Source organism: Pinus tabuliformis, chromosome J, assembly GCF_031772625.1.
Source record: "Pinus tabuliformis cultivar Carrire ecotype Pingquan chromosome J, CPIR1, whole genome shotgun sequence".
Lineage (NCBI taxonomy): Eukaryota > Viridiplantae > Streptophyta > Pinopsida > Pinales > Pinaceae > Pinus > Pinus tabuliformis.
The window spans coordinates 1,010,006,194-1,010,078,282 of record NC_142295.1 but is presented as its reverse complement, the minus strand read 5'-3'; the positions used below and the strand labels follow the sequence as shown (position 1 = coordinate 1,010,078,282).

Genomic DNA, 72,089 nt, shown 5'->3' with positions numbered 1-72,089 from the left:
TCTATCTATATATATATATATATAATCACTATAACTATTTATATTGTAGTTATATATATCTATAACATACTAGATATAATATTTAACATAGCATAACTCTATATATATATATATATATATTGGATTTTTAACAATGCTTCATTTGATAAGTACATTAAATTCTTGCTTAAAAGTGTATTTAAAGTGAATACAAATATTTTTTTCTCTTTTCTAATTTGTACTATATTGTTTCATTATGTAGTTTGTTGTAGTAGAAACATTGTCTTCATGTGTTGGGGCCTACTACACACCATGTGTTAAAGTCAAATATTATAAGAATTTAAAGAATATTGGAATATTTGGTTGGCATGAAATTTTATTAGTTTTGCAAATATGTTTATTTCAATTTTTTACATATATATTTACATATTTATACCCTATGAATAAAATGCATTTTTTAGAAATGGGAAAAAGTGTGAAGGAAAATTTTATTACTTCTTTCAATTAAGTTTCCATGGAACTCAATAATTTGGTTGATAAATTATCAAAAAATGGACTCTAAAGTTCAGGACTTCAAGCTGGATTTTTCTACAGATCCTCTATCAAAATTTTCTTGTCAACATTTTTTCTAAGTCAACATTTTTTTCTTGGATTAGTTTATATGTATCATATTTAATATTTTTGTATTATATAAAATAGTTTAGTAAACATTTTCTTTTGGATTATTTTATACATGTATTAGATACGTATTATATGTAATATGCAAAACCATATTCTATATGCCCCCCAACAATGAGCGATTAGAGTGTGGGGCGATTTGCTATACCTGGTCAAGCTCATGGTAGATCACATAGCCCAACCATAGTGTGTGTTCCACTTGTAGATCTTGGATCCGACACAAGTGGAACACACACCTACAATACTGGAAATTGGAATGGATATATACAATGAATTGATAAAAACCAATTGATTTGGATAAAATAGTGCTTTAGAAACCTTCCATTTATAGGCCCTATAGCAATAAATTCTCCTCTTAAATCCTAAAGCAAATATGAATTACTCCTAGGGAAGGCTACAATTTTGAATGGTCCTTTTCAAATATTTTCAAATTTTCCATGTTCACATTTGTCTTCATTCCGAGCATCCCACTTTAGAACAAGGTCACCAACCTAAAAATAGTTAGTCTTTGTTCTTCAATTAAAAATCTTCCTAATTTTATCCTGGATTACTTGGGTATTAATATATACTTCCTCTCTTGTCTTTTGCATCTGAATCATTTGATTTATTCTTCTTTGCAAGTCATTGTTGGAATTATGATACAGGTGTTGTCCTTGATGGAAACTCACATAGATGATAGTTCACATTGCAACAGTTTAACAACAAATGATTATAGATCGGACTCCAGATATTGAAGAAAGAGATCGGTTTAAGAAGTATACATCGTTTCACTTTGTCCAAGTAGTGTATACATGCGGGTTAATAGAACAAAAGTATTACATATGTATGCATGAACTTTCACAGAAGGAAAAGCACGTATGGGATGGAAAATCAAGGTTTGGGTTCAAGGTATTGGTCTGAGGTATTGGTCCTAAGTGGTTTTGTTCTGAGGTATTTGGTTCGAGGTATTGGTCCTAAGTGGTTTTGGTCTGAGGTATTGAGAAAGGCCTAAAACTATATAAGGAGGAGAGGATAAAAGGGATATAAGTGCAAGCAATGAATATACTATGAAGAGTGAGATCAAAATAAAATATGCATGTTATGGGTTTCAGGTGCTTTGCTTGATATGAACTACGGATGAAACTTAGTGGTTGATGAGGGATGAGATCTAATGATGGATTAGGATCATAAGACTTGAAATAAGTTATCATTATGCGGTTTGATCATGGATATTCTAGATATGAATACTAACACATGATTTACACTATAAATGTTCTAATCTTGGTATTTCTGAAGTCTGGAATAGTTGTAATGTTTTAAGCTAGTATTCGCAGATCTGTACAGTGGTTCTCTTCGATAAAAACACGTATACACGTTGGTTTCACACATCAAAGTAGTGTATACATTATGAAATACGATGTTTGAAGTTGCAGTTGGTTCTAGTTTTTGATGTAGAGTTCTGGGTTCTGCTTTGTGTTCTAGTGACTGTGTTCTAATGGCAGTGTTCTTAATTTTCAAATTGATTGATTGTGATTTTCTTCAGCGATGACGGGTTTTCAGTGATTAGTTGTACTGCAATGAGGATTAATTTTGAGCTTCAATGTTGTTGATGGGTCCAGTATGAAAATTTGATGAAACGAGGCCTTCAGATTGTGGTGTTGTGTTCCAGGAGTATCCAGTATCAAAATTTATGAAACGTGGTCCCTGGAGGATGTTAAGGGTTGGAGCCTTCAGTGAGGAAGTTGAAACTTCCTACCAGCACTAGCCAGTGAATTGATCAGGGGGTTGGAGCTCCCTTCTAGGAGTGGCTGGAGAACGAGTGCAGGTTGGAGACTTCTGTAGGTTGATGCCTACATACTAGTAAATGGATCGACTAGTACAAGAGCTAGGGGATTGTAACTCCCTTCTAGTAGAATCTGGAGAACGAGAGAAGGTTGTAGCCTTTTGAAGGTGGGTTCCTATGTACTAGTATAAGTATGCGCCAGTATAAGACTGTAAACAATTTTTTCTTATATTAAAAGAAGACAACAACAGGTGGTTTTTGTATCGCATTAGGTTTCCACCTTAAATCTTGGTGTTCATGTGTGTTACTTGTGTATGATGGTTTATTTTGTTATTAATGCACATGGTTAATATTTATATGGTTAATGAAGTACTGATGCATTTATTAAAGATCAACATATGATGAATTAACCGAATCATAAGTTTTTCGAATATACGTTGGTTGCTTTAAAGATAGTTGTGTGTACATGCGAGTGACCTTCATTGGAGTAGCATATATAAATTTGAGTATGAAAATAAAAAGTCATTGATTTGACAAATATTGATTCAACCCCCGCCCCCGCCCCCCAACCTCAGTATTATTTCCCACAATCATTTGGCTCTACATCTACTTCTTGCAACAATTGCATTGCTACACTTCCCAAGGAAGAAGGAAAAAAACATTTGATCCATATACAAACTGAAAGGGTGACATACCAATTGACGTTTTAGTGTTCACTCTATCAGCCCGTAGTGCATAGTCAAATTTTTATGACATGTTTTCTTGTTTTCTTGCAACAACTTCTTTATAATGTTCACCAAAGACTTGTTTGAAGACTCAGCTAAACCATCACCCTATGGGTAATATGCAGTAGAGTGACTGAGTACAATATGATATTTATGACATAATTCAATCATTTTCTTGGGCTTGAAATCAAAAACATTATCAATGATTATTCTACGGGGACAAGCACGTATTGAGAGGATATTACCTTCTAGAAAATGAATGATGATTGAGCATGTTACTTGTATGGTTGGTATTTCTTCTATCCATTTTGTAAAGTGGTATGTGGAAGTAAAATTCCATCTATGTTGGGTTGAATATGATGGATGGATTTTCCCACTGAAATCCGAACCCCACTATTGGAATGGTGCTTCATTTGTAATTGGTTTCAAGGGTAGAGGCAAAATATTCCTTTTTCCTTCCAAAATTTAACATTCATGGCATCTTGAAAGTTTTTATAAAAATTAACAAACAAGGTTGGCCAGTAAAAATCAGTCCTTCAAATTTGGTTGGTTGTAGCTTTCTAAAAATGGTGGCTTCCACAATCCCCTTTGTGAAATTATTCCATAGAATTTTGTGCTTCATCCTCCAGTAAGAAATTTAACAATACACCTCCCTAGTAATTCCAATACAAGAATTGATTCAAAATGAAAAATTTCAAAGCCTTTAGTTTCGGAAATTTTGCCTTTGTTTCGGTCATTTCTAGAGGAGCATGTAAGTGTTGTAAGACATAAACTATATCAACATATTATGTAGAGGGAAAAAAAAATATGAAACATATTGAGAAGGTTCTCAATCATTTTCATCTGACAAACAAACCATAAAATTTATGTCCAATATATTTGAATTTGAATCAGGCATCAGTTTGTCCAATCCTTGACCCTTTACCAGCTTGGTAGGCTTGATTTCCACATCATACTCAAGAATAGTTGCTATCTATCTACCTCTTCTACCTTCAAGATTGGATTGGTTAGAATATTTTATTGTTTTCTATTTTAACCAATGCATAAGCATGCTTCTCCGTAATATTGTACTTAAGGTAATAATATCTCAAACCCCTGCTAAACAGAGCTATTGGTTGTTCATTACCTTTGTTATTTTTCCACATTAAGACTGCTACAATGGTGTGCTCTAATGTAAAATAGAAAAGGATAAAATATTTAGTATAATCTGAACTAGCTAAAATACGAGCACTAGCCAAGGCCATTTTTACCTCAGAAAAAAGACTTCTTTGTTTCAACTATCCACCTGATTTCACTTTCCTTTCTCAACATGTCGGTCAAAAACCTTATAATTTCTGCTAAGTTAGCAATGAACCTTCTAAAAAAATTAACTCTTCCCAAAATTGAATGAACCTCCTTCTTATTCCTTGTAATGTCATTCTTATGAATTGCAGCTACCCTGTTTGGATCAATTTTAATGCCATCCTTTGAGATTATATGAACTTGTAATTTTCCTTCCTCCATTGAAAAATTTGACTTCTTTAGATTTAAACATATGCCAAACTTCACGCACTTGTCAAAAACCTATCTTAGATGTTGTAAATGATCAAAATTAGATTTTGAAAATATAGTGTTATCATCAAGGTAGACTACGATGAACTTACGATTTTCATGAGAAAATGAAATATTCATGGCCCTTTGAAAAGTAGCCCCTTGACTCATCATCCCAAACAGAATTTTGGCATACATAAAGGTTCCCCATGGTCTGATAAAAGTTGTTTTCTCGTGGACATCAGGATGTACCAAAATATGATTGTAACCCGAGAAACCATCAAGAATATACATCCTGTGAGATCCAACCACCTTTTGAATTATATGGCTCATCTTAGGTAAGGGATAATTATCCTTAAGAGATACTTTGTTGAGGTTTCTACAAACAACACAAAGCCTTATTTCACGAGTCTTCTTTCTTTCCGTGACCAAATTGGCAAGCCATTTTGAAAACCTTAAAGGAACAATAATTTTGGCATTAAACAATTCTCTCACTTCTTTTTCAATAAGAGGAAGCAACAAGGGATTGATACTTCTCAGTCTTTGATTAAAAGGCTTCTAATCCTACTTAATTGGTATTGTATGTTGGATAATGCTCTTATCATACACTTTGACGTCTTCATATCTCCAAGAAAAAATATGTGAGTATTCCTTCATAAGATCAAGATATTTTCGATGATATTCGTAGGTCAAATATCTGGAAAGCATGACCATTTTAGGTTGTTGTTTTTTCCCTATATTGTATTACTCTACTTCAGTCTCTGTTAGAACCACTTTGGGGTTCTTATCTACATCATTCTCATCAAACAACGTTTCAAGAGAGATCGTCAAACCTTTTGGAAATACATTATACTTCGATTGTATGACCTGGAGATCTGCAAATTTATTTTCAAAACCATCTAAAACTGAACCCAAAACTTTCCATTCACCCTCATCAAAACTATTTTCATCATCTATGCACAAACTGGAAAAATCCTTGGATATTTGGAAAAATCCTTGGATATGAAGTTTCTTGTCATCTTTAAACACTTGCCAATATATTATTTTGTTTGGTACTGTTGGTCTATGTTTGAATTTTATTTCATATTTCTTATTGGGATAAATAGGAATATTAAACACACTGGCGATGTGGCTAATGCATTAGTTAACATATTCCGCCCTCTAGGAATCAAAGAGATATTATATTCTGAAAAATGTGGCATCATTTCTAGGACAACATTCATATAGGCTCTCATCCTTGGGTGTTTAGTCAAATACTCAGCTTTTATTTGATTGATAATTAGCTCTAAATCCCCATGAAATGAAATCCTTTTTGCCCCCAAATCCTTCAAAACCTGTAATCCCAAAAGCTTCATACTCAGCCACATTGCTTGTAGAGTCAAAGGCTAGCTTGAAAGAACATAGTTTTGACTTGTCCATATTTGGGCTAACTATCATAACACCAACTCCAACCCATTATTTTCTAACTGATCCATCAAATTCCATGTTCCAAAGGCTATCATATTCAGCTTTGTGCTCTGGTTTATTTTCCTGCAATTCACCTCTTTTCTCCTCTGATAGGCTGACCATGTTTTGATTGTGTTCCTCCAAACACAAGTCATTATACAATATAAAAGAATGCATATCGTAATGCACTTAGTAAATAAGATGACTATTAGGCCTTTCCTTGCCACTTACAATGTATTTCATCAAGTTCTCTTTGTAGAATCTCCTTGGCTATCCAAAAATAGTAATTGTGGCATATGACATATCCATCTGTAAATTACCTTTCAATTTTGAAACCCATGACCTCGATCAAATCATACCGAACTTTGGAGAAATATCAACAACAGCTATATCCATCACTATACTTTTTTTTAGAATTTGAGTTAGAGAGACAACCAAATACTTTATTAAACCCACACATTTCACCTTACTCGAATCAAACGAAAAGAAGTCTTTATATGGCCTTGTTATATCCAAGTATGTCCATAATAAAATTTGGCATTAGGTTATTTGATGCACCTGAGTCTAACATTGCATTATGTAGGATCAAATCATGTATATTCAATCTAACATAGAAAATTGAGACATCTCCACCTTGAGAAAACTAGTAGAAAATAGGGAAATTAGTTACCAAGTGACTAAAAAAGTTAGTCACTACAACTTTTCCAAGTGAAATACTACCAAAAATGAGCAATCTTAAATGCGGAAACTAAAAACAACTAACATAAATGACTAATTTAGTCTCCAGTTAAAATATATGACTAGCTAATAAGTAATACAACTAAAAATGACTAACATGAATGACTAATTTAGTCTAGGCTAAAAAATATGACTACCCAACAAGTATTACAATAATATGAATCAGTTGTTTATGTTACTCATTTTAATTGTGTCACTTTAACAATATAAACTTACAAGTGATAGAGGATTCAAATATTGTTATAGATTGGCTGAAAGATTATACTTCCTTAAACACTTCTTTATTGGATCAGTGGATGATTAGAGTTATGGAGCTGATTAGAATCTTCAAGGTTATATCCTTTGATCATGTTCACAAGGAATTAAATTCAAAGGCTAACCTATTATCCAAAATGGAGATTGGCTTAAAACCTCCTTTTACAACATGACATAACCACCTATATATATTGTAACAACCTTTCGAACTGCCTTAGTGGGTTGCACATTTTTTTCACATTTCTTCTTCGTCTTACAAACTGGTTGTTGGAAATAATACTACAGGGGGGGGGGGTGAATCAATATTATCAAGTCAAATATTCCTTTGTCAAATCCAGATGATATACGCTACTTCAGTTAATTAAAACCGCGTATATACGCAACTATGTACAAGGAAACCCACGTATACAATGCAAACTTATAATTTACTTTATCTTTCAGATGATGATTATTACTCTATCTATCAAAATCAAATAACCAGTAACTAGAAACAGTAAAACAGAGTAGAGGACAATCACACACAAGAACACAAGATATAAGGTGGAAACCCAATGTGGGTGAAAACCACCTGCTGCAATTCGTCTCTATCTTCTTTTAATTAGGAACTTCCTTTTACAATGTACTGGTGCAGTCCTTTACTAGTACGCAGGCTGCAACCTGCAGAGAGCTACAACCCTCTCTCTCGTTCTCCAGCTTCTCCTAGAAGGGAGCTACAACCCCCTTAGCTCTTGTACTAGCCAAGATACTAGTACATAGGTGCTGGCCTACTGAAGGCTACAACCTTCTCTTTCTTCTAGGGACCTCGTTTCATAAATTTTTAGACTGGATCCATGAACATCAAAAAAATTCTGCTTCAACCAATCTCCTTTTTCACCGAACAAAAACTAAATCACAATAAACAATTCTCTGATAGCTGTACCCAGAACATAGTGACAGTAACCATATACCAAATTCTGAACCCAGAACATTGCAGCAACAGACAGAGGCAGCTAGATCACAATAAAATACATATACAACACTTAAACAACCTGAAACTTGTGTGCATACGCTTCTATGAGTGGAGCAACCTGCGTATACATAGTTTGACTTTACTGAACCTGCGTGTATACGCGCCTTCGCTTCACTGAACCTACGTACAGATCTATAAAGGATAATTCACTCTTTCAAACAATGAGATACTAATTAACCCAGATTGTCAGATTTATACATCAAGCGTGCGCCTCACAGAACTGATCAAAATGATACAAAGATACTATCATTCAAGCCTGAAAGATTATGAAACATCAATAGATCTTACCCTTCTTTATGCGCTTATGTTCGTCCTTCATTCAGATCCATATCTGCACCATAACCCCGATCGCAAAAGTTTCAGATCTAGCACATGTTAGATATTCAATTGATTCCAAAGATACTTTGCCAAATGATCTCCTTCCTCTTTTATAGTCTTGGACCTTTCTCAATACCACGGTCCAAAACCATAATAACACAATACCACGGGCCCAATACTTTGGGATCAACCCTTATGACGAGATACCATGGTCCAAAACCATAGGTTCAAATACCAAGGACTAACTACCACGGACCAAAGGTAAGTTTTCCAACATATACGCGCTCTTATTTGCATGAAAGTGCGTGTATATGAATACGCGCCTTTGAAATGTCTAACTCGCGTGTATACGTGACTTTATCTAGATGAACCTGCGTATATGACTTTACTGAGATCTATCACCAGATGGAGTTGCCATCAAGGACAACCCCTGTGCCATAGCTCCAAACCTGTACCATAATGCCAACAATCTCCCCCTTTGGACTTGATGGCAACCCAAGATCTTCAAATTCATTCTCCCCCTTTGTCATCAAGGGCAAAGGGTTGTGCTCCCCCTGAGTGCATGCTGAAATATCTGCCCTGCTGTGCTGACCATGCTCCCCCTGACTGTAGACAAGATCTGCAAAAGATGTTCTTCAAGAAGAACCAAGACTTATACAACATAAAAGACCTTCCTATCACCAAAAGACTCAATACATACATCCATCACCCAACCAAGTGGGGATACATCAAAAATTTACATATGACACCCAAATACATTACATCTTCGTCCCAGGCATAGTGGGGAAACCAAGATAGGCCGTTACATGACCTTGACACCATAAAAGAGATACATGACATAGAGACGAAATATCTAGAGCAATACTTATGAAAGAGACCAATAACTAATAGCAGCAGAATCTGTTAATCACCATTCAGATCAGTAACCATGATTTCCTTATGTTCTTCCTCTGCATTTGTCCCACCTGAAAGCAAAAACGGTTGTGAACTAGAACCAAACGCTTCTAAGATAATGCCAACAATGGATCATTAGAAGTTTATCTGCTCCCCCTGAACCTGTGCCAGATGGTCTCTATCAGACCCATATCAGATTATCTTCAACCAGAGCCTGTCCCTAATGATATCCATCAATCCTCCATACACACGACTGTCTCTGCACAAACCGACATATGTACGCGGATCCTCCTCAGGCAACTCGCATACACCCATTTTTCTCTGAAACAGCCAAGATTTAACAGAAATATGATGCATCAACTACCCCTAGCTTCTGTCTGAGGTATTCAAATGTCTCCCTGGGCAATGGTTTAGTGATAATATCAGCAACTTGTTCCTTAGAAGGAACATACTCCAAATTGACCTTTTGTTCCAACACTTGTTCCCAGAGAAAGTGATACTTGATTGGTATGTGCTTGGTCTTTGAATGCATGACTGGATTCTTTGAAATGATGATTGCACTTGTATTATCGCATAAGATGGAGATAGTTGGTGTACAAGTGATTTGAAAATCCTGCAATGTTTGCATCATCCAAAGGAGTTGAGTGCAGCAAGATGTAGCAGCCACATATTCTGCTTCAGCTGTAGATAAAGCAATCGAACTCTGTTTCTTGCTGAACCAAGATACTAATCTGGAACCCATAAAGAATGCACCACCACTTGTGCTCTTCCTGTCATCCACACTTCCGGCCCAATCTACATCTGTATAAGCATGAAGTGTGAGATCTGCATCTCTAGGATACCATAACCCATAGTTTTGAGTTCCTTGAAGGTACTTGAGGATTCTCTTAACTGCCTGAAGATGAGTTTCCTTAGGATTTTCTTGAAATCTTCCAACTATTCCCATTGCATGCATGATGTCTGGTCGGGCACCTGTCAAATAAAGTAGACTTCCAATCATAGATCTATAGGTTGGTTGATGCACTACTGCTGATTCATCATTTACACTTAGGCTGCATCTTGTAACCATAGGGATACATACTGGTTTTGCATCTTCCATGCCATATTTCTTCAAGATCTGCTTGAGATACTTGGTTTGAGACAAAAAGATACAGCCTTCATTTTGTTGGATTTGCAATCCACGAAAATATGTCAGTTCTCCAAGCAAAGAAATTTCGAATTCTTTCTGCATCACCAAGGCAAAGCTTTGACTCATAGCTTCTTCGTTGCTCCCAAAAATAATATCATCTACATACACAACAAGTATTAGTAATTTTTCATTTTCAATTTTTATATAAAGATTGCTATCTGCTGATCCTTTTGAAAAGCCTTGTTGATGAAGATATTTGTCCAAATGGTAGTACCAAGCCCTTGGAGCCTATTTAAGACCATAGAGAGCCTTCTTTAGTCTGCATAAAATATTTGGATCATTCCCAAGAATGAAACCATCTGGTTGCTCAATGTACACTTCTTCTTCTAAGTCTCCATTCAGAAAGGCTGATTTCACGTCCATTTGAAATACTTTGAACTTCTGAAAACTTGAGAGAGCAAGGAACATTCGGATGGCCTCAAGTCTAGCAACGGGAGAAAACGTTTCTTCAAAGTCTATTCCTTCTTGTTGAGCATACCCTTTACAAACAAGTCTGGCCTTGTTTCTACTCCATTTTCATTCAACTTATTTTTAATGATCCATTTTGTCCCTATGACATTCTTATCTTTTGTTCTAGGAACCAACTCCCAAGTGTTGTTCTTTTTTATCTGCTCAAATTCTTCATCCATTTCCTTGACCCAGCATTCATCTTTGCATGCCTCTTTTACATTTTGTGGTTCAGTGGAGGAGAGCAAGGCCAAATAGCTTGAGGCTTCTGCAATTGTTCTTCTTGTTTGTATACCTGCCTCTTTCTGCCCCAAAATTTGAGATTATGGATGATTCTTCTGAACGTACCTGGATGGGGTCTTCTCTTCTAACCTTGTCTATTCCTCTGGTGCCTCTTGAGGTTCTTCTTCATCATTAGTCTAATTTGGAGGGTAGTCTTCATCCTCTTCGATATTTTCATAATTTAATTGCCTAGGAATGTTTCCTTTTTCATCAACCACAACATCAATGTTGTAAATAATTCTTCCAAGTCTTTTATTGTAACACTTATATGCTTTGTTGTGGGGAGAATAACCAAGGAGAATGCCTTCATCTGCTCTAGGTTCAAGTTTGCCAAGTTGTTCATCATTATTCTTAATATATCATTTGCTTCCAAAAATTTTGAAATGCTTTACCGAAGGAGTCTCACCATACCAGAGCTCATGAGGAGTTTGAGTGTTGTTCACTCGGACATTTGTTTTGTTTAGAATAACAACCGCAACAAATGCAGCTTCACTCCAGAAGGTTGTGGGAGTTCCAGACTCATCAAGCATAGCACGAGCCATTTGTTGAACCGTTCCATTCATCCTTTCCACCACTCCATTTTGCTGAGGAGTCCTAGCTGTAGAGAATTCCCTTCTTATTCCATGTTCTTCATAGAAATCGAAAAACTCATTTGAGGTAAACTCCCCACCTCTGTCAGACCTGAGGCACTTAATTTTGTGATCTGATTCGTTTTCAGCCAAGGCTTTGAAAGATTCGAATTTTTCGAATGCTTCGTCTTTGTGTTTCATAAGTCCTAACCAAACCATCGTGGAGAAGTCTTCAATGAATAATATAAAGTATTCTTCTCCTCGAGGTGACCTTGCCTTAAATGGACCACATACATCTATATGGACTAGTTCAAGAGGTCTGTTGGTTGATCCTTCCTTCTCAGGGAAGTTAGTTCTGGTTTGCTTACCAAACTGACATGATTTGCATATGGTGTTGTCTGGAATTTTGATATCGGGAAGACCACGAACTACCTGGTATTTGCATGCTTTCCTTATTTGTGAAAAGCTTAGATTCCCCAACCTCCGGTGCCATAGCCAGTGTTCATCATCCTTGCTCAAATAGCATTGTTGTTGTCCTTCTTCAAATATGTATAAATTATTTGGAGTTCTTCTACCTTTGATCACTATTTTTCCTGTATCAAGACCACGAACACTACATCCATTTGTTCGAAATATTACCTCGGTTCCTTGATCGCACATCTGACTGACACTTAGTAGATTATGCTTCAAGCCATCAACATACAAAACATTTCCAGCTTTGACCTTTTCTTTCAACTGAGCAGTGCCTCTTCCTTTTATGACTGCAGGGGTATCATTTCCAAAAGAAACTTTCTTTCCCTTTTCTAAAGCACTATATGATTCAAGTTTTTCTTTATCACCTGTCATATGCTTTGAACATCCGCTGTCGATGTACTGTTGATTTTCCTGTCCTTCTACATAAAGAGCTATCCCACATATTTCTGGTTGTGGTTCCTTTATTCTCCATGTTCTGGTGCTTGAGGCTTGTTCCTTTGTCTGCCAAAACCTGCTCCTACATTCAGAATCTTCATGACCAAAGTTATTAAAAATAGAACATTCAATTTCATTTTCAAGGGCCGAAAAGTTGTTATAGGTCCTTTTCGTGATCCCAGTCATACTTCTTTGTTTTTGAGCTTCTCTAGTCATGATTGTTTTATAGGCAACACATTGAGCTACTTTGTGGCCAAAATTATGGCAAGAGAAACATTGGCCATTGAAGAAACTTCTACGATTATCAAATCTACCTGCCAAATGATTATAGTTTCTATTGTCATCCATTCTTGAGGCAAATTGAGAAGATTTTACCTGTGGCTGGTTATAGCTTTTGTTCATCCTTAAGGTGGATTGCCCTTGATTTACCTAGTACTATTTGTTTATTCTTGATGTAATTCATCCCTGTTTTACATGGTGATCTCCATTGGGCTTTTGCTCATTCCTCCTTGCTGCATCGAGATAACTCTTTGAGGTGTATGCTTGAGATGCTTCTCCATTATACCCCAGACCTGTCTTGATTAGTGGAGAACGTTGTGCATTGATAATCTCATCCAGAGTTTCAGATCCTTTAACAAATTTAAGATTAAGAGCCTTTGTTTTCTCAATTTCTTTTCTAAGGCCAACAATTTCACATTCTAACTTCTCAAGAAATTTTTCTTTTTCATCAAGTTGGAATTGCAGAGTATCAATGATCACATTCTTTTCTTCTAAAAATGTTTTGAGTCTAGAAATCTCTTCATAAAAGCCATCCACATCTATAGCATCCATGTAATCATCATCTTCAAAAGCCATTAAAAGTTTATAGTTATTACCTCGTTCATCTTCATCACTATTTGAAAGACCATCACTATCTTCATGAGTGTAGTAACTTTTCTTAGTTACATTCTATTTCTTGTTCCATCTAACAGGTTCCTTCCCTTTGTCAGTTTTATCCTTATGAGGACATTTCGCAGCATAGTGACCGACTCTCCCACAAGCAAAGCATTTGAAAGGTAACTTACCTTTGAATCTTCCAATACCCCGTTGAAGGTTTTTGACAAAATTTGATTCTTCTTCTTCTTCTGACACATGTCCTAACTCATAGTAGTCTACTTTGCCTGAAGCCTTGAAAGTTGCTTCTCTCCTATCTGATGGTCCTCCTTTCATCATTTCATAAGCAGGTAGAATCCTATGTAGCTGTGACATGGTAAGGGACAAAGATCTTAGAACTTTTTCAACCACAACAGCCTATTTTATTTCTTCACCCAAGTTTTTCATACAATTAACAATTTCATCTACACGAAGGAAATAGTTAGCCACACTTTCACATTGTGCATTCTGAGATTTTCATACTGAATCCTGAGGGTTTGAAGTTTTGCTCGTTTTACCTGTTCATCTCCTTCATAGCTCAGAACAATATTGTCCCATATTTCTTTTGCGGATTTATACTGCATAACCTTGACGAATTCTGATTGAGATAGGCATCCTAATATGGTATTGACTGCTTTTGCATTTGTTTCATATTTCACTACAACAAAACAAGCAATTAGCGTCCCTTTTTACTTCTTTTTTTGCATCTAGAGCCCATTTTTGGTGCTATTTGCATCCATTTATCAAATATGGTGCAAAACTTGACACAAAATTTGCATCAAGTTTTGCACCAAATCTTACACCAAGTTTAGCACCAGGTATTGCAATAGGTTTTGCACCACGTTTTGCACCAAATTTTATGCCAAGTTTTGTGTCATCCTTTACACCAGGTTTTGTTCCAGGTTTTGCATCAAGTTTGGCACCTAATTTTGTTTGACATACTTTTGCATCCTCATTTGCATCCACTTTTTGCACCTACACTTGCATCAACTTTTGCATCGACTTTTGCATCCTTTTTTGCATCCTTTTTTAAATCATTTTTTGCATCCATTTGTGCATCCCTTTTGCGCCAAGTTTTACATCGAGTTTTGTGTCTAGTTTTGCATATAATTTTGCATCTACTTTTGTTGCATCCACTTTTCCATCTTGTTTGGCATCCATATTTACATCCTCTTTTGCATCTATTATTGTACCCACTATTGCATCTAATATTTTTGTGCCACAATTAGCGCCTAGTTTGGCACCTCCTTTTGCACCCACTTTTGATTATAATTTTGCATCCATGTTTGCATCCTCATTTGCGTCTAGGTTTTCATCAACTACTACATCTATTTTTGCATCCCTTTTTGTATCCAATTTTGGACCAGGATTTGCATCGGGTTTTGTGTCTCGTTTTGCATCTACTTTTGCATCGACTTCTATTGCATCCACTTTTGCACACAATTTTGCATCCACTGTTGCACCCATTTTAAATTTCACTTTTTGCATCCCTTTTTACATCTTCATTTGCATCATACTTTGATTCTTTTTTTGCATCTATCATTACATCCACTTTTGTTATGCCACAATTTGCACCATGTTTTGCACTCACTGTTGTATCCACGTTTGCTTCCAATTTTGCATCCATGTTCACATCCTCTTTTGCATCAAATATTGCATCTATTTTTGCATCCACTTTTGTGTCAGGTTTATGCATTGGGTTTTGCATCTCGTTTTGTATCTACTTTTGCATCTACTTACATTGTATCCATTTTTTGCATCCAATTTTGTTTTGCTTGTTGCATCAATGTTTGCTTCCACTTTTACATCCATTTTTGCATCTTATTTTGCATATTTTTTGTCTATTGTTACATCCACTTTTGTTGCACCATATCTTGCACTTACCATTGCAACCACATTTGCTTCCACGTTTGCATCCCCTATTGCATCCACTTTTGTTTCATCCATTTTTGCATCTGCTTTTGTGTCCGTTGTTGCATCCACATTTGTTTCACCACAATTTGTGCCAAGTTTTACACCTACCATTGGACCCATGTTTGCTTCCACTTTTGCCTTCATTTTTGCATCCAAGTTTGCATTGACAACTGCATCTACTTTTGCATCCACTTTTGTGTCAGGTTTTTCATGTTGTTGTGCATCTACTTATGTTGTATCCACTTTTCATCCAATTTTACTTCTATTGTTGCCCCCATTTCTATGTTCGCTTTTGCATCCCTTTTCCAACACTCATCATATTTTCTGCATTGATGATATTCCTTATGGCATTGACAATTATGAACAATTGATGACAATGTCAATAATATTGACAATGATGAAAATGAAGATGATGGCGATGACATAAATTGTGATTATGATGATAAAGACGATAGTGGTTACAATGACAATGATGATGATGGCAATGATTATGATGATGACGATGCTAATGACGTTGGCGAATCTTCCCAATTTTAGATGTTGTCATTGTCATAATCATAAGCATTATCTTTGGTGTCATCATCATCATTTTCATCTAGGTCATCATCAAAAACTATAATGGCATGAATGATGATGATGATTACAACAATGTCGATAGAAATTACATTAATGATGATGATGGGGATGATAAAAATGACAATGACGATGATAATGGTGGTGATGATGATCATCATTGATCATCTCTCAAAAATAGAGTTGTTATTTCTCTTACGTATATCAATGTGTCCTAAACAACCCTTTTCTAGCACTGATCACATTTTTTGGGTTGATGATATTTCTTACAACATCTACAATTATGAACAATTGCAAACAATGTCCATAATGATGATGATGATGGCATGAATGGTGATTATGATGATAATGTAATGATGGCAATAACAATGACAAGGATGTGATGATGATGACAATGATTATGATAATGAGAATGACCTTACAATCTCATGGATTCGTGAACAATTACTAGTTTCAATACCATCTTCTGGATACGTATTACTATCATAATTTTTAGATTTTCTGTCTCTCTTGAGGTATCTTACTATAATGGTGTTGTCAACACTAGAAAGATATCTTGTTGTAATGGTGGTTCTAATGTTAGCACTAGCAAAGTTTTTGTTAAATTTTGGTTAAAAAAAACCAATTTATGCAATTATTTTGACAATCTATGTAAAAAAGTAAATAACATCCAATTATTTTGACTGTAGTCCCATTGATTATCATGAATTCACCAGTCTGAAGACCATCTTCTACATACATATTATTATTAAACTTTTTGCATTATATCCCTCTTATATCTTGTTGTAATGGCAGTATTAGCACTAGAAAAATATCTTGTTGTAATGGTGATGTTAGTATTAACACCAAAAAAATCACTAAATTTTGGTAAAAAAAAGTTTATCATTTATTTATTTTTAATTTGGGAAATTTTTGTTTTTATATTTTTTGTTTTTAATTCTATTTTTATGCAGTAATATTTTTTTTGGTTGAATTTTGGTAGTAACTAGTTTTTGGTCTAATCATATGTATTAACCATGTTCTTTATGCTACAAGTCTAATTGTTGGGACAAAATTGCTCTTTCAAATAAGTTGCAAAAAGCATATAAATGGAAGAATAGCGATGACAACTATTTTCATTGTCCAACTGTTCAATATATCATATATGAAAATATTCAACATTTTTATAAACAATGGATTAGAGGTGAGTCTGTAATTGTACATAATGTTTGGATGATACATAAAAACAAAGTTTGTTTCATTGATGTGGTTAGGATCTACTTTGGATACGAAACCCTAGGTTTGGAAGTATGCAAATAATGAATTTGGTTTACCTTTGATAACAAATGAAATTTTATTTCTTTTTCCTCGTAAAACCAAGGAAGATATGGCAATAATTCTCGTTAGAAAACTACTTCTTGTTGAAGGTTTATAATTGGTTTCAAAAGTTCAACAACTGGGTATAGAAGTTTTTAGTTGCTATTAGGGAAACAATGTGATTATAGGTTTTAGCAGACATAGATCATTCTTGGTATTTGATTCACTTTGAGAATATAAGTACACCAAAGTGGATTAGGTTATGAGTGGATTGGCAAAGCAACCCTTATTTGTTCCTTTTAGTTTTTGAGATATCTCAAGTTCAACTAGTGCTAGTAAATGGTTTCAAAGATGTTTGCTAGGGTTTTTCAACAAGGTCACTAGGTCCCAATGTAACATAGATACTTCATATTTGTTGAAAAGTAAAACCCCCACATAGCACTGAATAGATCATTAATGACTACCTAGAGAACTTAGACTAAATTAATCGTGGAAGTAAAAATTACAACCAAATTAATCATGAAAGTAAGGACTACAATTGAAAAAAACACACTTGGTAATATACTAGAATTCATCCTCGCCAAATCCAAAGTTGATGAATAATATGTTAAATCTTTAATGAAACTCATGAAAAATAATAAGCATGTTATCGATATAAGAGTGCATGAACTTGCTTAATGTATATTTGTTAATTGGAGATGATGAATATCTAAATAAAGTTGATGAATAATATGTTAAATATTTGATGAAACTCATGAAAGATAATAAGCATGTTTATCCATATAGGAGTGCACAAACTTTCTTAATGTGTAGTTTACGAGAAATTTTTCCAGCGTAAATCACAAGATATATCATTTGTTTAGGCGTTTCGAACCAACCAGTGTGGTTCATCGTCAGGACAAGTTGAAGAATCAGATCCAACTTTGCATGTTAAATAGTTTGAGCAGAGGGGATATTTGCACCTTAGCCTTAACAACCCTTGCCCAAGATGAATCTATTTAATGGACTAGCTTGGATATGTTAGGTCTTGGATTTCCAGAGTACCCAATCAATGCTTAACTCCCTAGTCCTAGCCAAAATTCACTCCTATTGAAGAGACAACTGGAACAATCTTGCTAATAAGATTAACAAGTTCGTTCCTTTTGATTGATTTACAACAAACCTTAATGCCTCTCTTTTCTTATCCTCCTCTTCCATTCTCCAACAAAAACTTATTAATCTTATATCATAAACACTTTATATAGGTAAGCATTGTAATCATTTTCCTCAACTCACACGGTACCTTTACACCTCAACCCATATAAGTGGACCTCATGGCACAACCCATCACACTCTAAGATGGTTCTAATTGTCTCCTCAAAACTAGGACATAACACACCTTAAATGCCAAATGGTTAAGTCATCCCAAATTTGTGGGATTTTTTCCTTCATGGAACACATTCTAGCTAGTGTTGATCAAACACAATGCACTAACACCACTAACACACACTAAAAGTCCTAGATACCCTTACGCTGTGGCACGCACCCAAGCACTTCGACTGAACCTCCATAAAATGCACCTTCAACTTTGGATGTCCCAAAATAGTAATATCCTAACCCAATATGGCCTACTTGTTAGATTTGTGTAGTTCCCTCCTTATCAGATCCTTGCACCTCCTTGCACTCCATGGTAAATCTACTCTAATGGTCACCTTCCAAGTTCCAACACTTCCTTTCACATCATGACATAACCACCGATATACATTACAACAACCTTCAACTTCTTTAGTGGGTTGCACATCTATTTCACATTTCTTCTCCATCTTACAAAGTGGTAGTGCCAAGGAGAGAGTATCAAGTTGAATCAAGGATTGCTCACTTAGTACCACTACTAAGTTGCCTTCGTGCAACTTGTCAAATCCCTTAATTTTGTTTCACAACTTCTCATAGGGCTTAACTTGCTTGTATACACTTCTAAGTGAGACTACAATCCCCCAACCTCTCCTCTGCAACCCTTGTTAGAGTCTTCTTAGACGTGCAATCATGCCTCAAGCTGAATATAACACTAGCATCCCAAATGTGCATGCTCATTCCATCTTTTAATGCTTCGCTGAAACCACATTATGACACTGCTTAAAATGAAATGTTTACATCTTAAGACAATGTACCTACTTTGCTTATGACAATCTAAACTATGCAAGTGGCTAAGAGAGGACTATATTTTCCCAGGATGAAAATATAGGGTCTTACAACCCCATTCACACAATAATTTTAATATATTTCACCCAAAAAAAGATACATACCCTACTCCTTTCAAATTTATCATATAATTTTAAGAAATTAACACTTGTTATTAACTATTAAATAGACTTACTATATATTCTCCTTTGTTTGCACCCACCTTATATGTAAAAACATATAAATATTTTCAATACAACCAAATTAAAATCATATTTTTCCATTTAAAAATTATTAAATTGAAATTAAAAAAAATTACACCTAATAAACTTAAACAACAACCATAAAATTATATTATTATTATTATAAATATTTTCTAACCTAACAAATAACCAAAAACATTATATAGTTACTTCTTTAGTGATGTGAAAATAAAAGAAATGTATTTATGGTTTTAATAACACCTAATAAACTTAAACAACAACCATAAAATTATATTATTATAAATATTTTCCAACCTAACCAAGAACCAAAAATATTATATAGCTACTTAACTAGTGATGTGAAAATAAAAAAAATGTATTTACTGTTTTTCACTATGAAATTAACATTTTTGAAAAAAGGTAAAGCTTTACTTTTCTTTACAAAACCCCTCCCAACCCAAACTTCGTTTACGTTCTAGAACAAGAAGGAGGATCTGTTCGCTTTTAGCAGGGCGGGAGCGAAAACGAGATTGCAGAGATTTGCGAATTAGGGTTTCACCAGTAGCAGACACTCGAACCCCACGATCGGTTCTTCAGTCCATTGACGGCGCCAAGGTATGTTCCATTTTTAACTTCAATGGATTTCCACCCGCACATTCAGTCTTCCACACAGAGAGGAGTACACGCATTTCAGGTTTCTGGTTCAAAATCCAGTGTGTTTTTAGCAGCCACTCTTGTATGTTTAGGTTTTAATCTCTGTGCTGCAATCTGTTACTGTTTGCAGGGATGGCGCTGGCATTTGATGAGTACGGGAGGCCATTTATCATAATAAAGGAGCAGGAGCAGAAGACCCGAATCAGAGGCTTAGATGCTCAGAAGGCCAACATTGCGGCCGCCAGGTCCGTTGCGAGAATCCTCCGCACCTCACTCGGCCCCAAGGGAATGGACAAGATGCTCCAGAGCCCCGACGGCGATGTCACCATCAGTAAGCTTCTCTTCCATTTATTGAATCTCTATTTCTGGGTCGGTAAAACCCCTTAAAAATCTAAAAATCTGAAACTAAGTAGAATTTATTTTAAAAAACTTATGATTCGTAAGTAGCAGTTACTTTAAAAAATTTATAGGTTTTCCGAAAGGAGTGAAATAAGCAAATACTCTGCGATCTGCTTACTCTTCCTCACAAACTGTGAGGCCCGCCGAGCTAGATGCTCTACATACAACGCTGACTGCCTACGAAAGCTCCCGAATGGGTGAATGCGTTGAGATGTCACTAACATTGAGAGATAGACACTTTCCAGGGATCTACTTGGCATAGAGGTACTTTTGGCGGGCTTTTCACTAACCAAGAAACTTCGTTTACAAATTATTTTGCTCAAAATAACACCAATTGCTCGACAGCAGAAGGTTCATAAAGAAATGGAAATAATAATTTTAAGAAGAATTTCGGAATAAAGAAATAAATTATATAAATGTCCACAAATGATGAAAGGACATTAGGTTAATGGGACTAAAACTATATATTGATGCTGGAGTGCTTAAAGGTATTCGTTGAAAAGGAGAGACTACAAATAAGATTTCAGATTTAACAGAATGACGAATGATAAAATAACAAAGGGGTGATTATCTCAATTGTTTGTAGCCAATATTGTTGAGCATCTGGCTGGTTCTGGTTACGTGTTAGTAGGTAACCAGTTTAAATCCCCCAGATTTAGGTGCACTAGTCTATGTCAACAGTTTTACGAAGAATGCCATTCACAAATATGGAGAAGCATCTCTTGGATTTCCTTATCAGATTTTCAAGGGTTAGAATAACAGATAAACCTGATACAATGAAGACGAGCATCTGGCTGGTTCTGGTTACGTGTTAGTAGGTAACCAGTTTAAATCCCCCAGATTTAGGTGCACTAGTCTATGTCAACAGTTTTACGAAGAATGCCATTCACAAATATGGAGAAGCATCTCTTGGATTTCCTTATCAGATTTTCAAGGGTTATAATAACAGATAAACCTGATACAATGAAGATGAGACTAATAGCAGAAGCCTAGAAAATAAATAAGTCCTAATTTATCTAAGCGTCAAAGGAGAGGTATGCAGGGCCATAAACCAGGCTGGATTCTATCCTGGCAAACTTTATTGAAGCTCATCGGACTGCAAAGTTTGACGGGTTACGTGTGGAAGGGAGAACCCTGGTGATGGGTGTCTGTCTAGTGTCTACAAGATATAAGCTGAGAATTATAGCTTTTGTAAGATAGCATACCTAGATGGCCTTGTGGATTATCTGGATGATCTCAACTGTGCTTGGTAAGGGTGCTTCTGAATCACTGATCGTCTGTTATTTTTGCTCATGACTGGTGCATCTACCGGGTCATCGATGCTTCATCCAGCTGAAAAAATGATGCAATCAATTTAGTGGATCTGGGTCTGGAGGACTCATGCATGTCCTGCTCTTAGAGTATTTGGTTCGCTTTACTTTGTTCTTGAATAATGAACTCTGCTTTCACTGTTGTGGGGAGATTCCGGTCTTAATGGATTTTTTGTTGTCATTTCAAAATTTGTAGTGGAGATAGTGGATAAAAGCCATGCACTGCAACAATGCTCCCAGCCAGATAATTTCATTAAATTTTGGAATCTAATAAGAAAAATTGAAATCGAGTAATAGTTTGTGTGGGAAGCAAAGAAAGTGAGAAAAAAAATCTCTTAGCTTTGAGCTTCATTTATGTGTACTTTGTATAACGGCTACTTGGTTAACTTAGTAGGTCAGTCTTTATTATCTAAAATATGCATATTGAAGATTGGATATCACGGCAGTTTCTCCCTCTCATCGCCATTGTCAACATGGTCGTCAGTGAGCATCTCTACATGAACAGAGGATCTATTTGTCCTTTTAATGTTAACAAATTTATAGTTAATTATATAATAAATATTTTGATGTACATGTACATGAGGACTGATTGGCGCCGTGAGCAAATCCAGGCAAGGGTAGGGGGTTCAAGAATTTTAAGGAAGGTTGCCTCTTGTTCATAATTGTTGTGACAATTTTTCTGATTACTGGAGGTTCAAGAATTTCAAGGAAGGTTGCCTCTTGTTCATAATTGTTGTGACAATTTATCTGATTACCTTGACCTCCCTGATTTCAGCATACGTGTAACTAGGAATGGCTATAAACCATAGTAGCAAAATTTGAATCCGAATATGTATTCAAATACAACTCAGTATGGAAAATACCTAATAAAGAAATGCAGCATGGTTCCAATATGGAAATCTATATTTCTCAGTATGAAATTAAGCGTTTTGTTCCATATTTTAGAAGAATTTCATCCTCAGAACACACTAAAACCAGAAAAAGCAATTTATTCTTTGAAAATTTTGCAATGTAGTTTATTTTTAAGTGTTTTCTTACTGTTATTTTTATTTTTTTGAGGTTTTTGCTCTGTTTTTTTGGGGCTTATATGTTGATGGGTATCAAAGACATTATAAGGTAAGTGAACTGTTCTGTATCTGCATTGCAGTGAAAACATACTGAATTTTGTACTGTTGCCGAATTTCCATATAATAAAGAGCAATATGACCAAATCTTGCTACTATGCTATAAACTAGATTTCCAGCATTGAAATCCCCTTGTGTATTCAGCTATGGGTCCTGTGGGTCATCTCGACTCCCTCCATGATAGTCCTTAGAACATATTCAGGTTTGTATTTGTTCAATAGAAATGTAGGGAAACAAATATTCCTTTCAAAGGTGTAAGACTCTGTCACCAAGCAATATCTAATGTGCCTAAACATGGTTCTATCAACCCTATGGTTGTCTTGTGGTATTTTTTCTTGCTTCTCTGTTCTACACTACTTGGACACTCCATAACATTTTTCTACATTTTAATCATGCTATCCAGTGAGAAGATATACTTGAATTCTGAAAGGATATGTTATAATGCTGATACTACTTGTGACTGCACAGAGAGGCCCTGAGTCACTGAACAACCACCATTCTTCTGTGGAAAACTGGCTTCTGTATGAAGGGGTGTTACCTGCAACAATGCCTATGGACAATCCTGCAAAAAAATGGGCTCTGCTTGAAAGGTGTGTGATCCCTTCAACATGCCGATAGCTGATGGTTATAATTTTGAAACATAACCCAGAGGAGAAAGAAAGGAAACTTCTTCCTAATCGCGCACAGGGCAGCCCTTTCATATTGATTAAGCCAGATGCAACTACAGTTCCATGGGAACAAGACCAAAAGCCATCATCAAAACACAGTGTTCCATGACACTAGGAAATAGACCTTGAGTCAATCTGGTAAATGCATTATCTGTAACAGTAAGAATAGATGAACTGTATTCCTCAGTAACTGCTATTCCTCACATCTAGAATTTTGCACCCCTTGGTATCCTTAGTGAGTCTTTTCCTTCTTTCCAGAATGGAATTTTGAGTGTAGGTGCTTTTGTGATTGTTTCATTGCCTTCTTGTATATTATTGGTCTCTCACGTGCATTCATGGACAGGCATAGCCCACTAGATATCTGAGAGTCTGAAACAGGCTTGACAATTCTCAAAGTTTTGTAAACTTTTCTTGTCATTTTAGTATCTAGAGTCTTGTCTGCTATGGTTTGGAACTTCTTGAAAAAAATGTTGGCATTGGGGGTACACATGCTAGTTTTACATTTTTACCCAATATGGTGGTGTGTAGGGTATCACAAGATAATGTTTTGTTGGAAACACATCAGGATGGTTTTCCTGCTATTGATGTGAATGACTACTTCTGTTAAGCATATTTTGCTCTATGCCATGTTGTAGGAGGATGCATACCTGGGATTGAGGAACACATCCTATGGTCTGAGGGATTTGTCCAAATTTTGGGGACATGTCTTCTGGCAACATATCATAGTTAAAATTAGGCTTAACAGCAATAGCCATTTGTATCAACAGCAGGAAAACCATCCTGTTCTATTGTCAACAAATTTTACCTCAAGATAGACTTGGATTTGCCGAGTATTCATTGCAAGCAGGTTAAAGTTAAAACTAGCATTAGTACCCATTGCTAACATTTTTTTTCAAGAAGCTCCATACTTTATTTGCAACTCCTATATCCAGGATTCAGGATTTGTCGGGGGGGGGGAGGTACAGAAATGTCCTGAACAGCTCGAGATGCTCCTTGGCTTGCTACCTGATGTCTGCATGATGCAAAATTTAAAGTTGGGGGACATCCCATGTTATGGTCATATGCCCTATAAAAACTCAATACAGGAATGGCTAACAGGAGCAGATAATTGACATTTGGCAGCAGCAGCAGCAGCCTGCAGGTAGTCAAAAACAAATTTTCTCTGTGGACCAAGGCTAAAAACAATTTTTTGTGTTCTGATTTTTTGTTTGTTTGTTTCTGAATTTCTATTCCATTTTCAACATCATGTCAACCTGTTCTTTCACTCTCGAGTCTTAAAAGATCACTAGTTAATGAAACATAGTATGTTCTGCTTTAAGTTTTATTGTTTTAGATAAATTTGGTTGGTGTTGTGGGCCTGGCAGTGGCACCTATCCTTACCCCCGTCTCCGCATCCTTCGTATCTTGATAACTCAGGACCTATGTGTTCCATACATTCCAATATTTCCAGTATTGGCAATTTTATTGCCGACAGTCATCTTCACATTTATATCATGGGTTTTCACTCACAAAATACAAAGCAGTTATACAGCTACATTATGTGTTTGTTATCAGTGACTTATATTGATCTTGTAGTGTTGCAACTGCTGTTCTTGCATTCGCATTGTTTTTTCATGTACTTAATTATTTATCTTGACTCTTTTGTGTAGATACTTCAGGTGGTTCTTGGATCATTTAAGATGTTTTAAATTGTTTCTATGTAGTTAAAGTCGCTGTGCCTTTTTGTGTGGTCCAGTCATGAGCTGAGTTTTACGACCTTCTGAAAACTTTTATCTTTGATTTAGTAGAAATGCAAAATAGTCTGTGCTCTCTTGTGTGGCCCTACGTTGAGCTGAGTCAGGACCTCAAAACATTCAGGGTTAGTAGATTTTGTTCTTATTTAATCTCCCTTGTTGGGCCAGCATCCTTGAAATTTGTTTTGACTCTTAGCCATCATTGTTGGAGCTGAATATTTTGTTCCTTTTCTGTTAACCTTGAAATGTGATACTTAGATGGGAATGGATTCATTGATGTGCATCAGAACAGGCTCTTTGCCATAAGCAGAGCATGTTACTATTTGAATTTAAAATATATAGTTCAGGTTCAACGAAAAACAACCTAAAAATCGCTAAATGTCAGCAGTCACAACAACTAAAGTCGAGCGGATAGGGCCTGCAGGTCATCTTCAGTCGACTGATTGTCGGAATCAATTTCTTCTTGCATTGTCATTCTTGTGGTCTTTTGACCAGCTTTTCCTTTGCTGGCGACTTTATAGTTGACCCCACTTGGAGCACAGAGGGTATGGTATATGCTGCTGCTCCCCACTCTTCTTCAGGTTTTCCCTTCTGAGAGGCATAACTATCTTGGAGGTAGTATGCCTAGACATTTTTGGGAATAGCAGTTAAAGTATTCGTTTGTCTCAAAAATTCCTCAAAAATATCCTTGATTGAAGTACTAAGTATATAGTAGTCGAGCTCTTTGGGCTCTCCACCTACTTGGGCATGCCAAACTCTGGTGAAATCCAGCCCTGGCTGAATATGCATCATTGGAGGCAAGGCTCTTTTTATACTTTGTGGTACTCTCTAATAATTATTTATTTGAAGGCATACAAATAATTTAATAATTTGTCTTTGGGACTATAGCATCCGACATTACTATAATGCACCACAAAGAAAGCTAATATGTTATCACGTGATGTGAAAATATTTAGAACAAGATTTCATTAAACAAGTTGAAAACTACTGTTGAGAACTTGAGATCACAAACAAAATGGGAGATTGAATAGAACCAAAATTGCCAACCCAAAAGTCTTCAATAAAGAGAAAAGCCAGCACTAAATGTGTTCTGAAGCTGTCCGTTAATGCACTTGAGAGAGAAAGATCAAGTGCACAAGTGAGAAAATCCATATAAGGAACAAGAGTGTGCAATACAAGAGGTCAGAAAAATATTGCCGCAAAGAATGAGTAAGAAGATAGTGCTGGGATTTGAAGAGAGGGAAAAAACATACCAAAGGAAGTGTTGGTCATGTAAATAAAGGTCCAAGGAACTCTAGAAGAGAAACACAACCCTTGTATATGGATAAATCCTATAAGAATAGATAGGAACTTGCAGTGCTTTTGGTGATGGCGAAATTTTTTTGGACTGTATGCTGAAATGGCCCAATGGGCCTTGAAAATAGATGTTCCAAGCAGACTTCTGGAGTAGCTGATGTAGTGAACCCTTGAAGGTGGGTTAAAACCCTAGGAAATGCTAAACAAGAGATGTTCCAAGAAATCCTAGATCTACAGCACTTAGGCCAAAAATCTCAAGATCACTGTAGAAGAAGAATCAGATCTGGAAACCCTAGATAACACTCGAGGCATTATCACCAGCCAAATATCCAACTACTGTAGGAAGAAAATGAGATATGGAAACCCTAGTTTCACAATTACAAAAAAGTGATGCCATCAGCTGAAAATCCAAATGGTTGCTGAAAAAGCAGGGCCGAAATCCTGGTTCTGCAGTAAAAAAAAATAAACCAGCCCATAGTTGCTGAACAATGGCCGAAAAGATCTTGAAATAAACTAATAATGTGAACCCTAATGCTGCAAGAACTGATCTTAGTCAACAAGAACTCTATAATAGTGCAGAAAATGGGTGCAAACAGCCCTAATAAATATCTTTCTAGCTAGGAAAAACAAATGAAAAAAGTTAAAAACCTTGATATTCCTCTGGTTACCTTTTTTTCTGCATGCCAAGTCTGATCACTGAAATATCAGCATGAATGGGCAGAGGAACTTAAAAAACAACAGTGAGTGAGTAGGGAAGGGCAGTCTACAGATCGAAGTTGGTTAGGTCAGCCTTGGCCCTTAGCCACACCTAGTGACACAATTAAAGAATAAAGCATGGCTTTAGCCATGATTACAGTAGTACACTAGTGATACATATGAATTGGCTGTGGTCACGTGTATAGATTACACCAATGATTCCAATAACTACTAATTATCAACTGTCACAGCAACAAAAGTTTTAGTATTGATCACCCATAATAGTTAACATAATCCCAGGGGTGTGTAACTAACAGTCTGATTTGGAACTGTAATAACTATTAATATTAGACCATAGTTTGTAAGGATATTAATAAATAATATGACATGTTCTCATCAGAAGCAGTTCTTCCAGTTCAGAGGAAGGTTTTTTCTACTAAACAATTCATCTACTGCATTACCTACACTTGTTATTTTCTTCTCACTGATGGATGAGTTCATTTTGACTTTGTTTTCGGGCTTAACATAGGTCTTTTTGTGACCTATGGATTTCTGTTTTGTTGTTTATCTTGTTCTCTTTTCTTATATGTTTCTAAATTTTTTTCATAAGTTTTAACCTGCTTTGGATGCTCTTTTGGGTAGTGCCTTTGGCAGGAAGACCAATTGAGTTCTTCACAAATTTGTACAATTTTCAGTCAAAATGCCATAAGACAGATATCAAGAGCATTTGTGATGTGACTTAGTGGGGACAAGTTCTTGAGCACAATTAATTCTCAGTGGTCACTGTTGATCTAAATGAACAGTGTGATACCACAAGAGTTAGTGCATGTAGGAGATCAAAGTGCAAATCCTTGTTGAGGATACTGATTTAGTGTAGATGTGCTGATTGTATATATGAATTCAGATTCAGCATTATGTGGATAGACGTGTTAAATTATTGTCATGTCAACTTATTTACTGTGAGTTAGGAAGGAGGCTTTGTGACAGTTGCGCTGCAATAATATCTGCTGATGTATGACAGTGTGCGTGGTTTAAGTGATCAATTAAATTATTCCAAGTACATTGTCCATGTTCAAAATACAGAAAACTAAATACAGAGATAGAAACTGTAACATAAAAAATATGTATATTAATTTCACTGACTGAAATGGCTTCAATTTCAGAGTCACATTGGCAAATTCTCGCTTTTGGGACAAGAAATAAATTAGGATAATTAGTCATTTTGGCTTTGGTGTAGTAAGTTGGAGTGCTCATCACAATGATGACCTAGGTTTGAAACTTGTGTTTCCACACCCAGTACCAAATATGAAGTTACTTATGTACCCTCTCTCTGTACTGGGTATGGAGTTATATGCAACTCCAGCCTCACCCAAAACAACAAAATATAGACAATTAGAATGTATTAACAACTGTCTTTGATCAGTTTGAAAGCCTGACTTTTAAAGTTCATAGCTTGCTTTTCTGACGTGATTGATGCTTGTATTACAATCTAGGCCTCAAGATAATGAAGTTCACTGTGACTACAAATCCATTAACTGTGAAACTTCCACGACTGTGACAAGTAAGGATGTCACTTGAAAGGCTGACATTTAAGGTTTACTTTTATGGTGATCTTTATAATGTCTTTGGTTCAGATTCTGTGTACAGAGGTCATTTTTCTTGATATCTGCAGAATTCAAGAAAGATTGAATCATTGAAACTTTAAGAGAGAGTCTTAAAGGATAATTCCTCTTTACATATTGAACGCAAAAGATAGATAACTACAGGGAAGAGGATTCTAAAGTGCTTCAATGAAAAGAAAATCAGGTTCCTGTTTCGAGTTCTGGAGATTTTAGGCAAGGCAGAATGTGGATAGCTTTCAAGATTTTAGGAGAGATAAAATGCTGTAAATATGTATTGGTCAATGCCCATTTTAGGTGTGATATTGACATGAGAAAATACATAGGTGCAACAAGTTGAGCATAGATGTTATGTAGTTTTCTTCATGGTGCGCCTAATTCTTCTTTGGGTTATATCAGAGTATAGTGTCAAGTATAGCACTGTAATACTTGTAATAGTTAGTCATTGGGAGTAAATGTAGCCATTATTTTCTTGGGGGTTCTTTAATGGAAGAAAACTATTCCCTTAGAAGGTTTTCAATTCTCCTCTGTTTGGAAAAATGATAGTTGAGAATTAACTCAAGGAACATTTCATTCGATATCCATTTTTCATCACCATTGATATTTTAGGCTGCCTTTTTTATTTATCGTTTTTTGATGAGTTGGGATTTACTATGTCGCATCCATTGTTTATTTTATTATTTATTAGATTGTGTTGATTATTTACTCTGTTTAACAAGATTCCCTTATGCAGATATAAATATGAAAACAACAGAATTATGGATGCTTCCTCTCCAGATGGTAGTTCATATGCTCAAGGCAGAAGCAATGGCAACAATAAATTAGGGACAGATCCATTGAACAAAGGAACATATAAACAGCTTTGGGAGAGACAGGTATTTTCAATTTTATCAAGATTCCACTTTCTGACACATATACTATTATATTCAGCAATTGCCTATGATTTTTGTTTGTTAATTCCTCACTTTGTACTTGTCCTACTCCTGGCCACTTCTTACATTTTTTAAAAGGGTCCCTATTTATTCTTCCTGTTATCTTGGGTGCTGATAAACTATTTTCCTATTTATTTTCTTCATTTTCTGATTTCCAAATCTTCTGATTTTCCCCACTGCTTGCTGATTTTTTGCAGAGTCATTGTGATTTTTTCTTATTTGCTGATCCCTGCCAAGTTATTCTTGAGGCTATATGTTATCCTTCGGTTTGCTCGCTTGCACTAGTTGCTTCAAGTTATCTCTGAATAAATTTCCTTTTCTTTTCAAAATCTAGTTAGTAAACTTGCGTATGCTCTGTTTGCATGACCCTACTTTTTCTCCTGTTCACCTATACACCTGGATTTCATGTATGACGACTTCTGCAGCAAAACATCTCTTACTTTGCTGCTTCTTTGTCTGCATGGCACATGAACATAGCAGCTAGTTCTGAGTGTCAATATTGTTGAGTCTACTACTGCATTTTAGTCATTGAGCCTATTACTAAAATTAAGTCTATTTTTACAGTTCTGTATTAAAAGCTACAACCGATTCATTGCAGAACAAAGAAAAGATATGATAATTATAAAATTGAAGAGTAAAAGCTAGAACTAGAGGCCTTTACACCCTTAATAACATTATAATTACTTTCCCTAGCATAACCTTCGAAGTCTTTTTGTCTTATTAGAGGAAGTCAAACAGTAGGTTTTAATTTTAGTTTCCAAGGTGATGGAGGTAATGCTTAATACAAGGAATGCATTGGGGATTCACTTGATAACCTGTGTTAGTTCATAGCCCACAGCTTAGATTTGATCTAAGACACCATGTGGGCAAAATCGAAGAAACATGCCCCTTTACAACCCTAGCAACATTCTTGCTACATCGCTTAGCATGGCCTTCGAATTTTTTTGTCTTAGACAAAGTCAAACATTAGAATTAAATTTTGGTTCTAAAGTGTTGGATGCTATATCCTATGTCACAAGGTTCTCCGAAGTTCCACCTTGAGGCTCGAAATTTGGCAAACCTTTTTTTTTTTTTGACCAAGTTTATGTTTTGAAACTCATAAACTCATGTCACAACTCAAGTTTATGATTAATCCTTGCAGTTTTGAAGGCTATGATAGCATTTTTTATGTTTATTGATGTTTTTTCTTACTAACAGATGCTATATATATTTGAGAGAGAGAGAGAGAGTAAGTGAACCTTATGGTGAACCTCGTCCGAACTTCATCAAAAAATTTGAATTCGAACCGAACCTAATCATTGCTGAAACCAAACTTAAACCCAAACCATGTGACTTAGGATGGAGGTAATGCTTAATACAAGGGATGCATTAGGGATTTACCAGATAAACTCTAGGAGTTCCTAGCCCCCACCATAGACTTGATCTAAGAGACAATGTGAGCAAAAACCCTGAATCATGTCACTGGCTAAAGTATATCTGGCGTGGATAGTGGAGAAAAATCATACTTGGTAGTACTACCCATTAGTCACCTTTTCTGGAAAAATAATGATAATGAAGCATAAAAGTATTTGAGTTCAAATGAGTTTGATTCTCCTTTACTGAACCTGGATTCTCCTTGGTTGTGATCTCCTGTGCCTATGGCTTCAGATGTGCAAGGTAGGGGGTATTTTCTTTTCATTTGAACTTTTTTGGAACTTTGGAAAATTGGTTACTCATACACACTTTAATGAACATAATTAATATATGTCTATATAATAGATAATAGATATAATAGGCCCCAACGGTTAGCTCAATATTAATTATATCAGCCTCCAGTATTAGCTCAATCGGTTGAAGCATCTGCCCAAGGAATTTCATTGGGGAGGCCATAGGTCCCAGGTTCAAATTTGGTTGAATCCGTTTAGGGTTACCAGCTGCTATTGTGGCTGGGGGTTACCAGCTGACATGTTTCTTTCATATTTGTGACCATTCAATAGTATTTATAACCTCGAGACCATAAGTCATTGTATCATTCATCATTTATTAATGTATTTTCTATCCTAAATGAATATCTTTATTCTATCCTATTTATATTGGGTATTTTTAATTATCAGACATTATTGTTGTACCACACTTTCTTCATAAGTATTATCTCCCTGCTGATATGGTAGCGAAACTGGGCAATCATAACACTTGCTTCAGAAGTATATATTTCTTTTTTAATGTTTGATATAATATTTGTAGCTCATATTTCCTCTTATTTTATGACTCAAATTCAAACTCTCAAAATATAAGAGTGGATTCCTAGTCATAGCATTTACTGTTGTCAAAGTTGACTGGTTTTTAAATCAATTCAAGTGCTCACAGAATCTGGAGGACTTATGAGCAAAGTATAAAACATTAGGAATATTCTTTGATATTCTCTATTTAAATTATGTGTGCTTTTGTGACAATGTTTTATATATCGCATTGAGAATGAAGATACACATACATCAAGCTTATTACATCCAGGGGTGGAGTAGGCAGATAAGAGACTATAGCTGATGTGCTTTTGGTCTGTCTACATCTTTCAATGAGAATGGAGTATTTCTTCCAAGCTCATGAAATCATATTCAGACAGATTAGAATTTAGATCCCTATAGCCTGATAACTTTATAATATGGTAGACAATTTAGATCCCTATAGTAGGCAGGCTACATTTTCCAAACGTAGGTGGATTGTTGAAGAAAGCTTATGAGCTCTCGGTGCTCTGCACTGCAGAAGTTGAACTTGTGATTTTCTCCCCAGCAGGAAAGCTCTATGAACTATTTTTTAGTGCAAATCCTACTATTTTGATTCTAATAATCATGGCTATGCAAACCTCATGAGATTCTTACTAATAACCCCGGTGGTGCAAGCCCTAGTAAGCTCGATGTTGAAAAACTTAGTGTAAAACCTCCAACAACAACATAATCAATACATGATGTCAAAAAAAATGGAGAAGCATCCAAGGTTCTTAAGCAATGATGTAATGAATGAGGTGGAGAAGCATCCAATGTTATTGAGCGATGGTTAGCTATACGAGGAAACATGCAATGTCATCTTCCTTTCATTTTCATGGATATAACTTAATATAACTTTCTTATGTAGAAAACATGGCTTATCTTAGGCTTAACCATGCATATAAAATACCACCTATCATCTTCATTGAAAAAAGAATGGTGTCTTTGTTCATAAATATCAGTGATTAATCGTAGGAATGGCTATTATTCTCTATCAAACAAAATCAAGGACTAAGTAATGAAGATCTTGGTCGACAACAAAACTTATGATTATTAACTTCACATTAAAATTCACTTCATCTCTGCCACCTTCAAGGAAATCTTTGTTATCCATCACCATATTGATGTTGTGACTTGGTCCTTGAAAAACATTCAGCATGTTTGATTCATGGAAACCTTCAAGTTAGACAGTATATGTCATGCTAACTTGCAAGAGATTGGTGTGAGGTACATTGAGGCTTGCAGGGCCTGCCCTGCAGTTTGCCCTCATGAAAGCATAGAAGTAGATTATAACCAGTTTCTTAGGAAACCATGAATCCTTTCTAGCCTTGACATCTCTGTGACCAACAAGATATACAACTCCTGATAATTCAGAACACTTCCATAGTTCCAAATGTACATCACAAGAAGGAAGTAGGTGGCAAAAACCATTTATCCAACCATTTTCCCCCACTTTCATCAAAACTGCAGAAAAATAAATTAGCTCAGTTGATCCAAATAGAACAGGAAATCCAATCGCAAGGAATATATTTTTTGCCCATATAAGAACCATGACAAGAGTCACTAGGCTTGTAGTCACCATAATCATCTCTACCTTTGCAATGCCATATGCATTTGATATCTCGACCGTGCTCTTAAAACAATCACATACCAAGACACACATTATCATTAGAACCCAGTTGATGACAAGAATGTAGATCTGACCCATGAATCGTCGGGATGTGTGAATTATTTTCAATCTGGGAAAGCATCCTAGGGCCATGGACATTTTAATAGATGAAATTGTTGCTGAGATCATTGCCTGGCTTGCAATCATGGCAACAACACTAGCTATCACGAAGACTGGCCAGATAAAACCATCTGGAATTGAAGCAGAGAATACGTTCTCCACCACAGAGGGATGCTTCATAAGATATGCAACTTGATCCATGTAAGCCAATAGTAGGCATGGGAATACTACACATGTGAAGGCTATCTGGATGGATCTTACTGAGAAGTGACCCAAATCAGCAAACATAGCTTCAGCTCCTATTATGCATAACACGCAACCTCCTAGGGACATCCATGCTTTGATAGTGTTCCTCTTGAACAAGTAATAGATATAAACAGGATTGAATGCCCTTAAAATTGTCATGTCATGTTAAATAATATTGTAAAGTAAAATAGAACCAATAGAGAAAAACCATATCATGAGTGCCAGAGAAAATGTCATGCCTACTTTGCTTGTACCAAACTGTTTTATGCTGAACAAGATCACCAGGAATATGATTGAGACAATGACCACTGTTTTCAACTTTAGTATTTTGTCAAATATTAAGAAATGCGAAACATAATATATATGTTAAAGAAGAAACATATTATATATCTTCAAGGAGAAACATATAATGGTAATGCAAAGTTTTAAAAGGTATGTGATCCTTAGGCTTATTGGAGAGTATATAAAAAATTTCACACCTTTTTATGAGATATGGGAGGAAAACATGTTAAAGATTTTTAATAAATATAAAATTTCCAAAATGATGCTAGTTACGTGTGATTCTTTTTTCATTGTTTGTGATTATGAAAAATGAAACTCAATGTTTTTTCATTAGTGCACACATATTTCATTATATAATTGCATATAGAAAAATCATTCCAGAGCCGATAACAATAAAAGTGAAGAATTTATGGTCCAACGTTATATTTAAGGGAGATGTTTGAGGATGACTTTTGAATTTTGTTTTTCATTTTAAGACATTTGGAGCAAATATTAGGAAGGACTTTGAGAAAGGATTGTCCTTGATTTTCGAAAATGGAGTTGTTCCTTTCCAGCCATATGCCCCAAGTGACCATCAAAGGGAGAGCTCATATGTTTTTTGGATGTTTTCTTTATAGCCATTTTTTTACACATATCCATAGAGTCCCCATGCCACTGATGTGAATTACTTGTTCGGTTTTTTTTAACCAAAATTTTTAACCAAACAAGAAAAATTAAAAAAATGCCTCAAGATCAAAGACTGAAACAAAGACCTATTGACATACCTTTTAAAGTATGGAAAGAACTTGTAAAATCATATGAGAAGTTGGATGCACAAAGAAAAGCCGGCAATGAGAGCATTCAGGTATTGAATTTTTCATTAAACATTATTTAGAATGTATTAATACTTATGAGTATCTTAGACATGTATTTGTGTGAAAATAAATTGAATTGGTTTATGTTTAAGGACAAGGCATCCAAGGCGAGGTTAACCAAGACAAAAGTCACTCATTGTAGTGGCCAGAAAGGTTTAAAAGCACTGATAACAACCTTTGTAAGTATATTAAACATGTGATATTTTTTTAATAAATTTTGTACTAGAAGAAAGTCATTGTTATCTAATTTCTCCCTATTTACTGATTGATAGGAACTAAAATATGGAAGACCTCCAAATCATTTGGAAAAGGAGGTGCTGCAGCAAAAGAGATGGGTTGAATTTGTTGTTTGGATGGACTCTATGGTATGTAATCTTAATTGGATTTCCAATATACTTTTAAACCATATTTTCATTTTATTTTTTAGTACTATTAGATATTATATTTTACCTCATTTTATGGTTAACATTGTATAACAAAAACATGCATTGTGTTATGTAATTAATACTAACATGTAATATTGATTTTTTTTGTCAGAATGCTATAGGTAATGATTGCCAAGACGATGATCCAAATTATGTTCAACATATATCAGGAGATGATGAGGATGAGGATGAGGATGAGGATGAGGATGATGGTGGTGAAGGAGGAGATGATGATGATAGTTGCGGTGTTGGTGATGATGTGGATCAGAGTAATGAGGATGGTCAAGATGATCTTGGTGGTGGTAGCTAGGCATGCACATGCATTGTTTTTTATGAAGAAATTATTGTGTAGAATGACATTGTTATGTTTAGATGGGTGTTGTGAATTTACCCTATATCAATGAGACATTTTGATTTTGTAATCATACGATGAGTTTGATTTATGTATGTTGTTAATTTATCGTAGAATAACGATATTCATGAAATATTTTGATTTGTTAATCATATTTGAATTTTACTTGTTTTGATTAAAAATAACACTGATTTTATTAGTATTATGTTGCTATTTTATACATGTTTTGAAAATTGTTAATGACACATTGTTATTTTTTTGGATGGATGTTGTCAATTTCTCTTAAATTTCTTTACAAATGATTTTGAATTGTGATATCTGCTTTAATGATATTTAGAAACTATCATATATTTCACTATGAATCTATAAAGGGGGTCATATATGTAAAGAAAAATATACTTTATATAAGAAGTCAAATGCGGATGTAACCATGGATGCAAAATTAAAAGTAAAATTGGATGTTAAACTAGGAATTAATACAAAATGCAAACAATTGACATACAAAGTGTTTTAAATTAGAAGTGAAAATTTGTGCAATAGTTGACACAAAGAAGGGAACAAAACATGGCATGCAAAAGGATATCAAATTGGGCAAAAACAAGGACACATAAATGGGCACCAAATTAGATGCAAAAAAAAAACAACAACTAGATGTAAAATAAGATGCAAAGTTGAGCGTTAAAAAGAAGCAAAAAGCGTTATAAATCAATATGCCAAATGATGATGCAAATAATGGTGTAAATTTGGGATGCAAACTTGGGTGCAAAAAAGAAAAAAAAAGATGTAAGAAAAGACATAAAACAAGATGCAAAATGGGGCTGAAAAAAGGTGAAACCAAGGATGCCATATTGGATGTAAAAAATGATTCCTAATCACATGCAAATTTAGGCTCGAATTCAGACACAAAATTATATGCAAATGTGGACACAAAATGAGGTAAAAAAAGATGCAAATTTGGATGGTGAAAACGATGTAAAACTAGACACCAAAAAAATGCAAAATTGGATGAAAAAGTCGGTGTAAATAATGGTGCAACATTGGACACAAGTAGACACAAAAAAATGGTGCAAAAAGGGGCATAAAATAGCTTAAAATTGGATGCAAAACTTGGTGCAAAAACAAATACAAAAGTAGACTTAAAAAATGGCTTTAAATTGAATGTACCATTAGACACAAAATAAGATGCAAAGGTGGACACAACACATGACTCAACATAAGATGCGAATATAAATGCAAATTTGGATGCTCAAAATGATGTAACATTAGATGCAAGAGATGGTGTTAAAAATGATGCAAAATTGGATGAAACAAATGACGCAAAATATGGTGCAAAATGAGATGGGAAAAATGGAGACAAATCAAACGTAAATGTGGATGTAAAAAATGGTCCAAAAAAAGATGCAAAAATGGGCACAAAAATGGATGCAAAATTTGGTGCTAAATCAAATTCAACACATGGTGCAAAGATAGGCACCAAAGCTGGTGCAAAAATAGAAGCAAAAACTAGTGTAAGACTAGATACAAAACCTGACGTAAGACTAGATGCAAAAACTGACACAAAATGGATGCATAAAAAGACGTTAAATTGGATTCAAAATACAGTGTAAACTTGATGCAAATGATGGTGCAAAAATGGAAGCAAAGAATGACACAAAATAGGAAGCAAAAGAGAATGAAAAATAGATGCAAAAAATGACACAAAACTAGAAGCAAACCCTGTCATAAAATAAGATGCAAATCTTGGTTCAAAATTTGACGCAAAAAATGATGCATAGTTTGGTGTAAAAAATGATGCAAAATCTAGCGTGAAAAAGGATGCAAAATCAGGTGCAAAAAAGGACGCTTTAAAAATTGTACAATAGAGCCAGATTTAGCGCCAGGTTGCTCATCACTATTACAAAAAAAATGCACTAAAATATGGCGCTAAATCTGGCGCAAATCGCTGGTTTTGTTGTAGTGTTTCTTCTTCTCAGCCGGATCTGTAGGAGTTGCTGAAGGAAAAGTGTACCCTGTATCTATGATATCCCAAACTTCTGTACCAAGTGATTGAAGATAGGCAGCAACTCTTACCTTCCAATATACAAAGTTTGTCCCATCAAAAATCGGTGGCCTGATAGATGCTTCTCTCTCGTAGTTGCTCATGATGATGGATCTTTCTCCAAGCGATCAATCTTCTTCAGAAGGACTGGCTCTGATCCCAATTGTTGGAAATAATACTGAGAGGGGGGGTGAATCATTATTATCAAGTCAAATATTCCTTTTTCAAATCCATATGATATACGCTACTTCAGTTAATTAAAACCGCGTATATACGTAACTATGTAGAAGGAAACCCGCGTATACAATGCAAACTTATAATTTACTTTATATTTCAGATAATGATTATTACTCTGTGTATCAGAATCAAATAACCATTAACCAGAAACAGCAAAATAGAGCAGAGGACAATCGCACACAAGAACACAAGTTATACGCTGGAAACCCAATGTGGGTGAAAACCACCTGCTGCAATTCATCTCTATCTTCTTTTAATTAGAAACTTTCTTTTACAATGTACTGGTGCAGTCCTTTACCAGTACGCAGGCGGCAACCTGCAGAGAGCTACAACCCTCTCTCTCATTATCCAGCTTCTCCTGGAAGGGAGCTACAACCCCCTTAGCTCTTGTACTAGCCAAGATACTAGTACGTAGGTGCTGGCCTAATGAAGGCTACAACATTCTCTTTCTTCCAGCGACCTCGTTTCATAAATTTTTAGACAGGATCCATGAACATCAAAAAATTTCTGCTTCAACCAATCTCCTTTTTCACCGAACAAAAACTGAATCACAATAAACACTTCTCTGATAGCTGTACCCAGAACACAGTGACAGTAACCATATACCAAATTCTGAACCCAGAACACTGCAACAACAAACAGAGGCAGCTAGATCACAATAAAATACATGTACGCCACTTAAACAACCTGAAACCTGCATGCATACGCTCTTGTGAGTGGAGCAACCTACGTATACGCAGTTTGCCTTTACTGAACTAGCATGTATATGCGCCTTCGCTTCACTGAACCTACGTACAGATCTATAAAGGATAATTCACTCTTTCAAACAGTGAGATACTAATTAACCCAGATTGTCAAATTTATACATCAAGCATGTGCCTCAAAGAATAGATCAAAATCATACAAAGATACTATCATTCAAGCCGTAAAGATTATGACCCATCAATAGATCTTATCCTTCTTTATGCGCTTATGTTCGTCCTTCATTCAGATCCAGATCTGCACCATAACCCCAATCACAAAAGTTTCAGATCTAGCACATGTTAGATATTCAATTGACTCCAAAGATACTTTGCCAAATGATCTCCTTCCTCTTTTATAGTCTTGGGCCTTTCTCAATACCATGGTCCAAAACCATAATAACACAATACCACGGGCCCAATACTTTGGGATCAACCCTTCTAACGAGATACCATGGTCCAAAACCATAGGTTCAAATACCAAGGACTAACTACCACGGACCAAAGGTAAGTTTTCCAACATATACGCGCTTTTCTTTGCATGAAAGTGTGTGTATATGCATACGCGCCTTCAAAATGTCTAACCCGCATGCATATGCGACTTTGTCTAGATGAACCTGCGTATATGACTTTACTGAGATCTGTCACCAGATAGAGTTGCCATCAAGGACAACCCCTGTGCCATAGCTCCAAACCTGTACCATAATTCCAACACTGGTAGTGCCAAGGAGAGGGTTTCAACTTCATTCAAGGAATGTTCAATTGGTATCACCACCAAGTTTAATCCTTTGTGCATATTGTTAAACCTCTTAATCTTGCTTCGCAACTTCTCATAGTAGTTAACTTGCTTTTCTACACCTCTAAGTGAGACTACAACCCCCCAACCTCTCTAACTATTCAAACTCTTCAACTCTTGTTAAATCCTTCTTATACGTGGACTCATGCATCAAGAAGAACATAACACTAGAATCGCAAATGTGCATGTACGTTCCCTCTTTTAATGCATTGTTGAAACCACATTATCACACTGTTTAAAATGAAATGTTCACATCTTAAGGCACAATGCCTACTTTTCTCATGACAACCTAAATTATGCGAGTGACTGGGAGAGGATTCCATTTTGTAAATATGAAAACACAGGGTCTTACAACCATATCTCTGTAACAATTTGAATACATTTAACATAAAGAAGGATACATATCCTACTCCTTCCAAATTTGACATATGACTTTTAATAAAGTAACACTTGTTTTTAATTATTAAATCCACTTACTATATTTTGTTGGCACCACCTAATATGCAATAACACCTAAATATTTTCAACATGACCACGTTAAGAGCACTTGTTTCCTTCATACATGTCAGATTTTTTTCCATAAAATTTAAAAACAAAATCATTACATAAAAACCATAGCTATAAAATTCGATTATTATTATTATTATAAATACCATATAATATGTATAAATGTTTTCAAACATAACCATAATCATGTAAGATCTAGTTAGTTGCTCAAATACCACTAAAATTTGGTGCAAGTGAAAATAAAATAGTGTATCTATACTTTTTCAGAATTGATAATTTTAACATAGTTGTAAAAATTAAAGCTTTAATTTTTCTTTACAAAACCTCTCCCAACCAACTAAATCTGATATAAGTGAAAATAAAATAGTGTATCTATTCTTTTCCATAAAGGGAAGTTTTAGAATATTTGAAGAAGTTAAGATTTAGTTTTTCTTACAAAACATTTCTCAACCAGAACCTCTTATTTATTTTATTTTCACAACGTGGGAACTAAAACCTCTCCCCATCAAGAACCTCAGATATATATATTTCATAGCGGGGAAGCAAAAATGAGATTTTAGATATCAGGTATATGTTTTCTTGTTTTCTTTTCATGGTTCGGGAGTGAAACCGAATTTCAGAGAATTACGAATGAGATTTCAGAGATCATGTATATGTTTTCTTGTTTTTTTTCCACCGTGCAAGAGTGAAAATGAATTTCAAAGAGTTACAATTTATGGTTTTACTAGTAGATATCGAATGCCAACATCATATCTTCAATCCATTGATGATGTCAGGGTATGCTCCATTTTTAACTTCAATGTATTTCCACCCCACATTTGGTCTTCCACACATAGTGGAGAACACACACTTCAGATTGCTTGTTCAAAATACATTGTTTTTTTGTACCCACACTTGTATGTTTAGGATTTAATCGTTGTGCTAAATTCTATTACAATTTGTAGGGATGGCATTGGAAATTGATGAGTTTGTGAGAACATTTATTATCACAAGGGATTTTGAGCTGAAGACCCAAATAAGAGGCTTAGATGCTCAGAAGGTCAACATTGCAGCTGCCAGGGCCATTGCAAGAATCCTACACGCGTCACTGAACCCAAAGGAATGAACAAGATGATCCAGAGCCTCGACCATAGAAAAACAGATGTTAAAAAAATGAGAGGAAAGATGAAGGTATGTTAAACAATTGAACTTTGGAGGGTTATCAATTGGAGGAAAAGATAAGGCACAAGCCTAGGAAAACTTGTACATGAAAAATTATTGAGCCTATGGTTCCTGGAGATTTGACGGTTTTGGATACTATTACTGCCACAAGTCCTCAAAATCCACACCATGTTTTAGTGCAGTTGAATTAGGTTAGCTTCCCTTTCTCAAGGTCAACTGGTACATGCTTGTAAAGAATTTATATCACAAGACTTTAATCAAGATAGAAATTTTCTTGTAAGTCCTTCAAGGTTGTTCTTCAAGAGACAATTTAGTTGCATTCGAAGTAGTATACAATTTCTCAATTATTTTTTGGTAGGTGTTTGGAAAAAAAACCGCCTTTATGCTTCATCTAGTCTCTCTCTATGTATAGAGTTATACAAATTGAACTTTATGAAGGTTGAGGACTTTGTTTCTGACCCACATAGAACATTGTCTTCGCCTGAATACTATGACAATATAGCACAACATTTGACTACATTAACATGTTTTTTAGGATAATTGAACTCAAAAAGAATCAAGTGCACTTGATTTAAAATTTCATGGAAAACCACAACACAAAGGTGGGCTTGAATTTATAATATAAACACATGGAAATGATATCCAAGTGCCATGATTTTGATCCCTACCTCAAATTTCCCTAAGGCTGCCCTAAGGTGTTGGGTAAATCCCTTGGGAATGGAACATAGGTTGATGGTGTCAAGCTCCCACTCCACAGGTGTTAAGGGGAACATTCCGGTGGGATTGGGTATGTAATATGAAATATGTTCCCTCATGATTGTTTGGTAAAGCATTTGGGAATGGAACTTTGGCCAATATTTTTGATCTCTTTGCCTCCCAAGCTTCAAGTAGAAGTTACAATTAAGGAGTGGGCTTGGACTTGTAATACATGAACTTGTTATACATCTCCATGTGCCATAAGTTCAACATCTACCTCTAGGTGGCCACACAGTTACTTACTAAAGACCTTAGGAATGGAACCTTGGAAAATGGTTTAAAATCACTACTTCCTAGGAGTTAAGGAGTGTTGAATTTCGACGATCTTGGGTCTAGGATAGAATCTTAAAATCTCTAATGCTACCAAAACAAGAATCTCAATGCTGCTACTTTGCAAAATGGAATATAAATAATAGTTAATCACACATGAACAGAATATGAACAAGCTATTACAATTTTTAACACAAATTTAAACAACATATAATAAAATAGTTTGTGGCTCTCATACCAAGGATAATGGCCCTCATACATCCACTTGTACAAGAATGCAAACTGGGGCTTGGTGTGAGTACATCAACAACTAATATACCCTCAACAATATACTTTAACTATCTAGATGATGTAGAGATCCTCACAGCTACCTTGGTCAAAACCTGTACCTGCACGATTCTTCGGTTCCCAATCCGTGGCTGCTGCCTCTATCAACAATCCAACTACATCTAACCACTAAAGCTCGGCTATCCAATCTGATCACTAGTTGTGCATTAGTCCATCAAGGGAAAAAAACATCAAGACTCATGTTGAGTTGTTCAAAGCTCCACTTGTGAACAACTCTCAACTACCCATTGTTGCTGCTTAACTACTTAGGAACTGCAACCCACTATAGTCTTGCTTTGCTGCATTGATGAAGATAAACGTAGGGCATGGAGGGATTCCACCTATCACTGCAAGTTGTCCATCTCCCATAATGAACATGGGCTAGGAGGAAATCCCATCATCTGCTATAGATGTACTTCTCCACACACAATTCTCAAGCTACTAAAAAGTTCTCATAGTTTATCAGAACCTTGAGTTCAACAACTGCCACTCTATAAACTACCTTTGTCCATCAAGGTGTTGCGCATTCGGCTCTAACTTTAACACTAACATGTTGTCCTTCACCAGACCATAAGTGCCCAATCATGTCCATACTTGGTCCACTCTCACATTTACCTCCAATAGACCATGAATGACCAATGTTGTTGTAGCATCTACTCCTAGTTAGGGAATCATCACACCTAGGTGACCCGTCTATTGGTTGCCAAAAGGCTTCTCCACATTTTCCCTTTGCTCTACAATAGAGGAGCTATTGCAGAAATCTAGGCTTCAATGTACCACTGCAACATATGCCCACTAATTAGGACATATGATAATCAATGTCACCCGAGTCATTTGGTTGCTACAATTATCCAACATACATCATCGAAATTGGTTAATACCTGGCTAGACACAAGTCACTAATGGGGGAGATATAAACTTTTTCACTGTTGTTCTTGGTCACTATTTTGGGCTCCCATTGTAACCTACAACAACCCAACCTCCTTGCCCAAAACACACCTCAAATGATCCGGCCCCATCTCCTTTACAAGCTAGGTGACCTTATTTTGTGAGGAGGCATCTAAAACTCCACGTTAAGGTTGTTTTGATCCTAAAAACCTCACCTACAAGCCTACGGCCTAGTCATCATATGAAGGTCCCTTTCTCAGCCTATTTTAGAAGGATTTGTTGCATTATCTTTCCCAGAAATATCCTCTAGTTTGCCCCCTTCTCCATGTTATCTAGCCCTCCAAAACACCACTATTTTGTGTTGGGTTGTGTTATATTCTTTCCATGACTAGCCCACGTAGTTAACTTGGGGGTTAGAGGGGGGACGGAGCCCCCCTTTCATTGCACCGATTTCATATCAGGGGGGTCATAGGGGGTTTAAGGAGTGCAGGTAACCCCCCTCTATGTGTTCCGGGGCAGCGCCGTGGAAAATTTTGTTTTTTGGACCCTATATTAGGTTAAGCGGACGTACCTATGGTTTTGTGCATGATTTTCGCACATGGTTTTGGATGCGATGGTTTTCATTCTATGGTTTTGGATGTGATGGTTTTAGGTCCATGGTATTGGATGCTTCAGCATGTATAGATACATATTGTAACTTCAAAAGGAACATAACGAAAATGCAAGCAGGTAGTCCTGGTTTATTTTCTGTGTTTTATAATTAGTATGCAGGTAATTTTTGTATAGGGCTAAAACCTACATTTGGTATCAGAGTTGTTTTGGCCTGAAGGGGACGCCTTTGTTACTGAGGGGTTTCGCTCGGGCCTGTGGTAGACCTTGTTCAGTGGAAGATCTGCGAGATCAATTTTGGTGGTGAAAGAAGATGGTGAGTAGTGGAAAGATAGATATTGAGAAATTTAATTGTTAGATTTTTGAGATGTTGAAACTCAAGATGGGGGATCTGTTCGTGGATAAAGATCAATCGATCGTGGTAGATCTGGGTAGTAAACCAACGGGAGTGTCCGATGAAGAATGGAAGAAGTTGGATCGGAAGGCAAAAATCACAATACGATTGTGTGTCTTAGATTCAGTATTGTTGAATGTATCAGGGGAAGCTCCGACGAAGGCTTTGTGGTACAAGTTAGGGACTTTGTATCAATATAAGTCTCTGGTGAATAAATTGTTCCTATGGAAAAAGTTGTATAACCTGAGGATGAAAGATGGAGACTTAGTGACAGGGCATCTGAACGCATTTAATACTATGGGAACTCAGTTATTATCTGTTGATATTAAAATTTTAGATGAGGATAAGTGCATCAGTTTGTTGTGTTCTCTACTAGATTTGTGGGATAGTCTGGTTATTATAATAGGTATCAATAAAACTACCTTGCAGTTTACTGAAATAGTCTCATCCTTGCTAACGGAGGAGACAAGACGGAAAAATATGGAGAGCCATAATGGTGTGCCTTGTTTGTACGAGGACGGTCCCAGAACAGAAACAAAAATAAGTCATCGAGTGGGAGATATGAATTTAGAGGGAGATCTAAATCTCTAGGAAAACCTGTAAAGGTCGTGTGCTAGAAATGTGGAAAGGAATGGAACTACAAAAGGGACTATAAATCTAAAACTCCTGATAAAGGAAAGGGATCTGATGATGCTCCTTATGCATAGGTGAAAACAACCTCAGATGAAGGTGGGGACGTGTACTTGGCTTCTTCAAGTACACATGTAGATCATGAGGCATGGTTGATTGACTCAGGTGCATCCTTTCACTTCACTCGCCATAGAGAGTGGTTTTGCGAGTATGAGGAATACGATGGTGGTGATGTCTTCTTAGGGGATGATAAGAAGGCTAGAATCATTGGTCGCAGAAAAGTAAAGTTGAAGTTGCGAGGTGGAAGGGTTAGAACACTTCCGGGTGTTCTGCATATTCTTGCATTGGCAAAAAATTTGATTTCTATAATCAAGCTAGATGATACTGGTGTAAAAACAGTGTTCAAGAAGGATACCTACAAGATGGTTCGGTGAGCACTGGTATTGATGCGGGGAGTTTGAATTGGAACTTTGTAAGGTTGCAAGGTAGCACTGTTGTTGATGGGTGCAACAACTCTATGGTTCCTGAAAGTGGAGAAAAAACTCTAGTGGTCTCTGGAGAGAAGACCATGTTTTGGCATCAAACGCTTGGACATATTGGAGAGAAGGGCCTTCGAATACTTCATGGTAAAGGTATGGTAGAAGGTATGAGTAACAGATCTCTAGATTTTGATTTCTGTGAAAATTGTGTATATGGGAAGCAGAATCAGGTGAGTTTCCCCTCTGGTGGTAAGAGGGCGAAACATATATTAGAACTTGTGCACAGTGATGTGTTTGGACCTGTGAAGGTTCCATCACTGGGTAAGTTTGTGTACTATGTATCATTATAGATGACTTCTCAAGGAATACTTGGATATATTTCCTTAAGAAGATATCTAAAGTCTTTGACAAGTTTAAAAAATTTAAGGCTCTGGTGGAAAACCAGATAGAGAAGAAGATAAAGATGTTGAGGACAGATAACGGTGGAGAGTTTTGATGTAAGGAATTTGAAGAATTCTGTAAGAAGTGTGGTATAGCATGATAGAAGACTACTCCATACACACCTAAGAAAAATGGATTTGCAGAAAGAATGAACAAGACGTTGATGGAAAGGGCAAGAAGCACCGTCAGTGGCGCCGAGTTAAGATAGGAATTTTGGGCAGAGGCGGTGGAGACAACATGTTACTTGGCCAACAGATCACCTTCATCAGCGTTGGAGGATAAGACTCCATAAGAGGTATGGACTGGTAATAAAACATATCTTTCACATTTGAGGGTATTTGGATGTGATGCATATGTACATGTTCCAAAGGAGAAATGAACCAAGTTGGATAGTAAAAATGAAAAGTGCATCTTTATTGGGTATAAGGATGGTTTAAAGGGTTATAAGCTTTGGAACCCAGTAACAAGGAAGGTTGTGTACAATGGAGATGTGATGTTCACAAAGGTAAAAGATGTTATTAAACATGAAGTCCAACCAAAGGAACCTGAGAATATAGAGTTTGAGCTTAAGGAGGAAGAATAAGACTCTACAACAAAGGAGGAATCAAAAGATGAAGAGCCACAAACTCCGGGTGTGAGAAGATCAGTTCGAGAAATAAGGTAGCCAGAAAGGTATAGTCCATCTGCTTTCTATTCAAATTTTTCTTTATCTATTACTAAAGATGATCCCAGAACTCTGAAGGAAGTAGTAGATTCAAAGGATGGCAAACTCTGGAAAGAGGCCATGGTTGATGAAATGGCATCTTTGCACAAAAATGAGGCTTGGGATCTGGTGGAGTTTTCGATTGGAAGGAAACCCATTGGCAACAAATGGGTGTTCAAGAAGGAGAAATACAAAGCTCGGTTGGTAGCAAAAGGTTATTCCTAGGTGCTGGGAATTGATTTTGGTGATATTTTTTCTCTTGTTACCAAGGTAACTTCTATTAGATTACTTTTATCTGTTGCTACTGCTTTTGATTTTGAGGTAGAACAGATGGATGTGAAGACAATGTTTCTTCACGGGGATATGGAAAAGGAAATCTACATGAAGCAACCTAAAGGCTTGGTGGTGAAGGGTAAGAAAGAACTGGTATGCAAGTTAAAGAAGTCTCTATATGGGTTAAAACAATCACCAAGGATGTGGTATCATAAATTTGATACATTTATACGAGGACTTGGCTTCCCCAGAAGCAAAGCAGATCACTGTGTGTATTTTAAATTAATTGTTGACTGTGTTATTTATCTGGTCTTGTATGTGAATGATATGTTGCTGGTTGGAAATGACAAAGAAATTATCCAGGATTTGAAGACCCAATTTTCCTCCAAATTTGACATGAAATATCTTGGTGATGCAAACTATATTTCTGGCATATAAATTAAAAGAGATCGAGCAAAGAGGAAGCTCTGGTTAAACCAGAGGAAGTATGTCGATTCAATACTGCAGAGGTTTAATATGCAGGATAGTAAACTGGTGAAGGTTCCTATTCCTGTAGGTGTGAAGTTATCTACTGAAAAGTGTCCCAAGACACAGGAATAGGAAGAGGATATGTCTCGTGTTCCATATGCAAGTGCAGTTGGTAGCCTAAAGTATGCAATGGTTTGTATTAGACCAGACATTGCACATGCAGTGGGAGTATTGAGCAGGTTTATGTCAAAACCAGGGAAGGAGCACTGGACATCAATGAATCAAGTTTTCAAGTATTTGCGCGGAACTAGTGAATATGGTTTGTGTTACCAAAGAAGACCAGGATTGGACAATGTGTTGGATATTTGTGGCTTTGTTTATGCAAACTAGGTTGGAGATATGGATCAGAGAAGATCTACAAGTGGGTATGTGTTTAACGTATTTGGAGGTGCAGTCAGTTGGATGAGTAAGAAACAATCTATAGTGGCACAATCAACTATAGAGGCAGAATACATGGCAGCCACTCATGCAAGCAAGGAAGCAGTTTGGTTGAAGATATTGTGTTCAGGTATGGGGTTAGTATAGGGAGCTAAGGATAGACTGTGATAGCCAAAGTGCATTTTTCTTGGTAAAGAACCTTTCATATCATTCAAAGACAAATAAAATTGATGTTTAGTATCGCTTTGTGAGCGATATGATAGAAGAAAAAAAGATGTTGTTGGTAAAGGTGGACACTTTGAATAATATTGTAGATGCATTGACAAAATCTAAAAGCTCTAAGAAGTTCTCTTGGTGTAGAGAAACAATGGGCATTGCAGGGCTGGATAAATGACTAAGCTCTCTTGTGGCCCCCTGTGAAATGAAACAACAAGTGGGAGAATGTTGGGTTGTGGGAGAATGCTGGGTTGTGTTATATTCTTTCCACAACTAGCCCACATAGTTAACCGAGGGGTTAGAGGGGGGACGGTGTCCCCATTTCATTGCGTTGATTGCATAAAGGGGGGGTCACAGGGGGTTTGAGGGGTGTATGTAACCGCCCTCTATGTGGTCCAGGGTAACGCCCTAGAAAATTTTGTTTTTTTGGACGCTATATTAGGTTGAGCAGACCTACCTATGGTTTTGTGCATGATTTTGCCACATGGTTTTGGACGTGATGGTTTTTAGTCCATGGTTTTGGACACGATGGTTTTCAGTCCATGGTATTGGATGCTTCGGCATGTATACGTATTGCAACATTGAAAGGAACATAATGAAAAATCAAGTTGGTAGTCCCGGTTTTGGGATCCAGGGGAAAATCTTTGTGTATATGTGTTTTATGTGTTATGCTCTCGCATTGTTTACTTTTTGTGTTTTACAATTCATATGCAGGTAATTTATGTACAGTATTAAAACCTACATTTTAGACTTGTAATCAATGAGATATGTAAGCATTTCTAGGGATTTATATTTTTTACACCAAAGCACCTCCATAGACCCTATATTCTTGCATCCTTGACATAGAAATATGCAACCTCCTCTAAGTTGCCTTCTAGACTTCTTGGCTACCCCAAAAAACCCAATCTTCCACCTGCAATCAATGCAAGGGTTCTCCATTTATATGTAGAGGTAACCTTAAAATTTAATGCCCATAATTACACTTAGAGACCTCGTACTTACTCCTCCTTGCTATGCTAGTTGAACGTTCCCAATCCCTGATCAAGACACTCATGAGATTTCCCTATTCTCTCCTTCGCTTGATAATCTAGGGTTGCGGCCTAGAACATAGACTCCTCCTCAAGCGAGCTTCCTTTCTACTCTTCAAGTCATGTGTTTCACCAACATTGATTATCCATATGCCTTCACAACACCTCTTATTTCTACACCAACTAGAGGGCTTCTTCAACATCATTCTAGAGCTTGAAAACTATCATGAGTCATTTTTACACTAAGCCGACCTTGACACTTCATGTGCAAACCCATTAAACAACTCAAAAATTCATATCTCCATTTCTACAACTTGGAATTGGGTGATATTCATTGCATTGGATTCGTCTTGATGAGAGTTATCAACCTCATCCATCACATGTCTAAATGTTCTCATGGTTTTGTCCCAAGTCACGATGGGTGCAAAACCCCAAGCCTGGGTTCCAAGCCCACAAAGCCACTTGTGGAGCTCCTTCCTCCAAAACCTCAATCCTCGGGGCTTGGAGTACCTCCCAAGATACAAAAATCAACAAGGAGAACATGGGTTTTGTTTGATTTGTAAGATGAGCACTAAATATTCATCTCTGGGAGCCACAAGTCCAAGCCTTAGCTCCATGTGCTCCATGACTATTTTAAGATACCAAGAAACGACCATCAACCCCAAGCCCATTGGTCTTCTTGGAATTCATATTTTATATAGCATCCAATTTCATTATGTCCATGTAGTTTTATTATAGGTAAGCACAAGAAAATGTCTTTGACCTCCTCAAGTCTAAACACTGTATCTCTTTTTGTTGTTATATGTGGGAATTTTATGTATGGGTCATGCTATATTGTTTTATTAGTAATCTTTTTCGGAATCTAGGTTGCATTGAAACGGATATGGGAATGGACACAGTACATGATTTGAAACAAGTACGACAAATTTTCATACAATTTGCAGACAATATGGACAGGAAATGACACACACTCACACACAGATATAACAAAATAAGAATTTCATATTGACCATTCATATTTTAGAATCAATATTTTATATCCAAAAATACATAATGTCATAATCAATTATCATCATCATCAATTCAACATATGCCATAAACAAATCATCATCATCAATTGAACATAAAATTGTCATTGCTCAAAATTTTAAAGTCACTAATTCAGCATAAACATTGCCATTGTTCAAAAGTTTAACATACCATCATAAATGACATTTACATATTAACAAATATGTCTTCATCCATGTCATTTACATTATGAACCACATCTTCTCCAAAAGTGGGAACATTGTTTCCATGTCCACTTGAAGATCCACCCATCGGTGCCTCCACATCAAACAAATTCATATGAAGCCTAGCATTCAACATCATATCTAAGTCAAGCAACTCTGGTTCCACATCCCATAGATTGGTAGGCCCAAATTTGTATTCATCACTCTTTTGTGATAATAGGAGAAGGTTTGAATGAACATGTACTAGTTCCTCAAAATTTTTTGCGCCGATATATTTTTCTTCATTGAATGGACATAGCCATATGTACTCCAGTTCCTTTCTGTTGAATATGAACTAGAAACCTGTGACAAGATCCTGATGTCCAATTTTTGGATATGTGGAAGTTCCCCACCATAGTAGTTCCACTAATCAATTGGACTTAATCTGGTCTTGTCTCACATACAATCAATATTAGCACCCCAACCCTCTGATCCCACAAAATGAGCAAACTCTAAATCCTTGTGAGACTTCTGGGTGTTTTTCTGGAGATCACTTAACAACTTTGCAACATAATATTTTGGATTCACTGCATAGGCCAAAAGGTGCAATGGGGTGGTCATCTTTAACCACCATTATCTTCTCTATCATGGAATCAATTCCCTCATACACCTCTCCCAAATTAGGCATATATGTGTCAAATAAGCGGACCAAATCCACAATTATCTTAGTAAATCCCAAAAGGTGCTCCACCCTATCCCACTATTCATCATCAACAACCAAACTTTTCACTGCTTGTTCTCTTTCAGATTGGGATTGCCTCCATTGATTGCAGAGAGAATTTCGCAGCATTAATTGTAATGCTTCTTCACCTACATAAGCCTTGCTAAGACTATGATGTGAGAAGAAAAACGAGTCTCAACAACTTGAAAGTTATAGTTTTTCAATAAATCAAAAATTAAAAGCATAATTGATTGAATAACTATTAGGATTCACAAATCATGATATTTGAGAATCCAATTACGTATTTCAATTTAGAGTCATAGAAATTATAATTTATGAAATAAACTTTAAAGTTTAGGTACCCTAAGGAGCTTCATCTTCGCAAATTCCCTATAGATGCCTTGGGACATGTGGTGGTTTGTGATGAAGGCTCGAATTTCTTTTGCCACATTAAAAATAATTCAAAGCCCCTCAATTTTCTTCCCCGTATTGCTCAACATGAGGTTCAATGAATGTACAACAAAAGGGGTCTAGAAGATGTGTTGATATTTTCCTTCAATAATTAGGGTTGTTGCTCTACACACCATTGAATTGCCAGTTATTACCTGGACAAAAAATTTCGGCACCACCAACTCAATTTCTTTAATTAGGATGTCAACAATGAATTGGGAATCTTTCGGCTGCCCTTCACAAACCACTGCCTTAAAAAATGCTCATTAAATTCCTATTCCTTTTGATCTTTCCATCCACCAAAAATGATGGAAACCCTTGAAATGCACCATGAATTGGAAATTGGGCTTAATTTAGCATCCAAATCTAACTTCTCGTCAATCAACATTGTAGTTCATACCTTCTTATATCTAGGGCCCTTGTACCCTTTCGAGGATTCATCTACTACTTTGATAATCTTTGTCCACTAAGGCGATCATGCAAGGTTAAAGGGAAGGCCATTTTCATAAATTCTTTGACCTATAGTTGCATCTTCCTTCCCTCGAGCATCATTATTAAAACTCGTTTTCATGCGGTCCCAGTTTAGACCGCTTTGAACTAGGGTTGCAATTCCATAAGAGGTAAGTGGAGGCTTTGATCAAGATGTTCCCAAACTTGCTGGTTATTTGAATTGAGAGGCATGATTTGCCTCATTTTCTTTAACATCTTCCTGGTCTTGTTATTTATGACATTTTTCAAGTTTTTCTTTTCTTAAGCATTTTCCATCTATCCCATCCGCTTTAGGTGGTCTAGTCCATATTTGAATGCCATTTCCTTTTAACCCAAGTAAATGTTCTTTAACCTGGGTGTATGATACCTTAAACTCCTTTTTACACTCACTTCAAACCCATGACAATGATACCCCTCCTTGGATCTTCCCAACAACAGTTACGTATTTCCAAAGTGATGACTTTGGATCAGCTTTAAGGGTAGATTCAATTTCATGTTCTTCTACCTCAGACTCACGAAACGATGAACTTGAATTTGGCATGATGATGATGTAAATGAATTATGGAACTGCAAAATAAAATTAAAAAAAAATCATTAGAATAGAAGATGGAAAATAATACTAAATAGTCTCCATTCCAAATATTAGACGTTAGTCTATTGTGCACAAAATGTTGATGGCAAAAAGACTGGAATCATATGAACCACCACTATTTACTATTTCAATTTTCTAGGAAGAAATTTAATACAGGGAGGTGGAGGAAAGGAATGGCTCATGTTTCTATGGAATTTACTTCTTGAAGATGTCATTGAGGCTCTTTACACCTTGCTAGGAATAGGTCGAAAGGTTGCAACTTGTTCTGCACCTTTTTGTTTTTTTCCCTACATTAACACTATGCCATTCCCGTTGATACACATGTATAATAGGTGAGATGCTTTCTTATGTTAAGGTTCACAAATAGTGAAGAAAATTATTAAAAGCATTCCTTACTTACTTGGTACAATGGCTGGGGTGAAATTGATTTCCAATTCTGGCACAAAAACCTTTAACCTCAGCATTAACGTATGCTTTCAGCATTCATGCTACACATAAGTATACAATGCACATTATTCATTTTTTTTTATTGAATTTACAAATTGATGTTTAATTTAATAAGTCTTTTTACTTGTGAACAATTAAGAAATGGTTTTTTCTCAAGGATATAATTTTTAATTTAGAAATTAGTGATGACTATTTAGTATTTATAGGTGTTAGGTCCTAAATTTAAATGTCTTATTTATTAGAGCCTAGAGGTATCCTTCATGATTCTATGTAGCGTTTGAAACTTGAAAACTTCAATAGATGTTGTGAAGATCTAAATGACTAATTGAGGTATTTTAATTTTCCTGGCTAATAGTGGGAAATGAGGAAGTGAAGGCAAAGATAAATGGTAACTTACCTCACTTAAATTCCCCTTTGGCTCTACCTTATTAAATATCTCTCTATCATTGTGACCTGTGGCCGCTGGTTATTTGAATTTCAATTCTCCTTCTGGCTCCAAGTTTCCAACTCATCTGGTGGCCTAGCGGCTCCAAGAATTCGGCTTGTCAATCTCCAAGCTTTCTCTTGGCAGCTCTAAACTTAAGCCTTATCTCCCTTTGGATCCAATCTTATCTCTATTGGCGGCTATAAGATTATATCTCCTAGAGGATCCAAGCATATCTCTCGGTAGCTCAAAGCTTATCTCCCTCTGGGTGGTTACACATGAGTTCAAAATGCCAAATCAAGTAGCCAGCTCTGTAGGTGACTCAGGTGATGCTCTCGAAGGTGGTTGAGAAATTACAATATGACAATGGCCATTAGCATATGCATCATGAAAATGGGATTATTCATTATAATCTATGTGAAGGCCCAAGGTCAAATGGAAAAGTCATAAAATGATGTGATTCTCTGGTCAATTGTCGAGCTAATCACAAAAAATACGCCATGTTCCTGACAATAGACTTTTTTTGAGTGGTCATGATTTTTGTGATCCGATTCCATATTTCTAGAAACATATCCAAAAAACTTTGAAAGTTAAAAAAACCTATCCAAAACTAGATCCGCCGTTTCTGATTTACGGGACATCTCAAACACATTTTTTTGTCATTTTCAAGGGGATCGTACAAGGATCATATCTATTTCTAGATCAGAAATGGGGAATAGAGTTTTCAACCACTTCTGATAACTTAGTGTATAATAGTATTACATATCTTCATGAATCTAGTAACACAATAAGATGATTATCTTCACAAATTATTTGTGTTTTAGATTGTGTATCCCCCAAATGATAGTATCTCAGGCTTCTCTTTCAATCCAAAAGATAACTATTTGGTGGCCACTTCTTGGGAAATCAAGTTTGTTCTCAATTGTCTTCATTTACCACTTACTGAAACAAGGCTAAGTTATTACAAATGCAATGATAAATTATGGGACAAATAACAAGATTATATTTATATTTACCTCGTGGTAAACATTTAGATTATGTCAATATGAGGTCTTGTTTAGATGATAAATAAGGGGTATTTCAGAGTCCTCACCAAGGTTCAAGTCCCTAGGAACACATTTTTCCCTTTTAGGGCCATCTTTACTGTGCAGGTGGGTTTTCCTAATTGGTTAGTGCTTGGTTCAAGTATTAGTTTCCTTTGGCGCAACAAATAATCCTCAGCCACGACTTCTTAGATAAACGAATATTTTTAGAATGTTGTAATTTGATTACATTGCATTGTGATATTCTCATATTAGAAAAGGCATGCTTGTTGCATAGTGATAATGGGAAATATCTTGCCCAAATAATTTATTTGGAAAACATTCTAGCTTGCTTTGGTGGTGTGGTTGTCATAAGTTCACCTACAAACTTAAAATAAGGCTTTATATGAAATGACTTAGGCCCTTTATATTGGAGATTAGTGGCCCTTAGGAACTCTTTTTGGTGAATGGACTAATACTTGGATAATATTCGATGCCCAACCTTGCTTCACAAACCCAAATGATATTGTATTTGTCAAACCATTTTGGAATTTGACCCTTTCGATTTTATAAGCCCCCAGTAATTGAAATTGAAAAAAAATCACGCGAATTTATGCCAATATCGTACTAAAGTGAAAACATTCTTTTTGAAATGCACTATTGGGACTATGGCTACACCACCATTTTCTTCATTGATCTCAAAGAAAGTTATCGATTCTAGCGCATGTGACTCCAAGCTTTAGCATACCCTCAAAACTCATGGTAAGTTGACAAGTGGCATAGTGGTTGGATATCTAAAATACATGGATGGCATGGTAATCATAATAATGTAGCTTTGAGGTTATGCATGATTAGTCATAGTAATTGGAATGGCTTCCCAAAGTGTAAGTAGCGACATTTGCAATAGCAACTTCTCAAATTATTGGATCTCTTTTGATGTTGAGATTTGTTCATCACAAAGGATACAATCCATTTTCTATAGTCATTTCTTATATGGAGGAACAAATGCAAGCTATTCATCTTGCTACTCCAGTACTTCTAATTCTGATTTCCAAGGTGGAATTTTAGACATTTAATACATACATGGCTACTTCCCTAGGAGAAATTGTGCTTTTAATGCACTAGATCATGCTTGGGATCTATTCTTTGTACACTATTTCTGGAGAACCTTTGGCACAAACAACTTGATTATTCATGCCTAAACTCACTTCTAGTGTTAATTTTTAACTATAACATAAGAAAGGAACAATAGTTGCTTCACTCACTATTCCTCATTAGAACAACGTTTGGATTTTCATTAGGATGTATTTCTAGAACAATACCCGAGTTCTTCCCCCAAATATATACAAGAGATGAAACCATTATTAATCAAATTTGAGGAGTAATACTGCCCTTTTCTCTTGGTATGTTGATCACACGATTGACACTAAGCCTAGAGGGAACATTATTGGGAGGAAGAGATTTGGAATACCTTAGCTTGAACATGGTACCATGATTTTATTGGAGGCTGCATTTCACTTACACTCTTAAACAACATTGGTTTTGGTCTCTTGGAAAGATGGTGCAATGTTTTCCTTACACAAGAACACACATACTGATGCTTGGTATGTAGGTTCATAGGCCCCTACTCAATGTATTAATTAATGCATGATGTTGAAAAATAATCAGCTTCGACAAGCATCACACGGTAATTCCTCACCCCACAATCTTTCCATCCCTAACATATCGAGTAGAAACATTTAGCCCTTGGCATGTCTACGGTTAATTGTTGTAGGTGGATTTATGACTGAAATACAACTTCAAGCTAAGGAATATTGGAATGATAATATAAAATTAGATGTTTCCCAATGTGAACACTCTCACCTCTGAAAGACAACAACAACATGAAATTGGTCACTTTCTTAGTTCTCATAAAATTGAATTTTGGATCATTGATTTTGGGTTGTAATGCATTTCACCAAAGATAGTTAAGTTCCCTTTTGCACAATTCATTTTCTTTGGGAAATTCTCAGTGTGAAAACTTCACTATGGTTAGTTCTAGTCATGTCATGGAAGTAGGCACATAAGGTGCTGCTAAGATTGCAGTGGGAAATTTATAGTGTCCATTTTGAGTACCATTGGTGGCATGCCTAGAAAAACACTAGGCATGCCCCACCTTTCATCTTCTAATTTGAAACATACCAACAGTAGTAGTCTTGTAGAAAATTTCAACAACCCTAGCATGCAGAAAGCGAAATGAGAAATTGTTTTGTTTGAAAATAATGGTGATGTTGGAGCATCATTTGATTATGGAAATAATGCATATAGTCCTCCTATTCTCACAATAGAAAGAACTTATTGTTCTCTGAAATTTTAAGTGCCAAATTAACTCCTTTTGTTATAGCACAACCAAATTATAAAAGTATGGCTCACTATAGTGACACTCTAAGTGTCAGTTACTTATCTAATGATGACTAGATCTATTGTAAAATATTTTTTGTTGATTTTTTTGCATTTAATACTGGAAATCCTGCAAATTGTTTATGTATGTATACATTGTTTGTGATTTCTTGCTAGAAAATCTTATTTTTTAGGTTAGAAAAGTTGATAGAGATGTTGGAATTCCAAATTTCTACCAATTTTTATGTAAGTAGCTGCCAAAATTCTCTATTTAGGTTGTATAGTTATTGGGAAAGTGTTATCCCTTACCCAAGCTAAATGTTTAGAGGCAATGGAGACTGTGGCAATTAAAAATATTGACCCAAATAGCTTAAATATGGGCCTAGATAATTTTCTCATTGCAGTCATCATGATGGCATTATGATGAAATATTTCATGCTTGATATTTATAAGCTTCAAATCTCCAATAAATTTCGTTCTTATCACAATTGTCTACAACTTTTACTAGCCATTGGACCAGGGTCGTACCAATTATGTCACTAACCAGGGCACAATGATTTGATTCATTGTTGTAGTTTTACAGAAAATAAAAACCCCGTTGAAGGTAAATCCTGTGAAATACAATCTGTGATCTATTATCTATAGGCCCAAAACTAAGGATGGTGGGATGAAAAAACACCCACTTGAGTTCTCATTGGCATAGACTTATATAGTGATTATATTTTCATTCTCACTAGGAATTTTCAATCTGGCTGCAAATATCTTATGTGTTTTTTTCAGCCGTTTAACCCATAAGTCCTTGTAGATATGCTGAAATTGATCCATGTAATACTCTAAAGTCTCCATCATTTCCATACATGCTTTTGACTACCTAAAAGAACAAAGCCACAATCAATATTTCACTTTTAAATGCAATACATGTTTCCTCACTCAATAAATCACCCATAGCCATATGACACACCTCTATTTTTATCAAAAACAATAAAATGACAAAATCCATGTGAATTTTTTTGTGGAAAATGATAACTAAATGTCCTTAAAATGGGTATCCAAATAACCTATATATCAACCCATTGAGCTATTTACACCCAGATTGTAGTACTTTCTACCTCATAATACCCTTGATGGTAAAATCCTGAAAAACAGGTCACATAAATGATATTATTGCAATAATTTGCATCATAATCATATGAGCTAGCAAGGCTTGTAACTGCCCTTATTATTTTTTTAATTATTATACCACCAAAACTCCCATTGTATTGAAAAAAAATAAAAGTCCAAACCCACCTCACCCAAGAAAACTCCTTTGTGTCTCATTCATTTCCATTTATGCCTACTAGCTCTACCCCACTACCATTTTCCTATTCTCTAAGAATTTTGTCGAGTGCCTGGGAAATTTATTCTATTTTTTAGATAATGACTAGTGTTGTGCACAAGGTCCATTGAAGAGGTTGCTTCGAAACACTTGGTGATCACTATCCCTTTTTATGTGATTTGGGGATTTTAGGTATTGTGCAAAGAATTATAGTTTCATGTAATTGAAATCCTTCTTCTAAGTTATCTCATACCATTTCCAATCTCTTCATGGCCAAAAGCACTCTCACAACATGATGCGATGCTCTGTCGCCCACCTTGCAATGTTGCTTTTTGTATCGAGGTGAGACAAAATATGATTACTTATGGAGAATAGGCATAGACCTCTATGTACTAACAAGATTGATTGGTACTAACCTCAAATGGATCTTGAAGGGGGGGCCTATTCCCATGTTGCACAGGTTAAGTTTTCACTGCGTTGGGCCTCTTTTCTAATTCTCTTTTGATCATTTTGTGGTGCTGTGTACATATATGGCTTAGGCCTATTTGATCAGATTGTGGTGGTGTATATGCATGTATACTTTATGCTTATTTGATTAGATAGTGGTGGTACAAGTTACAATTAGTTTGGTCATATTCTCGTTGGATCATCAAATCACAATGATAGTTACAGGCCTTACTTCTTTCTGCTTAGATTATGGTAGCATATACATGTCATGCCTTAATATAATCTGACCATATTGTGGTGACATGTTCATGGAGGTATGCTGCCTATGTTAGACGATGGTGCTATACAAAAATATTTATTTCTCTGTGCCGCATGATTATTGGCAATGCCTATATTGATCTAGAATGCAGTATTTGGTATTCAATCCTGAAATTCCCATCCACCCCACAGACTTTCTCCTTGTCTTGTGTTACTCCTAATATTTTTAGTTAACTCTTGGACCTTGGGTGAACTATGGTTAGGGAAAAATCTACATGATTGATGTGAAAGTGTCTCCAATCTCATATTGATATGCTCCTCTAGAGATATTTGCAATTTGTTATTCCATTAATTATTTATTTCTTATGCTCTAATCTTGTGTTTTTAATAGATTTCAATTGATAATATCCTATAGATATTTCAATGGTGATTCAATGAGGCGAACTAATTTCCATTAGATGATTTCAAAGGTGATTCAATGAGGGGAACTGATGTCCTTTAGACACACTTTGTTTTCGAGAAAGGACATTAAAGTTGTTCAATCCTATAGTTTTCCGTTTGCAAGTACACATCCAAATCTTTAATTACCATTTTTTAATTAGGTAACATGTGGAAATGCTTCTCTAAATTTCCCATGAAACCATTCCTAACATAATCTATTGCAACATATTCACTTTTTTCCTTGGATGATTCTGGTAGAAGAGCTACTGCAAATTCCCAATCCAGAGTTTTAGTGAAAATATCATATTTAGTATTTTCATTTAGTACCTTTTGAAAAGTCTCAATTAGTATATTTAAATAGTTATTTCAGTTTTCATCTGCAGAAATCATACGATTTCTTTATATATTATGGGGATCAACACTGAAACCTCTACAATTATGTCTTTGTCATTGATAGGGGAGTTTAATTATCACATGTTTGAATTTCATTGCAAATACCTTGTTGATATTAATTATGTTAATATTGTGAAATGTGTCCTAGTTATTCTTGGGAAAATATGATATTTTGGTTTATCCTATAGCATCTTAATATAACACAAGGATTTCTACCTCTTTGTGCCCTGTCTAATCCTACAGATTCATGTAGGTGGAACTTTTGCATTGTATTCTCTATTATACAGGCATGCCAAAATTAGCCTTTTTCCAAATTGCCAAGTGGCTGATGAGGAGCTTTCAACATACAACATTGATGATTTCCCTCAGACAAAGACTAGGTCAAGGGTGAAAAGTGTGCTTGAAAAATGTAGAATTTTTCACACTATGTTGCTTATTGTTGCTCTGATTGGCACATGCATGGTTATTGGAGACTGGGTGTTGACTCCCGCCATTTATGGTATGTTGTGATCATATGATACATCTTCATAATATCTGAATAATTATATTTCCATTGCATAAAACACACTAATGTCTTCATAACATCTGACTAATTATATTTCCATTGTAATTTTTTTTGCAGTGTCAGGCATCGAACTCTCAATGTCACACCATGAATTTAAGATCTCCTTTTTACACTATAAATCTCTTGATATTCCAGCATTAAATCAATGTTGAGGGAACCTGCTACAACTTGTGTATGCTCAAACCCCAAAATGCTATCTTATGATGGTGCTAGAAATAGTCAAAAGTACTTATCATTACTTTTAAGTTTTTATGAATGGATTGTGTCATAAATGATACTATCAAAGGTACCTTCTTCTTTAAACCACAAGAGCACTATAAGGGATGCAAATCATAGACCCTTGTTGAAAAATTTACTCTCAATGAATTTTGTAGTATATGAAACCCTATCAATGGAGTTGGAGTGTAGTGTGGACTAACTGTCAAACACATAAAGAAACTATTAAAATAATTTGACTCCCAAGATACAAACCATGGAATTTTGTAAAGGTATTATGAACCATGAACCAATGGAAATACCTCAATTTCCAGGAATAATGTTCACCCTTCCTGAGCTAAGACTCCTGGTTTTGTTTCCCTAAATTTTATCTCCCCTTTTCTTCGCCAATGAGGCAATTATAGAACCATTATGCTTAGGCTTTTCTATGCACTTATATACTAACTTTCTTTATGACAGTTTGGTATAAAATTCTTGTATAGAAACCATGTATACAATCCTTTCTCTTATATTCATAGGCATCCAATAGTCTAGTGTTGAAATATTTCCTTGGTAATGTAGTTGTAATTGTGTCCTAACTATTCCCTATATGATTTATATGTTCACATTCTTTCATAGGCTTAATGAAATAAGATGAAGTCATGTTATGACATTGTTTGTTCGTTACAGTCCTCCATAAATTGTTGTCACTGTTACCATTTAAATTTGAATTATCTCCATAGATGCTTATACGTAAGTTACTACTAGTGCACTATTATGTAATGCAGTTCTTATACAATAGAAAATAATTTTCTCAGTATATCCCTGTTTTAGATTTTATAAGGCAATGCCATCTAGCTATTAAATTGTATTTTTTATTTATATACCTAAGATAGGTACAATTGAAAGTAGTAAAAAGAAGGCTACACATTAGCAAGCCAAGAACATTGTTGATGTCATATTTAAAAAATTTAATATGTTAATTTTCTAGTTAAAAAATTTCGATATGATAAATGTCTAATGCCAAACAAGTGTCATGTGATGTGGGGAAGTTTAATCCTCACATTTGGATATAGTCCACTCATATTGTGTCATCAATGCACTTGGTTAGGCATCAATGTAATATTTTATTATACTATGAGGTTGTGGTTAAGGCCAACCTAGTTAGCTTGATGTATGCCCATAATCCATCCCTAGGAAAGTGCCCAACCTACTTGAGTTGTGTTTATGTACACTAGAACTCTCATTTGTAAGATATCATCTTGTGATCTTATTGATCTCTCTAAAAAAGTATTTATGCCTAAGGTCACCGATATCAAGTGTTTCACTCTATTGTTCATGGGTTTATTTTCTATAGTGCTTGGTTACCCCTCTCTAGTGCACTTTATGGCTTAGCTCTATTGTAGTGTTGTTTTGCCCTACTTATTGTAGGATTTTGGGTTTGTTGTTGGTTCCATTTGATCCCCTCTATTTTCTGGTGATCTCAACATGTGAAAGTATTTCTTTCACTTGTAGTGCAATATTGTCAACAATGGTCAGCCAAAATATTGTAAGGTCTGGAAACAACTAAGACTAAAATATTTATATTACAAAAGGAAAAGTTGTCAGTAAATAATATAAACAAAACTTGGTAGGATAGATGTCTAGGGAACCTTGAAAAATGAATTATTTGATTAGAATCAACATAAATGATGGAATTTTAATTTTTAATATGGTAACATGTAAATGAAGATAGTAAAGAGTAATGTATTTCTCCACAACCTGAAGACCACACATGAACTCTTGAATACAGATCATACAAAAACTATCAATAATAGCTCATCTTGTATGGGAAAATAGTTATCATATTGTTCCATTTCATTTAGAGTTCAAGTCAAGTCTCATAAACAATAACTTGGATGATAGAGAAAAATCACAGCGAGATGTAGAAAGTAGTGCCCTTAAATTGATCAAGCATGTGTGAAGAGAGCCTAATCTATCATGCTTGAGCATATGGTCCATTGTAAACAGGATGTTCTGCAGATCTTTTTCCACACTGAGTTTAGGACGCAAGTATTTTTTGACATGGAATCAAGCATCAATAGATATGAAGTTGACATTTACCTATATAATCTTATCAATATCAATGAGAAACTAGAATGAATGCAATCAAATTTTGTGTATATTAGAAGTTTTCAAATCAGAGAAGCACTTTGATCTGGAATTTACTTGCCCAAAATGTTAAAACATTCAAGCTTGTCCAAAGAAATAAATGGGCATGATGAAGATATTTTGTGGAGTCTCTAGTGCTTGCCCCTCCTCATTTTTCCAACTCAAGATTACATTAGGATGCCTTTCATTCTCAATTTATTCTTGTTTTAAGTTATATTATTTTTAAGAGAATTAGGATGTTGTACTAAGATCCAATGAGTTTTAATATTGAGATGAATCAAAATAGCATTGAAAGAGGAGCCTTCTTGCACAATCGTAAGGACTTTCCAGGGATGCAGTTAAGTCTCAAGAGTGTTGGGAAAGGAGTAAAATCTAGCATCTAATCCATATTTCCATTATTGTATTTTCTATTATTTTAATCTATAATTAAACTATTGAATAATAATAATAATGGTTCTAAAGGGTGTCTTTGCAATCATTTGGGCTTGGATCAAATAGAGCTAAGTGTTTGGTGTGGTTTTTTACCTATTTTCTACACATCCTTTCCCCAGTTTTGACCTTTTCTGTCCTCCAAGCCTATGACTTTATATGGCCAAATTCCTTGTTTTCTTACCTTTCTAACCTATTCCACTGTCATGTTACTTTCTTGTATTTTACCGAATAATACGAGGCTTTATTCCTTTTGTGGCTAATTGGGAGAGTATTGAAGAAGTATTTTGAAGTCCTTCTTTTTAGGTGATGGCTCGTGAGAACAAAGCAAGCAGGCAACAAGGATTAACGCAGAAAAGGGTAGAATGGTTCGTTGTTATACCATGGATGTTGTTAAAGGTTGTTGATACACATTAGATGTTGTTACAGGTTACTGTTACACATTAGATGTTACAGGTTGTTGTTACACATTGGATGTTGTTACACAACACGTTGATCCGTCGTCACACCGACATTGTTGTCGCCAGTAATGTCGCATCATCCAAAACCACCATTCACGCGATGTTATTGCGTCGAAGTTTGAAAATGTGGGTACTATTCCACATAACAACTGTCACTAGTAGCGATTGTTAATTTTTGAAGCAACAAGACTCAAGCAGTTGCAATCATAACTGATGGATATTTGTATTTAGCAATAGGTTGTAACTACTTTTATTTTTTATCAGCATGAGAATCATGAAATTCTCATGACTGATCTGTTTCTAATTTCGGGTTGTAATAACTACAAAAGACTTAATTTTTTATGTAAAAGGACACAACATATAGAAGAGTATTGTTACTCTACTTTTGTAATTTTTAGTTTTTTTTTAATATTAATTAGCACGATGATGTTGTTATTGTTCCTCAACTTATTTGTTAATCACTTTTGTGTTCTTCCTGTGCCCTATTGAGGAGGAAGCGCCCTCCTCTTTGGTAGGGATTACAGTGATATAAGTAGTGTACATTCTAGTTTAGTTAATTGAATTATTTTTTCTCGTTGTTGTTGTACAAATCATGGATTGCATTTGTTGTTGTTTCTATTTATATTATGCTTTTACAGTGAGTTAATCAACAAAATGGTAGTAACCAGCTGGAGTATATATTAGTTCCTGTGTGGCGTGCCTTTACTTTGGTAGCTGCAAGTTGTGATTTAACTCTGTAGAGTGTTTTTTATGTCTGCACGCATGGTTTGATTCGGTAATTTAGATTAACTACATATTTTACAGTTTTCTGCATTTTATTATGCTTGGCTGGAGTGTATCGGCATAGACAGTGCGAACTCCTTTGAAACAACAAGACCTACGCTCGGTTGATAATTAATGTTGTAGTCTCAATCAATTAATATTGATTAAAACAACACTACATTTTGGTACCATTTCCGAGGATGGAAGTTATACAGTCAGCCAAGTTGTTTGTTTGATTCAGAGTGTTCCTAGTCCATAGTTGTTGGGTGGTAAGACGAGAGGTAAGAAGCTGCGCATCACTCTAACATACCTTGGCTCTTACCATTGTTACTACTAGGACACTTAGGACATTTTGATGCTTTTTTAGTGTGTCTTCACCTCTTCAGTCATTGGGCAGTAAGACGAGAGGTAAGAACCTGTGCATCACTCTAACATACCCGGGTGGGCTCACCACTATTGAAGACTGAGACATTTAGAGTGTGATTTAATACACATAGGGTCCATGTGTGCACTTGTAGGAATTACAGAGACAATGAAATCACCCGCACTCTAATAAGTCACAGGAACAATGGGTCATTAAAAGGAAAGGAAGGGGTGAAGGTTTAGGAAGGAAGACATTTATCCAGGAACTAATCTCCAAGGTAGAAAAAGAACAGTCCAAATCTCAAAGGAATGCAAGGAAAACAGGGCCACAAAAAGTTGTTATTCCCATAGCGAAAGTAAAAACCTCTAATTCCTCCATCTCAAGACCGTATCATTCTAAAGCTAGCACTCATACCCCCAAGACCAAGGATTTGATTCACAAGCAAGAACAGTAAGCTAGCATCTAGAATTTGAGGACTGAGGGGCAAGGGGAAACTAAGGGGGAACATCAGACACCTAAGATGGAAAAACACCTGTTGGTTTATCAATATCCAAATACAGGTAGTGTGGTGAAACAGCCAGCCTTAGGGGTATTTGAGGCACTGACCACATCTATAGGGCCATCACAAACACAACTCGAAGGAAATCTTCTATAGCAAGGGTTAGAAGAATTAGTCATGGGGGACAACAATGATAACAATGCTAAAACAGACACCACTATTCCACCATTGAGTTCCCAATTGGGAATATTGGAGGTGAAGCTCTTGTGAAAAATATTCCTCTATTATCCTTACCATCCTTTCAGGGGATGATTGTGGAAGATCCAAATACATTTTTATTTGATTTTGATGTCTTATGTAGAAGTTATGATTATACAACAGATGCTAAGAAATTAAAGCTATTTGCTACCTTAAAAGGGGAAGCCTTGAGATGGTTCATGGGATTGGGCTCCGCTTCTATTTCAGTGTGGAATGATATGAAGGAGACGTTCATGTCAAAGTACCAAGACTATTGTAGGACCAGGGACTTAAGGGAAGAGATATTTATAATGACACAGAAGGAGGATGAAATCCCGGGAGATTATGTGGAATGGTTCCACTATGATTTGCAGAGGTGTAAGCACAACGATTTAGACCAAGAAATCTTGAAGACTATATTCATTAGAGGAATGAGGGATGACTACCTTGACGCCTTGAATCTATTGGGAAAAGGGAATATATCGCAAGAACCATTCGCTGAAATTATAAAGCTTTGCCTAATATTCTCTCGAGGATCATCCAAAGGAAGGAGTACAATTCAGGATGCCTCTGTTCACATACAAAAATCTGCAGGCAGAGGAGTAACTAGAGTAGAGATCGGGAATTTGTGTGAAAATTTCAAGTTCGATATCCTTAGTACTCTCTCTACCCAGATAACGACAACACAGATCAAGAAGACACAAGTAGAAGCTGACACACCCCTAGTCGTGTTCTGTCAGACTTGCCATAAGAAACATCCTTTCAGGTAATGCGAATTGGATAGCATTAGCCTGTGTAATATCTATGAACTGGAGCATTCGACAGAGCAATGTCTAGAGCTTCCTTGACTAAAGGCAGTACTCAGAGAGTCAAGCGAAGAGGTGCAGTCCTCTTAGTTCATTGCACCGAGGAGGTCATGGCAACCGTGACCTCCAGGTATGTCTCAAGACTTTTCCTCTTTCAATACATGCAACAATGCATATAATAACTAGCATTATCTATGGCAATATTATGCCCCTCCTTTAGCACAGTTTCCTTCACCCTGGAACCAATGGTTTCCATCTCCTCCTGTTCAATATCCTCAACCCCAACCATACCCTTGGAACCAGAATTGGAGAGGAAATGCCTAGAATTCAACTTTGCATAGACCACCCATGCAACAACAACTGCAGTTACCTCCTTTCCAAGCTCTTGCTCCTCCACCACTTGTGCGACTGCAACTACCTGTGCAACCTAACCCAAACCCAGACAATAAAGCATATCAGGGCATAGTGGCTCCGAAAACCTTCCAGACCTACATTATTACTCCTTTGGGGCTTAATTAAATACAATTATGATCGAGCACGGTAATTAACCCTAGTCACTCCCCTATAATTACAGAGGAGGATTGTGAACCATCTAGAGGAGATGTCAAATGCTCTAAGGCAGCTACTGCTGTAACAACCAACCTGCGAAAAACTGTTACGACTATAACAACCAATTCAGGGAAGGTCGATACACCCGTAACAAAAAATTCGACTGTTGTAATGCAGGACCCCCCATATCCTCAGAGATTGGCCAAATCTAGGATGACTTCACAGCCTAAATTTGATTTTCTTAGGGAGTTACAATATTTATATGTACAAATTCCTCTGCTACAATCCCTTAAATAAGTACCCATCTATGCCAAGACAATGAGAGATTTGTGCATCAAGAAACCTGGGAGGAAGCCTAAAGACCCTACCACCATACATGTGATGGGAAAGTTATCTGAATTAATGTTTGCTCAGTCTCTCCTTACTAAGTACAATGATCTAGGAAATCCTACAGCCACTGTCTACATTAATGATCAACCCATACCCAACACATTAATCGATCTTGGGGCTACCATTAATTTAATGACGAAGGGTCTCTTTATCGCTCTCGGGCTACAGGGACTTAGACATACTCCTACTGTGATTGAAGTAGTAGAAAGGTCCCGTGTTAAACCCGAGGGGATGCTAGAGGATATAGTGATTACGATAGCTTCCTGGATATATTCGACTGTTTTTCTTATCTTACAACCCAAATCCAATTTTGGTGGGAATCCTTTCATCCTAGGGAGACCTTGGCTAGCCATTGTAGACGCATTTATAGGCTACAAGATAGGATCCGTGGTGATCTCGGATGGCCAGGCAACACAGAACCTTAATATTTATCCCCCAAAACTAAATATGGATGTGTACAACCCTTGGTGGGATGAGTTTGAGCCTGAGTCAGATCTTTCCTTGCCACTCCTCACTCTAGGGAAAGCCTAGTATTTCAAAAATGAGACAGAAGATGATGTCATTAACGGTTTTATTAGTAATTCACCTTATGTTACTTCTGTTAAAAATGCAAATGAGGAAGAAGAGGTGGAAGATATATATTTTGAACAAATGAGGACCACTCCGAATATTGCTAATAGTCCAATTGAGATCAAATCTGGAAAGCTTTTGAATGTTAATCCCAACCTGACTACTGAACAAAACCAACGGCTGTTATAGAAGTATAAAAAGGCTTTTGCATGGGATTATATGGATATGAAAGGGATCCACCCTGACCTATGCACTCATCGTATTTATTTGAAGGATGGTTGAAAAGCGGTTAGACAATCATAACACTGCATGAACCTTGCACTAAAGGAGGTGGTGAAAGAACTACACAAACTCCTCAGTGCTAATTTTATTTATCCAATTTCTGACAGTCAGTGGGTGTCATTGCTTGTCATCATTCCTAAAAATAATGGTCGGTGGAGAGTCTGTGTTCATTAGAAAGAACTCAATAAGGCCACTAAGAAGGATCATTTTCCCTTACCATTGATAGATGAGGTCGTCAATACTCTCTCTAGAAAGAAATTATTTTCATTTTTGGAATGATTAAGTGGCTACAATCATATAGAGATTTCCCCAGAAGACTAGGATAAAACGACCTTTACTCGTCCTCGGGGAACCTACACATACAAAGTACTTCCTTTTGGGATCTGTAATGTGCCAGCGACCTTTCAAAGGGAAATACTGAGAATTTTCTCTGACTTATTGAATGATTGTTTGGAAATCTTCATGCATGATTTCACACCTTATGGAGATGCTTTAGAAACAGCATTAGTGAATCTGGAAAAATTACTAGAACGATGTGTATAGACTAATGTTGCCTTCAGCACTAAGAAATGTCACATGATGATGATTGAAGGGATCGTGCTTGGACACTATGTTTCTGCTGACGGAATCAAGGTTGACCCTGCAAAAATAGAGGTAAGTTTAAAAATTCCAACCCCCAAAATGAAAAAAGAGGTACGTAGTTTCTTAGGGCATGCAGGGTATTACAGGAGATTTATAGAAAAAAATTACAAAAATTGCATCACCAATATTTTCCTTGCTCATGAAGGATGTTGATTTCTTGTGGACAAGGAAGTGTGAGTAGACCTTCTCAAAACTGAAATTCTATGTATCAACAGCTCCGGTCTTTCGAGGACCTAATTGGGAACTGTCATTTCACATAGCTACGGATGCATTGAATATTGTTTTAGGTGTTGTTTTGGGCCAACTGGAGGATAATAAAACTTATGCTATTTACTACATAAGAAAAATATAACCCTGGCTAAGCTCAACTATAGAGTGACTGAGAAGGAGTTCTTAGCATCTGTGCATGCCATCAGTAAATTGCGACATTACATCACCATGTATCAAGTATTTGTACACACTTACCATTCTGCCATTCATTTTTTAATGAATAAGCTAACTACAAATGGTAGGATTACACATTGGTTATTGTTGTTACAATAATTTGATATCAATATTGTAGATAAACCTCGAAAAGACAATGTAGTAGTTGACTTTCTTTCTAGGCTAACTATTGATGACATTTGCACTCCCACTGAAGATTCTTTCCCTAATGAATATATTTTTGCTATTTCTACTTACTCACCTTTGTATGCAGATATAGCCGATTATTTTGTTGCAGGGAAGTTTCCATAGTATTTGTCCTCCAAGGAGAATTGAAAAACATACAACAAAGTGCTACATATACATGGATAGATTGGAACATAAACCACATTGGACCAGATTTCCAGATCATGCATTGTGTTAGAGAAGATGAGGTATTTGATATCCTTAAAGCCTGTCATGAGGAACCCTGTGGAGGGCGCTTCGCAGACAAATGGACAGGATACAAAGCCCTTTCAATAGGGTATTACTGACAAACAATATTTCAGGATGCCAAGAAGTTTGTGAAGGAATGTGATAGTTTTCAAAATATGGGCCAACCATTGCAATCATATGAGATGTCGTTACAACCCCAAATTGTCCTAGTTACTTTTGAGAAGTGGGATCTAGATTTTGAAGGATCAATTAATCCTTCATCTAGACAAACATACTACATCTTGGTCTGGACTGACTATGTCAAAAAATGGTTTGAGGCAAAGACACTAACAAGATCCATAGATCAAGTTGTCTCAGACTTTTTGTTTGAAGACATCTTGTTTTAGTTTGGCATACCCAGGGAGATAGTCACAGACGGAGGGCCCCGGTTCACATCTCATAAGATCCAGGAGTTGGTCGAGAAATATAAAATCCATCACAGAATCAAAACACCTTATCATCCACAAGCAAATGGCCAAGTAGAAACCACTAACAAAGTCATTAAGGGGATCATTGCTAAGATTGTGGCTAGTCATTGAAGAAATTGGGCTGACAAACTTCAAGAAGTGTTATGGGCATATAGGACTACATGTAGGAATACCATTGGATTCTCACCATATGAACTTGTGTATGGCAAGAAACCTTTATTACCTATTGAATTTGAAATCAAGATACTAAGGATAGCATTGTAGGTCAATTTTGATTGGGCTACAGTACAAAGGAAGAGATTGAACCAGCTCAATGAATTGGAGGAGAAATGGTTGGCCGATATCCAGAAAATAGAGATTATCCAACAATAGAGAGCTAAGTGGCATGACAGATTTATAAAGAAGAAGAATTTCCAGAAAGGAGATTGGGCTCTCTTATATGACTCAAGGTTTAAAGACTTCAAGGGTAAGCTCTGCACCAGATGGCTAGGTCCTTATGAGGTAGGTGCGGTATTTGAAAATGAGACTATAAATTTGGTGACAGTTGATAGTGCGAGGACACCATTACTTGCAAACGGGAATGGTATTTGGTTATATCACAAAGATACCTCAAGGGAGTCATTTTTCAACATTGTCACAAATTCGAATCTATAGATTATGGGAACAAGGGAAAGCCCCCCTGTGCTGCAAAAATTTGAATTTTTCCAATAAGTGTAATAGCTTAAAATCAACTTCGATTGGCAGCTATTACACCTTCAAACTTAAATAAAATAAAATAGAATAAATAAATAATAATAATAATGATAATTTGGATGTGAAAACCTTTCACAGGCGCAGACAGACACTTTTTTAGCAGTTGAAAACCACCTGGTGGCAGCTGTTATACACTCTATAACAACATTCATTATTTCAAAGCATATGTTACGATAAGTGTTGTTATATGATATTTTCTTCTTTATCTTTTTGTAGAAATTAACATAATATATATCAGTCATCTTGGTTGTTACACCTATAACAGCCAACGACTTTTGAGGAATAAATGAGATATTTTATTGTAATAAGTAGCAAAACATCATCATGATCCTCGTCATCATAATTAAGTTCGCGCATCTCGCAGTTTAAGCCTGGTTCGCACGCTGCACCGCCCATTACTTTGCCCCACGTCACCCAGGTATGTCATCAAAAAGGTAATATTGAATTTGTTTTATTTTGTAATTATGGCAACTTAACATGACTATTGGCAGCCGAGGATGACTGTCATAATTAAGCTGGGAGGGGGGGTGGGGGAATGAATCATTTGGCGACATGACCATCACATGACTATGATTATTAGAAAAATCTAGCAATTAAGGCATGATGACCTAGTAGTTATTGTTACTTAATGTTGATCATACCAAAAAGGGTAAGTGTACCATCGACGAGACCTCCCCATGATTCACCATTAAGGAAAAATTCATTTTGCAGTACGAAACATGCATGCCAAATCCCAATCCAAAATCTTCACCTACACCACCCTACCACTGTACCATT

The 72,089-nt window shown here is 36.0% G+C and overlaps 1 protein-coding gene and 1 pseudogene across 1 annotated transcript; both read left to right on the top strand.

Moving 5' to 3' along the window:
- Positions 1-20,231: 20,231 nt before the first annotated feature.
- Positions 20,232-36,449, top strand: LOC149230276 (uncharacterized). Its single transcript, XM_089378927.1, has 6 exons — positions 20,232-20,479; positions 20,570-20,770; positions 30,062-30,159; positions 35,660-35,746; positions 35,840-35,932; positions 36,105-36,449. The coding sequence occupies exons 2-6, from the start codon at positions 20,572-20,574 to the stop codon at positions 36,300-36,302; spliced, it is 675 nt and encodes a 224-aa protein (XP_089235053.1). The 5' UTR covers positions 20,232-20,479; positions 20,570-20,571; the 3' UTR covers positions 36,303-36,449.
- A 19,318-nt stretch (positions 36,450-55,767) lies between these two features.
- Positions 55,768-56,594, top strand: LOC149230275 (uncharacterized; annotated as a pseudogene).
- Positions 56,595-72,089: the final 15,495 nt, after the last annotated feature.

What these genes read in the sequence shown, in the direction of transcription:
- LOC149230276 (XM_089378927.1), top strand. Translation starts at nt 20,572, where the DNA reads ATGGCGCTGGCATTTGATGAGTACGGGAGGCCATTTATCATAATAAAG. An exon ending in AACAGCTTTGGGAGAGACAG is followed by an intron (nt 30,160 to 35,659) that starts GTATTTTCAATT and finishes TTTATGTTTAAG; the next exon opens with GACAAGGCATCCAAGGCGAG. An exon ending in AAGCACTGATAACAACCTTT is followed by an intron (nt 35,747 to 35,839) that starts GTAAGTATATTA and finishes ACTGATTGATAG; the next exon opens with GAACTAAAATATGGAAGACC.